At 42.2% G+C, this 72,089-nt stretch overlaps 2 protein-coding genes across 3 annotated transcripts in view; both read left to right on the top strand.

Annotated features, from left to right (window-relative positions):
* Positions 1 to 23,954: 23,954 nt before the first annotated feature.
* LOC128696142 (tubulin alpha chain) lies at positions 23,955 to 55,522 on the top strand. The gene is made up of 9 exons (XM_053787266.2): positions 23,955 to 24,096; positions 43,430 to 43,652; positions 43,958 to 44,130; positions 44,252 to 44,380; positions 45,035 to 45,234; positions 46,563 to 46,689; positions 52,536 to 52,736; positions 54,396 to 54,559; positions 55,242 to 55,522. The coding sequence occupies exons 1-9, from the start codon at positions 24,094 to 24,096 to the stop codon at positions 55,369 to 55,371; spliced, it is 1,350 nt and encodes a 449-aa protein (XP_053643241.1). The 5' UTR covers positions 23,955 to 24,093; the 3' UTR covers positions 55,372 to 55,522.
* Positions 55,523 to 69,986: 14,464 nt separating this feature from the next.
* The window catches only part of LOC128699414 (uncharacterized), an 8,225-nt gene continuing 6,122 nt past the window's right edge, over positions 69,987 to 72,089 (top strand). For both annotated transcript variants that reach the window (XM_053792109.2, XM_053792099.2), the window contains exons 1-3: positions 69,987 to 70,322; positions 70,648 to 70,844; positions 71,163 to 71,357. In XM_053792109.2, coding sequence (XP_053648084.1) covers positions 70,166 to 70,322; positions 70,648 to 70,844; positions 71,163 to 71,357 — 549 coding nt within the window. In that variant the 5' untranslated portion in view covers positions 69,987 to 70,165. The remainder of the gene's footprint in view (positions 70,323 to 70,647; positions 70,845 to 71,162; positions 71,358 to 72,089) is intronic.

Raw genomic sequence — 72,089 nt, 5'->3', positions numbered from 1 at the left:
GATACACCCCTGCTAGTTCACAGGGTATTGATACACTCCTGCTAGTTAACAGTGTGCTGATACACTCCTGCTAGTTCACAGTGTATTGATACACCCCTGCTAGTTCATAGGGTATTGATACACCCCTGCTAGTTCACAGGGTATTGATACACCCCTGCTAGTTCACAGGGTATTGATACACTCCTGCTAGTTCACAGGGTATTGATACACTCCTGCTAGTTCACAGGGTATTAATATACTCCTGCTAGTTCACAGGGTATTGATACACCCCTGCTAGTTCACAGTGTGCTGATACACTCCTGCTAGTTCACAGGGTATTGATACACTCCTGCTAGTTCACAGTGTGCTGATACACTCCTGCTAGTTCACAGGGTATTGATACACTCCTGCTAGTTCACAGTGTGCTGATACACTCCTGCTAGTTTACAGGGTATTGATACACTCCTGCTAGTTCACAGTCTATTGATACACTCCTGCTAGTTCACAGTCTATTGATACACTCCTGCTAGTTCACAGTCTATTGATACACTCCTGCTAGTTCACAGTGTGCTGATACACTCCTGCTAGTTCACAGGGTATTGATACACTCCTGCTAGTTTACAGGGTATTGATACACTCCTGCTAGTTCACAGTCTATTGATACACTCCTGCTAGTTCACAGTCTATTGATACACTCCTGCTAGTTCACAGTGTATTGATACACTCCTGCTAGTTCACAGTGTGCTGATACACTCCTGCTAGTTCACAGGGTATTGATACACTCCTGCTAGTTCACAGTGTGCTGATACACTCCTGCTAGTTTACAGGGTATTGATACACTCCTGCTAGTTCACAGTCTATTGATACACTCCTGCTAGTTCACAGTCTATTGATACACTCCTGCTAGTTCACAGTCTATTGATACACTCCTGCTAGTTCACAGGGTATTGATACACTCCTGCTAGTTCACAGTCTATTGATACACTCCTGCTAGTTCACAGTCTATTGATACACTCCTGCTAGTTCACAGTGTATTGATACACTCCTGCTAGTTCACAGTGTATTGATACACTCCTGCTAGTTCACAGTCTATTGATACACTCCTGCTAGTTCACAGTGTATTGATACACCCCTGCTAGTTCACAGGGTATTGATACACTCCTGCTAGTTCACAGTGTATTGATACACCCCTGCTAGTTCACAGGGTATTGATACACCCCTGCTAGTTCACAGGGTATTGATACACTCCTGCTAGTTCACAGGGTATTGATACACTCCTGCTAGTTCACAGTGTATTGATACACCCCTGCTAGTTCACAGGGTATTGATACACTCCTGCTATTTCACGGTCTATTGATACACTCCTGCTAGTTCACAGTGTGCTGATACACTCCTGCTAGTTCACAGGGTATTGATACACTCCTGCTAGTTCACAGTGTATTGATACACTCCTGCTAGTTCACAGTGTATTGATACACCCCTGCTAGTTCACAGTGTATTGATACACCCCTGCTAGTTCACAGTGTATTGATACATGCTAGTTCTAGTTACTCTGCGTAATTGCTGGTGCCATTGAAAAGGCCATTAATATTCTTCCTTCTTCAGTAATACTACTATGAACATTACAATGCATCCTTCATCACTTCCCTGTCATCATACCGTCAACACAGCTGCTACTCCTCTATTTCTCTTTAATGTCGTGAATTATTCTTAATGAATAACGCAATTACAGGATTTATAAACAAATTTGAAGGGATTCGTCTGGTTCAATTTGCTGGACATGGCGTGTCTGCTGCGCGCCGTGTGTTTGCTGTCTGTTAGGAAGTTAGGTTAGGAAGGTAGATCGAAGTATTTGTTCTGTGTTAGGAAGTTATGTTTGGGAGGTAGATCGAAGTATTTGTTCTGTGTTAGGAAGTTACGTTAGAAGGTCGAAGTATTTGCTCCTCGTTAGGCGGCTACGTCTGGAGAGATCAATAAATTTGTTCCTTGTTAGATCCTCACTCAGGGGAGGTCAGTGCGTTTGTTCTATGTATAGAATCAGGTCAGAAACACCACAGTTTTAACGTGTCCAAGTTCGTTTCGGAGCTCTGTCTTGAGAATGGTCCATCGGATTGACAAGAAACTCGAATCACTTACGCTTGAGGCTTGAGACTTGCTTGAGACTTCCTGAGGTGATTCGGCAGTCGTGGGATCGTGAGTTCCTCGTCTTCAAGAAGTTACGAAATGTTCGGACTTTCACCAAAACTACTCTTTTTATTTCCTGTTATTAGATGTGGTGGAGAGTCTCCGAAGCTGACGAGGAGGGTGTTGGATGGTTTCTCAAGGCTGTTAGATAGGTTTTAAAGGTGTTGGATATTTTCTGAAGGCGTTTGATGGCTTTTGAAGGTGTTGGATAGTTTCTGAAGGTGTTGGATAGTTTCTGAAGGTGTCTGATAGTTACTATTGAACTTTACGGTTTTCTAATTGGTCTCAACTATCATGACGAGTGTTCGATGGATCTGATCTCTGCTCTTTAACCCACACGGTCCATAACTTCGAGGTATTTCTGAAAAGTTTCATATCTTAATGACTCTGTGATAGGAATTTTATTGATACTTTTTGATGTTTATTAATGTTTATGGATATTTATTGATGTTTATTGATGTTTATTTCTCGTATATACGTCTTAACTGATGTGTAATAAAACTTGGTTAATGACTTTCTTAGAACTTGAGCCATTTCTTTCATCCTCTAGGAGAGACTGGTTATATCACCAGACATAGAGAGACAGAGAGAGAGAGAGAGAGAGAGAGAGAGAGAGAGAGAGAGAGAGAGAGAGAGAGAGAGAGAGAGAGAGAGAGAGAGAGAGAGAGAGAGAGAGGTAACAGAGGCAGGTTGTGGGTGAGGCGCCAGACAGGAGGGCAGCCCGGGTCAGTAGCCTTCAGCTGCCTTGCCAGCTGCATCACCACCACCAGCAGCAACAACGTAGACAACAGCAGAAGTAGCAGCAATCGCATCAGCACAACGCAGATATCATCACTACCAACAGCAGGAACTGCGCACGCACAAGAAGCAATAACAGCGCACTGCAGAGCCAACAGCAGCAGCAACCACGCAGACAGCACCAGATACGGTAAAAAAAAAAAGACCACCAGCAGCAGCTAGAACAACAGCACCAGGAACAGCGATTACAGAAATATCCTCGCATGGATTCTGGCAGACGGATAGCGACAGATGTAGACAGACGTACACAGAGTACTACAGACAGACAAGAGTTGAGAGAGAGAGAGAGAGAGAGAGAGAGAGAGAGAGAGAGAGAGAGAGATGCATTGAAGGGAGGATGGGGGGGGGGAGAGACAGGAGAGAGACAGGTGGCACGACACAAAGCCGTCCACAGCAGGTGTCAGGCGATCCACTAGAGCGTAAAGGATTTATACACCAGCACCACTGTCAGCACCACCACTGTCAGCACCACCACTGTCAGCACCACCACTGTCAGCACCACCATTAACAACACTACCACCAGCATCACAATCATCACAACCTCCAATAACACCATTACTACAACCACTACTTTCACAAAGTTCAGCACTTGTGTTGCCGGCCTGCAATACTGGGCTCTGCTAGAATCAACCCCCAGTAACGTTGAGACAAACATCACTTAACAAGGAGAGAAGTATGACTTGGAAAAAAAGCTTTTGTAGCTTATTTTACTCTTCCTTCACCAAATAACTTTGCACAAAATTAACCAATATACAAGGATATCCACACAAGTTAAATTAGTAATGAACAGTGAACACAAAATATCACAGACAACCAAAGGTCACAGTGTGATATACTCCAGGTGACAACCTGATAGAGTCTGGCTGGATATATTACCATAAACGAGGTAATCGAACCAGCACCACCACTCTTCCCTGACAAGTCAGAATGCCACAGCACACCTAACGGCCACCAGACGACCTAAGGCTGTATACCACCACTAGACGGTTGTGGTTTCCTCACTTACAGCCTGCAAAGCTGCCTTATAAAAATAATAATTAATGAAAGCTTCTAACATCAGTCTGATTAAACACATGACACACTGTTAAGGCTAATAACACCGAATGTTATACAGACTCGCAAAAGAGAGCAGTTTTTGATCTTCTTTTGTTACGAAGTAAATTATTTGCTAAATAGAGTCAAATGTATTACAGTGCTGATGACAGTGTTCTCTTTGAGAAAAAGACAGTTGCAGAGAGGAACTTTACTGAGACGTTTCGCCTGCGGAATAAGCCTGGGTAAGAAGCCTGTTCCACAGACTAAACATCTCAGTGAAGGTCCTCTCTGCAAATGAATATTTTTCTCGCCTCTTGTCAGTTTTGCGCCATTAGTCACAATAGTGTCCTCTTATTGTTATATCAAGATTGAAAGGAAGTAGCTAACGTTTTGTAGTCTGTTCTTAAGAAATAAAAACAATGATTAATAGACCATAAATGAATTATCTCTGCACACCAGGGAAACTCAGGTAATATTATTTGAATAAAAAGCGAAAATACCAGGAAAGAGGTCAGGAAGCGAGAAGTGTCAGTAAATTTGCGGCTTAGGCAATCCCCTCTCTACTCAGTCCTGTCACTGGGACGTGCGATGGAAGAAAGTGGCGATAGCCTATACTGCACGAATATGACAGTATTCTGAGGCAGATTTTTACGAAAGTACTTAACCTTACTCTAGAAGACGGGCAGTGGAACCAAGCTACACTTCCAGTCAGACTAGGAGGCATTGGTGTCCGCAAGTCATCACAGATTGCGTTACCTGCTTTTCTGTCCTCGTGTATTGCATCCAGAGAACTTGTAGCAGCGATTCTCCCTGAACATCTTAGGGACAAGATAGGAGTCCAGGACCAAAAATTCATTGACGGAGCAATGATCTGGGATAATCTAACCGGCTCTGGAGCCAGACCTGCTCCCCCCAACAACTACAAACAATCGCACTGGGATGGTCCAATAGTGGAAAATATTGCCTCAACAATGCTTCAGAGTGTGTCAGGGAAGGATAGAGCCCGCCTCCTGGCAGTGAGAGCCCCTCATGCTGGGGACTTTCTGTTGGCTGTTCCCAACTCCAGCCTTGGCACACGTCTCGACCCACAGACCATCCGCATCGGTGTTGCCCTTCGACTTGCCGCCCCTATTCTCGCCGAACACAGGTGTATTTGTGGCAGTGAAGCAGCAGACCGATTCGGGTACCATGGTCTTGTGTGCCGTAAATCCGAGGGAAAGATTGCAAGACATGAGGAGGTTAATAACATTATCAAGAGTAGCCTCACAACAGCTGGATGCCCAGCAGTAAGGGAGCCAAACCAACTATGCAGATCTGATGGCAGCCAGAAGCGTCCAGATGGTATCACCCTTCAAGCCTGGATAGATGGGAAGCAGGTGGTGTGGGACTATACATGTGCATCTACCTTGGCTGATACCTATCTCCAATACACCAGGGAGGAAGGAGGGGCAGCTGCCAGCTTCAGGGAGTCCCAAAAGTCTAGAAAATATGGAGAACTTGCCCATCATTATATGTTTGTTCCCATAGGCTCAGAGACCCTTGGCTCATGGGGAAAGAGTGCATCTAAATTCCTTAAGGAGCTGGGAAAAAGACTCATCAGGGTAACTAGGGATCCCAGGGCAGCTAGTTTTCTGTTCCAGCGGCTCAGTGCGGCTGTTCAAAGGGGTAATGCCTGCTGTATTTTGGGCACACGCCCCAGCTCTGAGGAACTGGATGAGATTTTCGCCTTATAATCGGTGATACACACGTAACAACATGTACCGTATATGCCACCTTTATATCAACAATGTATCTCTTAAATCTTCTGTACCATATTATGTAATAAAATATTCCTATTAGTAAAAAAAAATATATATCAAAAGATGGGGTGGTAGGGGAAGTGGAATATTCAAATGGCTTCAGGAAGAAATCCAAATATTTTTCCTTGAAGCCTTTTTATCCACTTCTCCGAGGCTGTGGGTCCCACAATTTACACCAGAGGTGGACCCCATCCTATATAAATATATATATATATATATATATATATATATATATATATATATATATATATATATATATATATATATATATATATATATATATATATATATATATATATATATTTTTTTTTTTTTTGCTTAAATAAGAGTTACTAGATTATGTTGTTGCCCAGATCTATAAGACACTTTTACAATGCTAGAGCCACCCATATCCTACTTAAATAACATGCCAGTGATGGACATGTGACTCCTCTTGCTTAATTGTGGTGATAGATGCCTCAGGTTAATGATGCTTATTTGGATTTATTTTCGTTTTTCGATCTCAAAATACTGTGACCATCCACTCCCTCCTTGATGGTATACACCAGTGCCAGTTTATCGGCCTGTCACGCATTTGAAGTCAAGTGTGAGAGGGAATCCACAACAATAATACCGTGTTCCTGTCTGGATTCTGACACAAGGATCTTAAGAACGTAAGAATAGAGAAACACTGCAGGAGGCCTACTGGCAAATATAAGGTCCATACATGGAACTTAGAACATTTGTAGATAACAGGGAGTCGCCTAAAATTTAGGTGCCGGCTTTAGATATATGGGCACATTTGAGTGTTAGTTCAGTTTGAAGTATGGAAGTCTAATTGTTGATTACTTAACTCTAGTCCTAAATTGATTTATCCTTTTGATATACCTTGATCTGATTAATATTAATAATTAATAATTATATTATAATAATAAGGTAAAAGGACCCCAATGGAAATAAGTCACTCTGTCTGACTTTTTTGGGTTATCCTAGGTTCTCTACACATATGCTGCTATGTATGATAATTCTATGTAACTGTATTGTGTATACCTGAATAAATTTACTTACTTACTAATGTCTTTAATTACTACAAGTACATATACAAAGTATATAGACCATAGCTGACATCAATGACATACTGCTATATAGAAAGCCCCCTTGTTATGCAGAGCATTTCAGGCAAATTAGGTCAGTTTTGTCCCAGGATGCGACCCACACCAGTCCACTAACACCCAGGTGCCCATTTTAAACTGATGGGTGAACAGGGACACGGACAGCAGGTGTCTTATGGAAACACATCCCTAATATTTTCCAGCTATACCCGAGGAGATTCGAACCCCTGAACTCAGTGTGCGAGCTGAGTGCGCTAGCGATTGAGCCCAAGGCTGGGCGAAACGTGTTCACTAGTAATTTATTTACGTTTATCTGTGTGGCATGCAAAGAGTACGTAACCTTTATTCGGCACATGTACACACCCTCATTGAAAGGCTATCTCCCCCAACCAGAGAACCAGGTACTAAGGGTTGACGATGGGGCCCCGTCGTTCAATCAGTACTCAGGTTCCAGCCAATGAGAAGATGGTTTTGGCAATCGCAGAGGTGATGTGGGTACCACTTGTCTGTCTGCCCTTGTCATTCTCATTCTAGAGCTGGTTGAAGCACGGTCTGCTCTCTAGTGGCTTCTATTCTGCCTTGCTTACCGTGGAGTGCACTAATATCTATTGTTGTACATAGTGTATATAGTGTACATACTTCTGTTCTAAATTGGTGAAGGATAATATAAGTTAATTTTTTTCTGCTGTTTTTATTTTGCTCCCTTTACACCCAGGATAACAGGCCTTTGGACTCCTGGGTTGTAATAATCTGCTTTTGCCATTGTCCACTATTAAATAATAATAAGGTTGTCCCTAATACAACCACTGTTGAAAATTTAAACATCAGCTTGCAAAAAAAAAAAAATGTATCTTTATCCTGAGTAGAGCAACTAAATTATGAATCTAGATTTGTAAATATTGAAGGACTGAACACCTGATATCAAGACTGAGGGACTGAACACCTCCTATCAAGACTGAGAGACTGAGCACCTCCTATCAAGATAGAGGAACTGAGCACCTCCTATCAAGATTGAAGGACTGAACACCTCCCATCAAGACTGAGGGACTGAACACCTCCTATCAAGACTGAGGGACTGAACACCTAGCAACACTGAGGGACTGAGCACCTATCAAGATAGAGAAACTGAACACCTCCTATCAAGATTGAAGGACTGAACACCTCCTATCAACACTGATCACCTCAAATCACTTCTTCACTTCTTACACCATTTCCAGTAGTTAGTCTCTGTCATTGATTGATTAAGCCACTAGTTAGCGAAACGTCTCCACAGTAAAGATACCCAGGTGCTGCATATATATCTTATTCAACACACTGCCAACATATCGTGATAGCGTAAAATTAGAGGATCAAAATACTCTAGTTTACCATTTCAAAATTGTTTTCAATGAAAATTATAAGAAAGATTCAAAGAAAATGTGTTTATTTAAAGCGTAACAAAAGTAAATAAAAGAAGTCATTTTAAGTAAGTAAGTAAGTAAGCAAGTTTGTTCAGGTATACACAAATACAGATACATAGAATTATCATACATAGCAGAATATGTGTAGAGAACCTAGGATAACCCAAAAAAGTCAGACAGAGTGACTTATTTCCATTGGGGTCCTTTTACCTTATTATTATAATATAAAGGTTATAATATTTTCTTATTATTCTACAATGAAGATAACATCTTATTATCATACTAAAAAGACTATCTACTACACGAGGGTCATTAAGACTATCTACAATACGAGGGTCATTACTAGGAATAAGGTAAAATTTACACGTATGTTAGATAAAAAATAGAAAATCATTCCCCTCCCTTTCTGTAGCTACATTCATCAGACACCTTTTGGCACTCTTCTTGAACTGGTTCATGCTATGACTGGCTTTGACATGTGCGGGTAGTCTGTTCCATTTCTTTATTGCTGTACAATAAAAGGTGTTTGAAGCCTGGCCAATGACTGTGGCTACTACAAAGTTGTGCTCTCTCCCCCTAGTACTATGATTGCTTTGGTTCCCAACCTTGACAAAATTGACAGCAAGATATTCTGGACACTGTTTGTGAGCAATTTTATAAACATGATTTAGCTTCAGTTGTTTTACTCTGTCTTCAACATTCAGCATATCCAACTGCTGTAATTCATCCTGGCCTACATGTTCTCTTGGTCCCAGCCCCAGGATGAATCTTACGATTTTGTTCTGGGTGATTTGCAGTCTATCTTTCAGTTTTCTTGTCAAGGCAGAGTACCAAGAAGAGCAAGCGTAATCCATATGGCATTGTATAAGGGCTAGACATAGGGTCCTGCGAGCCTCAGTAGGTAGACACTGTGCTTGTCTATACAGGAACTTCAGTCTGGCATTCGCTTTCTTTACTACACTGTTCCCTATCAATTCTCCTGACATGCATGGGTCAAAGGGGATTCCCAAATATTTTACTGATGAAACCAAAGTGATGGGCTCCCCATTACATTGAACATTAAAGTTATTTACCCTTCTCAGTTTATGTTTCGTGCCAAAGAGAATGGCTTCAGTTTTCCCTAGGTGTAATGATAGTTTGTTGTCTACTAACCATTTGCTGCAGGACTCCAGTTCCAGTGTTAAAACATTAGCAATATCTTGTGGGTCTTTACCTGACACTAACAGAGCACTGTCATCTGCATACAGTAGGAGTTTGCACTTGACACTGATAGGCATATCATTGACATAACATAAGAATAATAAGGGACCCAGAATACTACCTTGGGGAACTCCACATGTTATCGGCAGGGGTTCTGATTCTGTTTTGTTGATTTTGACTATTTGTCTCCTGTTGCTAAGGTAGGACTTAAACCAGTCTACAGAACCTATACCGATAGCTTGAAGTTTATTACATAATATATTGTGGTTGACAGTATCGAAGGCCTTTTGCAGGTCTAAGGTTACCATACTTATGAGGTTCCCCTTTGACATTTCAGTTCTCAGGTAATCCATCAGATTAATAAGGGAGGTGTCGGTTGAGTAGGATCTTCTAAAGCTCGATTGATAGCTATGGAGAATGTTGTTGTCATTAAGGTACTTAACTACTTGAGAATACACCGCCCTCTCTAGAATTTTAGATATTATACTGAGTATACTAACAGGTCTATAGTTGCTTACATCAGACCTACTATTTTTCTTGAAGATAGGAGTAACTCTGGCCTCCTTGAACCCCTCCGGTACGGTATTAGTGGTGATTGATAGATTTATTATGTGAGCAATAGGGATTGACAGTTCAGAAGCACCATCTTTTAGGAACTTAGACGGGATGTTATCAGGGCCTGTGCTCTTAGTTGGGTTTAACCTGCTTAGTTCTTTTTGAATAAATTCATGAGATACACTTACTAGTTGGCAACTGTTTGGGGTTACCCCTTTATTGCTATAGTATGTTTGAAACTTATCAGAGTCTGTGTTAAAGGTATTTGATGCAGCTGGTAGTTTACTTACTAGTGTTGATGCAACAGATGTGTAGTATGAATTAAAGCAATTTGCCACCTTAGATGTTTCATGGCATACCTCATTATCGATAGTGAGTACTATGTTAGACCTATCTACTGGCTTATGGCTATACCCCAAATGTTTTAGTTGTTGCCAGAGCTTTCTGGGTTATGCTTATACTCTTCAATTTTTGAGCAGTAGTGCTTTGCCTTTGCTCCTTTTATAAGTCTCTGTACTCTGTTCCTCACCCTTTGGAATTCATTTAGTGCTGCAATATCCTGTCTGTTTGCTTTAAATCTTTTTAGCAGCTGGTCTCTGAATTTCATATTATCTAATATCTCAGTATTCATCCAGGGTTCAGTTCTTCGTTTAATCCTAACCTCTTTAACTGGTGCAATATTATCAAGGATGGTAGTGAACATTGTTTTAAATTTTTCCCAGGCATCGTTTACGTCCGTGCAACTTGTTATCTCTGTCCAGTCACAATTGTGTAGCCTATTTACCAGTGTTTCTTTACTGTAGTTTCTAGTTGACCTCATTTTTATTGTCCTGTGTAGGCCTATCCTATCCCTAGTGATTTTCCTGGTACAGTAAATGATGAAATGATCACTAAGACCTGTGGTAATGACGCCTGACTGACTAATGTTCTCAGAGCGGTTACAAAGTATGTGGTCAATTAGGGTGGCTGAGAACTGTGTGATCCGGGTTGGAGTATTAATTAGTTGAGTGTAACTATTTAATCCTAGAATTTGCTTATACCTTTTGCATAGCCCGTTATTTTGCTGCTGAAAACAGATATTGAAGTCGCCTAGTATTATTGTCTCGCAATTGTTTTCAACTCCGGACAAGACTCTGGAAAAGTCTTCTAAGAACTGGTCCTGGGTAGGAGGGCGGTAACTAGTTCCTACTAAGATGGGTTTGGTCTTAGGAAGCAGCACTTCAAACCATAGAATCTCCAGTTTATTGTTATTTAAATCAGGTCTTGGGTTGTAAGCTAAGTCATTTCTAATGTAGGCACATACTCCACCACCCTTTCTGTTCCTATCTAATCGTTCTATATTGTAACCATCTATTTTGACCTCGTCGTCAGTCACCGTATCATCCAACCAAGATTCAGAGATGGTTATAACTGCCGCCCTAATTTTGTTAGCTAGAATCCTAATCTCTGCCAATTTAGGAAGAAGTGATCTTGCATTGACATGAATAAAGTGAAGGCCTGTTTTCATAAAACAATCATAATCATCAATATATGGCAATGGGTCATTTGTATTAAATTTAGGTAAATCAATGTCATCACTGCTAAAGGGTAACTGTGCCAAAGTGCATTTGTTACACACAAAATGAATTCTGGCACCGTTGTTATAATTGTACATACATCCATCATGCACCCACCCCTTACACATTTTACATAAGGTGCCTTTTCTGTTTTTCATGCGTACTTTAGTACAGTGTATGCACCTGTTTGGTAGTGTTTGAGATAATGGCTGTATTGTCTCACATTGACCTATGTATACATTACATATGGAGTTAAGGTTATCATTCCTAGCTACTAGACCGTCATTATCGCCGTCATTTATCTGTCTGTTTTGCCTCTGCACAATAGTTTGAGGTCCTGGATTAATTTGGATATCACCACTTAAGAGTGCCACAATAAGAGCTGTGTGCCACTGTTTTTGTTTGGGTATGCGGTGTTGCCATACCTTGCGACGATAGTGACATTTACTTTTCTGGTAGGATGGCAACTGTTGGGCATTTACTGTCCAGGGCGCTGTCACTCCATTCACCTTTTCCAGCCCCCATGACTGATTTCTTTCTTCATGGAATTGAAGAAGAAATATAAATATAATTATGGCAGCCTGTACCCCCCTAATGCCTGCCATTTTCACTCTTCGCTCTTTTACTCATATACAATAATATTTATTTCTCTTTTCCAGTCCCTAGTACACTTAGTATCTGCTTTAGCAATCACCACTGAATTACTAGTAAAATTTCCTCTTCAAAACCCTCTTCACTGCTCACTTTTCCCTTAACTTCACAAAACCCTTACAGTTAACCCCTTATCACACACTCCCCTTCCCATCTCACTTCACAGTCTGGCTTCCTCAATTAACTTCTAACTCCTTTCCATTCTGGTAGATCAGAAAGGTTTAATCTATGGTTTTATCCTTCCAAATCCCCCTCAATTCCATTTATCGGGGGTTGTGTGGTGTTGTTGTCTCCTGACCTGTTCTGCTGACTCAGCCATTTTTAAAACACTGAGGGGAGTAACGTCACCTACAACCTGACTTTCCTTGAGTTTATAGATATATTTGGCGTTTTCTGCTATGATTCTCTCACTGTACACTGGTCAGCTGAATATAGGTCAGCTACTAAAACATTAACCTTGACTGTTTAACTATTCACTTCTTTCTCACGACTGGCACTGAGGGATATCCGACCTATAACCTTGGAGTTTTGTACTGTTGATTTGACGATGTCTCCTGTGTTTCCCTCTCGTTAGCACTGGTACAGGTGATATGATGGTGGTACAGATATGATGCTACTGTCAACATATGAACGTCAGTAAAGATGAGAATTTCACTTCGCTAGTTGTACGTCTGGCAGTAGCGGTTGTTTGGATGCCGGTCAGCCATGTTTAAATGCTCAATTCTTTCCCTCGTTTGGCACTGAAGAAAAAAGTCCTACAGACCTGTCATTTCCTTCGTTGTCGTCGATGGAAGCAGCTGGGATAGTACAGGAATAGTTTCTTGGGTAGAGAAAGGAGACAAGTCTGCTGATGCCGTGAAGTTCACAACGCTGGGAAGAATCTTGAGAATGTCGACCGAAGGTGTGGAGTCAAGGGGCATGTTGTTCAAGCGGAAGAGTTCGTTGATAGCAGTGTTGAAAGTACCAGTGTTTGCTGCATTAACAATGTGTGAATACACCATGCAGTACAGCACTTATGAAGGAGCACCCTCAGGAAGTGGAGAGAGGGAGTTGCTGGGGTGTCAGTAGTGTTGCCTGGAGAATCATGGTAGTGTCAGACTGAAGTTTAGTAATGGCAGCATAGGTCGGAAATGTAGAGATGTTCTTCTTAAGGTCTTCCTAGCTTTTCTTAGATATTATTTCTTTCTTAGTGGGCACTTAATTGCAAGAGTATAATGGTTACTCGTCGTACGGCAACTGTTGGAGCCGTGGTGGTGGTGGTGGTGCAAGATCTGAAATCGTGTCCTTCGTTACCGCAGTTTGTACAGAATTTCTTGTCGTTGATGGGGCAGTCACTGGTAGTATGATTATACGAGTAGAAGGTCCAGCAGGGAGAGACGTGTAACGTTCTGGAAGGATGTAGCTTGGTTGTATGTGGTAATAAGAGATGGCCAGTCCGTCAGAGAAAGCTTGGGCAGCCATGGAGATGTCCGAGAAAGTGATCTTAATCATCGTGGAGGCATAAGGAATCTTGGTAATACTGTCTACCGAGGCCCAGGTGTTCTTTCCTCGATAGATGTCTTCAGTGCTTCATTTGAGAGGGACTTGGCGATCTTGTCATGTCGTTTCACAAAGACAGATGGTTTCGCCTTCAAGAATAGAGATGAAGATTTGATGAATTATCAGTCTTGTAGGGTCTTGATAGCAGAGTTGTCCATGAGCTTAGATTCTTCAGTGTCGTCAGTACAGACGACACTGAAGGGCCCTCCAACGAGAGAATCGCCGTAAATTTGACCTGAAAACAGGTTCTTACAGAGGTAGCTAAGCTAACTTGATGGAGCCGTTAATTACTCCATATGCTGGTTTGATTTTTCCCTCGATGCAACAGCATCGAGAGAAAGAAGAGGTGGCGCATGTAAGATATCGATTCCCCTCCCCAATGGGGCTCGAAGGGAGACTTCTTGATAAGGAGCAGCTGTTACCTGCCTGTGGCGAGGTCGCAGTGCGAATGAATGATGTTAATATCCTAGTGAGTTTCTTTTGTGCCTAGTAATGCTTTCTTTACATGTAAACTACATTATATGTGTACTGCATAAGATAATCTTTTTAATATGAATTTAGCCGGAGACTAGAGGTGAAGGAATGATAAGAAAAGAGGATAGAGGAGAGAAGAGAGATGAGTAAAAGGCAGTTGAGTCATGGCAGAGTATGAGGATCACTTGAGCCATGGTGAGTCGGGAGTAAGGATCGGCTGCTGATCCAAAGTCAAGGGAGAAGAGTATAATTTTAAGTGAGTACTGAATCATTGAGTTCCTCTCAGCATTTGTTCTTCCTTAATATCATTCCAGTCTGATATTTTATATATATACAGTGGACCCCCGCATAACGATTACCTCCAAATGTGACCAATTATGTAAGTGTATTTATGTAAGTGCGTTTGTATGTGTATGTTTGGGGGTCTGAAATGGACTAATCTACTTCACAATATTTCTTATGGGAACAAATTCGGTCAGTACTGGGACCTGAACATACTTCTGGAGTGAAAAAATATCGTTAACCGGGGGTCCACTGTATATATATATATATATATATATATATATATATATATATATATATATATATATATATATATATATATATATATATATATATCTATATATATATATATATATAATTTATATATATATATATATATATATATATATATATATATATTTATATATATATATATAGGTAGTAGGTTGGTAGAGCGCAACCACCCAGGGAAGTACTACCATCCTGCCAGATGACTGTGAAACAAAAACCTGTAACTGTTTTGCATGATGGTAGGATTGCTGGTTTCTTTTTCTGTCTCATAAACACGCTAGATAACAGGGATATCTTGCTACTCCTACTTACACTTTGGTCACACTTCACAGACACGCACATGCATATATATATATACATACATCTAGGTTTTTCTCCTTTTTCTAAATAGCTCTTGTTCTTCTTTATTTCTTCTATTGTCCATGGGGAAGTGGAAAAGAATCTTTCCTCCGTAAGCCATGCGTGTCGTATGAGGCGACTAAAACGCCGGGAGCAATGGGCTAGTAACCCCTTCTCCTGTAGACATTTACTAAAAAAGAGAAGAAGAAAAACTTTATAAAACTGGGATGCTTAAATGTACGTGGATGTAGTGCGGATGACAAGAAACAGATGATTGCTGATGTTTTGAATGAAAAGAAGTTGGATGTCCTGGCCCTAAGCGAAACAAAGCTGAAGGGGGTAGGAGAGTTTCAGTGGGGGGAAATAAATGGGATTAAATCTGGAGTATCTGAGAGAGTTAGAGCAAAGGAAGGCGTAGCAGTAATGTTAAATGATCAGTTATGGAAGGAGAAAAGAGAATATGAATGTGTAAATTCAAGAATTATGTGGATTAAAGTAAAGGTTGGATGCGAGAAGTGGGTCATAATAAGCGTGTATGCACCTGGAGAAGAGAGGAATGCAGAGGAGAGAGAGAGATTTTGGGAGATGTTAAGTGAATGTATAGGAGCCTTTGAACCAAGTGAGAGAGTAATTGTGGTAGGGGACCTGAATGCTAAAGTAGGAGAAACTTTTAGAGAGGGTGTGGTAGTTAAGTTTGGGGTGCCAGGTGTAAATGATAATGGGGGCCCTTTGATTGAACTTTGTATAGAAAGGGGTTTAGTTATAGGTAATACATATTTTAAGAAAAAGAGGATAAATAAGTATACAAGATATGATGTAGGGCGAAATGACAGTAGTTTGTTGGATTATGTATTGGTAGATAAAAGACTGTTGAGTAAACTTCAGGATGTACATGTTTATAGAGGGGCCACAGATATATCAGATCACTTTCTAGTTGTAGCTACACTGAGAGTAAAAGGTATATGGGATACAAGGAGAATAGAAGCATCAGGGAAGAGAGAGGTGAAGGTTTATAAACTAAAAGAGGAGGCAGTTAGGGTAAGATATAAACAGCTATTGGAGGATAGATGGGCTAATGAGAGCATAGGCAATGGGGTCGAAGAGGTATGGGGTAGGTTTAAAAATGTAGTGTTAGAGTGTTCAGCAGAAGTTTGTGGTTACAGGAAAGTGGGTGTGGGAGGGAAGAGGAGCGATTGGTGGAATGATGATGTAAAGAGAGTAGTGAGGGAGAAAAAGTTAGCATATGAGAAGTTTTTACAAAGTAGAAGTGATGCAAGGAAGGAAGAGTATATGGAGAAAAAGAGAGAGGTTAAGAGAGTGGTGAAGCAATGTAAAAAGAGAGCAAATGAGAGAGTGGGTGAGATGTTATCAACAAATTTTGTTGAAAATAAGAAAAAGTTTTGGAGTGAGATTAACAAGTTAAGAAAGCCTAGAGAACAAATGGATTTGTCAGTTAAAAATAGGAGAGGAGAGTTATTAAATGGAGAGTTAGAGGTATTGGGAAGATGGAGGGAATATTTTGAGGAATTGTTAAATGTTGATAAAGATAGGGAAGCTGTGATTTCGTGTATAGGGCAAGGAGGCAAGGAGGAATAACATCTTGTAGGAGTGAGGAAGAGCCAGTTGTGAGTGTGGGGGAAGTTCGTGAGGCAGTAGGTAAAATGAAAGGGGGTAAGGCAGCCGGGATTGATGGGATAAAGATAGAAATGTTAAAAGCAGGTGGAGATATAGTTTTGGAGTGGTTGGTGCAATTATTTAATAAATGTATGGAAGAGGGTAAGGTACCTAGGGATTGGCAGAGAGCATGCATAGTTCCTTTGTATAAAGGCAAAGGGGATAAAAGAGAGTGCAAAAATTATAGGGGGATAAGTCTGTTGAGTATACCTGGCGGGTTCAAAGTGTATGGTAGAGTTATAATTGAAAGAATTAAGAGTAAGACGGAAAATAGGATAGCAGATGAACAAGGAGGCTTTAGGAAAGGTAGGGGGTGTGTGGACCAGGTGTTTACAGTGAAACATATAAGTGAACAGTATTTAGATAAGGCTAAAGAGGTCTTTGTGGCATTTATGGATTTGGAAAAGGCGTATGACAGGGTGGATAGGGGGGCAATGTGGCAGATGTTGCAAGTGTATGGTGTAGGAGGTAGGTTACTGAAAGCAGTAAAGAGTTTTTACGAGGATAGTGAGGCTCAAGTTAGAGTATGTAGGAAAGAGGGAAATTTTTTCCCAGTAAAAGTAGGCCTTAGACAAGGATGTGTGATGTCACCGTGGTTGTTTAATATATTTATAGATGGGGTTGTAAGAGAAGTAAATGCGAGGGTCTTGGCAAGAGGCGTGGAGTTAAAAGATAAAGAATCACACACAAAGTGGGAGTTGTCACAGCTGCTCTTTGCTGATGACACTGTGCTCTTGGGAGATTCTGAAGAGAAGTTGCAGAGATTGGTGGATGAATTTGGTAGGGTGTGCAAAAGAAGAAAATTAAAGGTGAATACAGGAAAGAGTAAGGTTATGAGGATAACAAAAAGATTAGGTGATGAAAGATTGAATATCAGATTGGAGGGAGAGAGTATGGAGGAGGTGAACGTATTCAGATATTTGGGAGTGGACGTGTCAGCAGATGGGTCTATGAAAGATGAGGTGAATCATAGAATTGATGAGGGAAAAAGAGTGAGTGGTGCACTTAGGAGTCTGTGGAGACAAAGAACTTTGTCCTTGGAGGCAAAGAGGGGAATGTATGAGAGTATAGTTTTACCAACGCTCTTATATGGGTGTGAAGCATGGGTGATGAATGTTGCAGCGAGGAGAAGGCTGGAGGCAGTGGAGATGTCATGTCTGAGGGCAATGTGTGGTGTGAATATAATGCAGAGAATTCGTAGTTTGGAAGTTAGGAGGAGGTGCGGGATTACCAAAACTGTTGTCCACAGGGCTGAGGAAGGGTTGTTGAGGTGGTTCGGACATGTAGAGAGAATGGAGCGAAACAGAATGACTTCAAGAGTGTATCAGTCTGTAGTGGAAGGAAGGCGGGGTAGGGGTCGGCCTAGGAAAGGTTGGAGGGAGGGGGTAAAGGAGGTTTTGTGTGCGAGGGGCTTGGACTTCCAGCAGGCATGCGTGAGCGTGTTTGATAGGAGTGAATGGAGACAAATGGTTTTTAATACTTGACGTGCTGTTGGAGTGTGAGCAAAGTAATATTTATGAAGGGATTCAGGGAAACCGGCAGGCCGGACTTGAGTCCTGGAGATGGGAAGTACAGTGCCTGCACTCTGAAGGAGGGGTGTTAATGTTGCAGTTTAAAAACTGTAGTGTAAAGCACCCTTCTGGCAAGACAGTGATGGAGTGAATGATGGTGAAAGTTTTTCTTTTTCGGGCCACCCTGCCTTGGTGGGAATCGGCCAGTGTGATAATAATAATAAATATATATATATATATATATATATATATATATATATATATATATATATATATATATATATATATATATATATATATATATATATATATATATATATATATATATATATATATATATATATATATATACAGTGGTCCCTCGCTTTTCGTAGTACTCGGCAATCGTAAAATTCGCCAATCATAGGGGTATTTTCATATAAACATGGACTCGCTTTTCATAGGTTGATTCGCGAGTCGTAGTTCGTCCAGGACGCGTATCCACAGTGTGAGCCACGGCGGCAGCCAGTTTGGCATTGTTTACTAGTGAGCAAAGGTCCCCTCACGTGCTCCAGCGAAATATTTCATAATATTCCATTTATTTTAGTGCTTGCAAGTACTAAATAAGCTACCATGGCTCCAAAGAAAGCTCCTAGTGCCAAGCCTGTGGTAAAGAAGGTGAGAAATACGATTGAATTTAAGAAAACCATCATTGAACAATATGAAAGTGGTACAAGTGTTGCCGAACTGTCCAGGATGTATAAGAAACCCTACACAACCTTATGTTCCATAGTGGCCAAGAAAAAGGAAATCAAGGATGCTGTTGTTGCAAAGGGAGTAACTATGCTGACAAAAATGAGATCACCAGTACTGGAAGAGGTTGAGAAGTTATTATTGGTGTGGATAAATGAGAAACAATTAGCAGGAGATACTCTTATGACTTCGATTATTTGTGAAAAGGCTAGGCAGTTGCATGAAGATTTGGTAAAGAAATTGCCTGCAAATAGTGGTGATGTGAGTGAATTTAAGGCCAGCAAAGGCTGGTTTGAGAGATTTAAGAACCGTACTGGCATACACAGTGTGGTAAGGCATGGTGAGGCTTCCAGTTCGGACCACAAGGCGGCTGAAAAATATGTGCATGAATTCCAGGAGTACATAGAGGCTGAAGGACTGAAACCTGAACAAGTGTTCAATTGTGACAAAACAGGCCTCTTTTGGAAAAAAATGCCAAAGAGGACCTTCATTACACTAGAGGAAAAGGCAATGCCAGGACACAAGCCTATGAAAGACAGGCTGATGCTAATGTTCTGTGCTAATGCTAGTACGGATTTCAAAGTGAAGCCATTACTAGTGTACCATTCAGAAAATCCCAGAGTGTTCAGGAAAAACAATGTTATGAAGAGTAAATTGTGTGTGTTTTGGAAATGTAATAGTAAGGCATGGGTCACGAGGGAAATTTTCGTCGAGTGGTTCAATGAAGTGTTAGGCCCTAGTGTGAAGGAGTATCTCCTGGAAAAGAAATTGGATCTCAAGTGCCTGCTAGTAATGGACAATGCACCTGCTCATCCTCCAAACTTGGATGACCTAATTTTCGAGGAGTTTGGGTTCATCACAGTAAAGTTCTTGCCCCCGAATACCACTCCTCTCCTCCAGCCCATGGACCAGCAGGTCATTGCAAACTTTAAAAAACTCTGCACAAAAGCAATGTTTCACAGGTGCTTGACAATGACCACAGACACTCACTTGACCCTAAGGGAATTTTGGAGAGAACACTTCAGCATCCTCCATTGCATAACCCTTATAGGTATGGCTTGGGAGGGAGTGACTACCAGGACTTTGAACTCCGCCTTGAGAAAATTGTGGCCAGATTGTGTCGACAAGAGGGATTTTGAAGGGTTTGGGACTGACCCTGATAAGCCTATGTTTGTTGTAAAATCAATTGTGGCACTGGGGTGTTCCATGGGGTTGGATGTGAGTTTGGAGGATGTGGAAGAATTGGTGGAAGATCACAACGAAGAGCTCACCACTGAGGAGATGCAAGAGCTTCAGCAGGAAGAGCAACACATCGCAGCTCAGAATCTTGCTGCAGAGGAGGAGGAAGAGAGATGGAAGAAGGTGCCTTCTTCAGAAATTTAAGAGTTTTTTACTATGTGAGGTAAGATGGAAAGCTTTATGGAGAAACATCACCCTAACAAGGTTGTTGCAAGCCATATTGGCAACATGTACAGTGACAAAGTCTTGGGCCATTTTAGGGAAGTGTTAAAGAGACGCCAGAAACAGAGCTCTCTCCACAGTTATTTTGCGAGACAGGACTCCATTGACTCTCAATGTGGTCCTAGTGGCATTAAGAAACAGAGAAGACAAGCAACCCCAGAAAAGCAATTGGTACTGAGGTGTTGATGGAAGGGGATTCCCCTTCCAAACTATAAACAATCCACTCTCTCTCCTCCTCCAGTCTCCCATACACTAAGAAGAATCTCCAATAAAGGTAAGTGTTATGCTGTTAATGTTTCATTCATCATTTCCCATTGTATTGTTTATGTACTACATGTATATTTCATGTAAAAATGTTTTTTGTTTTAATACTTCTGGGTGTCAGGAACGGATTAATTGTATTTACATTATTTCTCATGGAAAAAATTGATTCGTAAATCGTAAATTTCGGTTATAGTAACAGCTCCAGGAACGGATTAATTACGAAAAACGAGGGACCACTGTATATTGTAGTACAATAGAAGCAAGAACCTATATTGTTACCTTCTAACAGTAAACAGAGTCATACTGTAGTGTCTGCCTTGCAATTCCTCCTATACCTTGTTCCATAAAATCCTCCTTGCAGCTTATACAGTACTGACACTTATATGTTTGTTTAGATAATTAGATTATTCCTGGAAATAATTAGATCAGGGTGAAGTAATGACCCTTGTCAAATGGTATTAATTAATGGTATTAATTAATATGAATCAAGCTAGACCGGAAGTCTTCTGACTCACGGTGTGGCATAACATAGATCCGTTTCCGGGGAATTTTTCTTGGTGACTGCGGTAATAGCAACAGGGGAAAACATGACAAGGAAGTACTGTGACCTGATTTAGTAAAATGGATAACGAATCACCGAGGGGGAAGGGAGGGAGGAGCGAGATTCTCTTGATATCTCCGTCAGTACGACTTACACCAGCGCCACCCTACGCCAATAATCACTAGCATGATCCCATGTACTAGTTCGTCAGTGTACCTCGGCGAAGACAACGATAATATGCGAGTGCGTGGGGGGAGAGGGAGCAGTGTGTGTTTTGGTTTGTGCGTGAGGTTTTCGTGTCTTATCTCACACGTGATCTCACACGTGGTCTCACGAAGTCAGATCTCTACACTGATTATACGCAACGATACAATTATCCTTCGCTCCGGCAATTTATTTTCATAAACACTTGTCCTGCTGACGACAATACACAGAAGGTTTTCAGTTTACAAGCAAGTTACACTGCTGGAACTTTGCTAAGTTGAGGGACCTCCTGCCTTACTATCCTCCTGGATTACCGCTCTGCAGAAGCTGATTTTACGAAATTTTAAGCATTTTCTACCAAGAATATCAGTGACACAATCAATATCGAATACATTTGCGTGTCACTCGATAAATTTATTAATAATTAGGAACATGCATGTCAGATCTATTGAAGAGTTTTCTCTCAACTTTGCTGAAGTGGACACTTGTGTACACTTCAGGACATTTATCATAGGAAACGTTTCGTGGCGAAACGCTGAAATGTACACAAGTGTCGTTTTCCACAGTGTAAACATCTTCTCAACTTTGTCGGTCACGTAACAGTCACATCAGCAGCAGTAGCAGAAGTTGTCACACACGCTGCATCTAGACCACAACATCCGCGGGACACCAGAGATGAGAAAATTTATTGCTTACGGTTTCAAATTAAAGTTTTTTCATTTATGATTATTATTATTATTATTATTATTATTATTATTATTATTATTATTATTATTATTATTATTATTATTATTATTATTATTTTGGGGATGCGCTCAGCTCTTAAAGTTCACACAGCGCCTTGGGAATAGAAGGTAATCATGTTAAATACGAGTAAGGAGAAGGTAACACCTATTCCATGATTTAAAAGCACTGCAGCATTGAGGCACCGACTCTCCCATGAAAGGAGCTTCTAGGAAACTCTTGCTGCTGAAGACTGAAAGTCACAGTTCTGTGACTGGAACTTAATACATTTCAGTGGTGTTGTATATTGTGAGTATGCTTAAAAGACACATTATGAGGTTTATGACATTATACTGAGAAGATGTTTCGCCCACCAGAAACTTAATTTCCAGGCAAAGGGACTGTTTACCTCGTCTTTTACTATCTCACGTTTCACCAAGGAGTAACGGTCCTCTACAAATAGTCGATTTCTCCCACTTCTATTATCAATCCTCTCGATCAACCTTACCAAGATTTTATATTTATCTTTTTTTTTACTCAGGGTCTTGTCATCATCTTTTCAGCAAGGCACTTAAAAAATAGAAATATTATTGGGGCAAGTACCAGTCCTTGTGGCAGCCCATTGTTGACATTACCCCATGAAAGTACTTTTAACTCTTTTTCTGTGTTCCCATTTACCTTTCCAACAAATGTTTTGCTTTATCAACTACGGTAGTTTGTCTTTCTGTCTCCCATATGTCTCGTGATTTTCATGTTAGTCTTTCACGAAGAACTCTATCCGAAGCTTATTTCAGATGTGAATCACTGCGGTCTGCCAGTTCATTTCTTTCTCGAATATTTCCCTTGGCTCTGTCGCAGCAGCTTAAGCTTAATCGAGTTGATATACACAAGCTGGTGATCTAAAATGGAAATTATTTGCTAGTTAGTAGTTGACTGCTTTTCAGAATGTTTTATACATTTTTTCTTAAACGCTTTATCCAGTGTTTTCACAACATCTCTTGTCAACAAGACGGATCTAAAGTCAAAGACGCGAGGGAAAGATACAGTGAGGGTCAAAGACCTGCCTTACAATTTCTAGTAGCTTTCAGCCTCACATTCTTATAAGAACGATGGTGGTGTCTCCTCTGTTCGTATTCTTGTTTACTTGCCGATAGTTAGTATAACTTTTACATATTCTTTTTTTGGATATTTCAGTGTTCTCCACTGAAGTATGTATTGTGAGTTTTAAATTGCAGAATCTAAGGTCCCCCTTTTCTGTTAACACAGTCTGGATGCACAAATTTAGTACCTCTCGGATGCCCTACACTTCGACGATTTGTTCTTCGTTATAAATTGTTTGCATGTTGTAAGGGTTAAACTACTGTACTTGAATTACAACTCATTCATCAAATGGATTGTTTTTTCTGCAAGTTGGAGTTAAGGTTAGCCTTACATTCTTATCTTTTTCAGTGAGTAACAAAAGATTGCAATCCTCATAGATTAGAAAATGTTCAATAAGTTAGTGGTTATCAAAGGCACTTGTCGTAGACACTTGGTGGCCTGGGTGTGTGTGTATGTGTGTGTGTGTGCATGCGTGTATGTGTGTGTGTGTGTGTAGGCGTGGGCACAACACTTCTCTCCACCAAAGTAGAGGCCGGGTCGATGCCGTGGCAACAACGACAGGTGGTCACTGTTGGCACGGGTGTTGAGAGAGCACCATCGCGTAGCTCCCGCAACCTCTGCCACCCTCCACCACCATCCTGCCACCCGCCTGCCTCTCCATCTGCTGACCCTGCTGCCTTCCGCAGCTCCAGCCCCGGACTGCTGAACACAGCATCGCTATACAGCGAAAATGGTATTTACTGTGCGTAGTTCAGCGTTTAATTTCCACATCTGTGTTTCAAGTGAAGTCCGCTACTCTGCCTGCCTTGTGTCCCATCTACACTACATTTATAGAGTTAATGTTTCGTATATAGTTCTTGCCTTATCAGCTCCTGCATAGGTGGAAGAGGCAGCGAGGCGCCGACCAATTAGTGAAAAGACACTTAAAGCAGCGTTAACCTTTTTTTTTTTTTTTGACGACATTTCACTCTAGGGAAACTTTATCAAGTTATATTTTCAAGTTATATTAAGTTATAAAGCTTCCCTTAAACGAAATATTGTTATAATGAAGGCTTATGTTGTTTTATTACTTCTCTTCATCAAGTTTTTCCTGTTAAAATTTAATCCCCCACCTTGTCACGTCTTCATCCTAGGCCACACCAAAGGCCTCGAGTTTTATAGGCTCGGCAGAGTATTTACACAAGAATTTTGCCAGGACGTTATTGACTGTATTTGTGAAGTAATTCACTTCTTCCTCGTCTGGAGGCTAACGAAAGAGATATCGAGACCGGGTGTGAGACGCTCCTTCTGGTCGCTTCGCCTACACACTTCCGCCAACAGACTTTACGCTACGCTTCAGATCAGAGGAAACGTGATAGTTGAAGCTGTTTCAATTACGAGATTCCACTGGCTAAAATGTTCCCATTTGAGGTGTTTGAAGTTGAAGCGACTGAGTTTAAGGAGTTGAGAGGAAGGATGTTGTATCACCGATCTATAACACAGATCTGGTCTTTAAGATTCCACTAGAGGGCCAGCTACTGTAGCTGAAGAGCCGTGTTAGTTAAAGACTTTCAAGCCTTCTCCTTTTCTCATGACCTACATCAGTTATTATGTCCTCGTGCGGATATTTTCACTGTGGGTAAAAGTGTACAAGAAAAAGATATTAGAGTTGTTTAAACATAAGATGTCAGAACGTTTTAGGGTAAACATTACGAAGGTGACTCACTGAATGAAATAGTGAATGTAAACATTATAACAGTGGCTACTTGGGGCCATTTGATGAAGCTACAGATAACTGAAGCTGTCGGAGGGTGACTGATGGTCTTGATAATGACTGATGACGTTGAAAAAGACTGATGACCTTAAAAACGGCTGGTTTACCTGGAGTTTACCTGGAGAGAGTTCCGGGGGTCAACGCCCCCGCGGCCCGGACTGGTGACTTGGAAAATAAAACACATACTGGTAACCATATAATATTGAAAGATGTTTTCATCAAATCATTATATAATACCCTTGAAAATGCATCCCAGTTCTCGTTGTTTACCCTGGGGTTTGCTACTTTCCCTGAGACTTGTCACAATGTCTGGGACTTACCACACTCCCAAAAACTTTTCACGCTCTCTATGACATTTCACACTACTCTGGAACCTGTCATTCCCACTGGGACTTGCCTCCCCCCCCAGGGGATTTCGCATATCATCTGGGACCTGTCACGCTCCCCAGAAGCTGTCACACTCCCCGGTGGCCTTCGTGGCAACAGTTCCCACAACGGAGCTTCAACACGTTACCAAAACTTGTAACGATTGCCGATGGAGGCGCTGCCAAGGAACCTGTTACCAGGAGGGAAGAAACAAGTGTCGCATTCTTCAAATGTGGTTCACGCTGTCAGTGCCAATTAGTGCCTGTGTGTGTCAACACTATCCCTCCCCTCCTCCGAGTGTCCTACACTTTCAGTGCCAATTAGAGCCTGTGAGTCAGCACTATAAACCATTCCTTGTGTCCTCCACAGGCATGCAGTAATGCATGCGATATTTGTTTTTCTACATGTATATTATGCAGAAGCTAAAGTCTTGACAATTTGCAGTTGTTGTATTTTAAGAATATTAAGGACATGGCATAATACGTACTTTAAGTCTCGACATTTTACAAACGTTAAGTACGGGCTTGACGGTCTACGACCATCGAGACCTTGAAATTCGTGCGTCATCTTAGTGCTGTATGTCATCTTGTTTACTGAAGCGTCGTTATCAATGAATTCAATGAGTCACCGGGTACGGAAAACTGAATTTGGAATACGATTACATAACTCAATCTCGGAGTACGATAGTAGCTTTGAGCTTCTTGCTACATTTCCGTGGGTCCTCTTTGTTATAAAGATAAAATAATCCCCTAGGGTGATAATCCCTCAGTGCCTAGACTCTACTTCGCTTCGAGTTCAGTAAATCCCAGAGTTCTCAACGTGCTCTCTCTCTCTCTCTCTCTCTCTCTCTCTCTCTCTCTCTAGGTCACTGATTGTATCTATCGAGTACAATGACCTCCATTCCCCCACTCACGGCCATCCCCCCATCTACCTCATCACCCCTTACCACTTTGCCCTCATACAAAGTATGACAATAAGTACGGCTGTTTGTCAATAGCGCCCTTTGCATGGAAATACCAGAAGTCCCCTTTTATTTTGGTCTTGGTGTCCTAGAATGAACTTTCACGAAATTATTTCCCCAAATTTCATGTTTTAAGAGCTACCTTCTGTCCTAAACCCGTCTACTGTACTAGATATGAACGCATCTCACCTTCTCTTTCACCAAACGATTAACGAGCCTTCGAAAAAATGGTCTCTATATATTATTTTCAGTCTAGAGATAAAAGGATTACGAATAAACGGTGGTTTTGAGGAGAATCAATAGTGATGAATATTGTATTATGCTGGAGTTGCGGCTCTTAGGTGTGTGTGTGTGTGTGCGTGCTCACTTAATTGTGGTTGAAGGGGTCGATTCATAGCTCTTGGCCCAGCCTTTTCACTGGCCTCTACTAGGTCACTCTTCCTGATCTATGAGCTTTATCATACTTCTTCTTAAAGCCTCCACTACGTCACTTCCCAGACTATTCCACTTCCTGACAACTCTGTGACTGAAAAATACTTCCTAACATCCCTGTGATTTATCTGAGTCTTATTTGTGTGTGTGTGTGTGTGCCAGCGCGAGTGTGCTCAATCATTTCTGCAGGTGCTGAGCTCTAAACTCTTGGACTCTTTCTTTGCACATCGATTAAAGCAGTGTGGCTGGCTTACTTCCTGCTCTTCTGGTCTCTCTTACATCAACTTTGAAATCCATGTATTGAATCGGCCTCCAATACAACCCTTCCTAATGCATTCCATTTGAACAAATTTCTTATTTTCCTTTGGATAATTTGTACTCATAACTTCGAGTGGTATCCTCACGTCCTTTTTCCTCTCTCTCTCCAAACAGTTTGCATCTTTCACCTTTGTCTCTGTAATTACGTTTTTGTAATGGCCTCTTTGTAGCGACATGAATAAAGGTTGAGTGTGTGTATGTAAATGGCAATTTGGAAATCTACATGATTCGTGTTTCTCGGTTCTGCGCTCCAGTGAGTTGCCCATCTGTTTTAACTTCATGTTTTGATATCATGTGGGAGTTCGATACGTGGATTAGGGTAGAAATACTCACGTAGGCTGTTATACGTATAATTACTGTTATGTGGACAGAGCTCTTGCCAGCCGTACCTCCCAAAACTGCTGATGCCGTAAGATCCTTTGTGGGCTTAGCAGGTTTTTATAGATCTTTCATTGCCAATTTTTCTTCCATAGCTGTTCCTCTAACTGAGTTGCTTAAGAAAGATGCTCCTTTTGTTTGGACCTTCCGTCAAGAAAGAGCATTCCAAACTCTAAAAGAAAAGCTAACATCTGCTCCAATTTTGAAATTTCCAGATTTTTCTAAGCCCTTCTATCTGACAACTGATGCTAGTTCAATTGGCATAGGTGCCGTACTAGCTCAGAAGACCGATGGCAAGTACAACGCAGTTGCATTTGCTAGCCGAGTCCTTACAAAGGCTGAACGTAATTATACAGTAACTGAGCAAGAAGCTTTAGCAATAGTATGGTCTTTAAAGCATTTCCGAGACATTATTTATCAGTACTCTGTTCATGTCTTGACAGATCATGCTCCACTGATACCCTTATTCCAGAACAAACAACCTACTGGAAGGTTAGCTAGATGGACCTTGACTATCCAAGAGTTCAATCCCACCGCTGCCACCATTTATCATGTGGGAGTTCGATACGTGGATTAGGGTAGAAATACTCACGTAGGCTGTTATACGTATAATTACTGTTATGTGGACAGAGCTCTTGCCAGCCGTACCTATCTCCTTGGTTACACTCGTAAAACTGACTAGCCGGCTGGCCAGTACCCCGTAGTGGGTGTTTTGAAATAGTGTCAGCTCAGCACAATATGAAGACCGTGACTCAAGACGGTTGGTCGTTGAGTCAACGGACGGTTACTGGTAACTGGTTACTACTGAGACTGGTAACTGGTTACTACTACTGAGATTGAGACCGTGGGAACCACACCAAAGATTGTGGGAACCACACTAAAGGCTGTAGGAATCACACTAAAGACTGTGGGAACCACGCTAAAGACTGTGGGAACCACACTAAAGACTGTAGGAATCATGCTAAAGACTGTGGGAACCACAATAAAGACTGTGGGAACCACACTAAAGACTGTAGGAACCACACTAAAGACTGTGGAAACCACACCAGTGACTGTGCTAGCTACATCAGAGACTGTGGGAACCACACCAGAAGTGTGGGAAACACACCAGTGACTGTGCTAACTACATCAGAGACTGTGGGAACCACACCAGAAGTGTGGGAACCACACCAGTGACTGTGCTAACTACATCAGAGACTGTGGGAGCCACACCAGAAGTGTGGGAACCACACCAGTGACTGTGCTAACTACATCAGAGACTGTGGGAATCACAGTAAAGACTGTGGGAATCACACCAGAACTGTGAGAACCACACCAGAACCGTGGGAACTACACCAGAACTGTGGAAGCACACAAGAGACTGGAAACCACACCAGAACTGTGGGAAGTACACCAGAACTGTGGGAAGTACACCAGGAACTGCGGGAACCACATCAGAATCACATATTTCAACTCTGGGATATGTGATTCTGGTGTGGTGGGTGTGGGTACTAGCGTAGGTATTGGTTTGGTGTAGGTGTTACTGTGGGCGCCGACGTGAGTAATGATGTGAGTGTGGGCGAGATGTATTGCAAGATTGAAAGGAACATGGAAAGTTTGTGAGTAATTACCGCAACTGTTTGCGGTAAATGAAGAGAATATTCACTCCAATGATTGGTAATAATCGTTGAACACTGACCTAAAACTTTTCTCGTTTATTCTTTTCCTTCCACCACCTTCATCCTCTTCCCTTCCACCACCTTCATCCTCTTCCCTTCCCCCACCTTCATCCTCTTCCCCTCCTCACTCCTCATTCTCTCCTTTCCTGTCTCTTCTCTTTCGCTAGTCCCCATTTTTATCTCATCTCCTCTCTCGCCAAGTTGTTTCTGTCTCTACCTACCTACCAGCCTACCTGTCTACCTACCTACCTACTAGATTACCTATCTACCTATCTATCTACCTACCAACCTACCTACCTATCTACCTACCTACCTATCTACCTACCTATCTACCTTCCAACCTACCTACCTATCTACCTACCTACCTATCTCTCTACCTGTCTACCTACCAACCTACCTACCTACCTACCTACCTACCTACCTGCCTATCTACCTACCTATCCACCTACCCACCTACCTACCTACCTACCTATCTACTTACCTAACTACATTACTCCTGCGGACGATGGGCAAACATACGCCATGAGAAATAATAACAAAATAACATCATAAACATGCAAAACAACGACATAAACAAATAAAAAAGATGTCTTAATAGGAGAAATGGAATATTCCAATGGCTTCAACAAGAAATCCAAACGTATTTCCTCGTCTCCTTTGTATTTATGTACTTGTCCGAGGCTGTGGGTCCCCACAATCTGCGCTAGAGGTTCCTCCGCCAGCTGTATTAAAAACAAAAGACAGACAACGATATTAACAATTAAGTCTATGCGAGTCCAAGAAACTAGCATTTCTAAAGTTAGCAAATACATTATTGTTTGGTGTCGTTGTGCTTTTGTTTGTCGTGTTGTAGCTGAGGCAGTGTATGCGCGTCGCTCTCTCGGCTCTCTAGGTGAACTTTCAGCTTGAACGACCGGATATCAGCGTAGGTTTTCTGGAGAGATTAGTCGCATTGTTTAAACGGACGTCACGATGTGTTTAGAGGGACACTACAAAGCGTCTTAAAGGGACGCAACGAATAGTTTGACTGGACTCCACTAGCCGTTTAAAGAAACGCTACGAAACTATTAAAGGGACAATAGCAAACGTTTAGAAAGACTCAAGAAGAGTTTAATGGGACAACACGAAGCATTTTAAGGGACACTACGAAACGTGCAGATATTCCAAGGTCATTCCACCATTTGATGATGGTGGAGGAGATAGGAGGTAGGAGTGTAAGGGTAGGAGGGAAAAGGGTAAGAATAGGGGGGAGGAGGGCAGGGGAAGGAGGGATGGAAGAAAGGAGGAGGATGGAATGGGAGTGGCAGTAGAGTCGAGGGATGGAAAGAGGAGAGTGATGTTTGCTGGTTATCTATCACCTCCCCTCATTCCTCCCCCTCTCCTTCCCCTCACACTCCTTCCTCTCCCCTTTTACTCCTTTCCCCTCGCCCTCTCCCCCTCACCCTCTCCCCCAACAGGTTTCCCCCTTCCCCCACTCATCATCGACCCATGGCCTTCACAGTCCCCCAAAATGATTACCACACTGTGCTTAATAGTACAACACACGCCCTGCCCTCACATGTGCCACGAATTGTTCGTAATTACCTCTTTGTAATTAACCTCTTTTTTTTTTCTTTTGCCTTGAGGAAGGAAGGTGGTGAGCTTTAACTTTCGATCACTCCTTTTAACTTGTGCTTAAAGAGAAGATACAGGAATTTCACTATATATAGAACTGTATCAGGTCAATACACTCTAATTCTGCACCATTATGTCGGTAGTTTGAGTTTGTGTAAAAAAAAATTCATTGCCTAACTTTATTTAATTTTTATAGTATTTGCGTTTAAATTTATATTAATAGTCAGCGTCTGCTGTGTCACTATCTTGTTCGTAGCATTGTTTTGCAGCTCTTACCCAGAATAAAGGTTTCTTGACGTTTCTGTGGCTCTGCTGACTGTGTAGTGTCCACACGTGTTCTGCTCTTCTTACACTGGCAAAGATTCTTTCTTGTTTTGTCTGTGCCCCGGTATTTTGTATGTCGTGATTATATCCACTTTTTGTTGATCTCTCCTCCAACGTCAAGCTTCTTCTCGTAACTCTGGCCTCTTACCTCTGGTAGCAAAGGAAGTTTTTCCTTCCAAGATTTTAGAGCTTTGTAACAGATCTTGGTTCCTAATTACTCTGTGACGATAGTACATACACCCTTGGTACCTACTTCACATTAGTGACTTGACAAGAATAGGAGAGAATTTCATTTAACATTCAATCGGTGTAAGTTTCCAGAAACTATCATACTCTCAGACAAAGAAAATCCGAGCCTCTTGGCTGAGATCAAACCCTCTTAAAATCTCAGAAAGACATTGAGGAAATACATGGTCAAACTCTCAACTTTCTGAAACAATTAGAGGTTGCTGTTATATTTTTCAACGAGTCTTAATGAAACGAAGACCCGCCACTGGCTCCTGAAGGAGGGTTGGTTTTGTACTAGTGGTTGACCCTCCCGTCCCAGGCGTGGGATGTTGAAGCCCAGGTGGTGGGATACGATGATTTAAGAGTACCAATGTAATAAAGGATTGTACTCATTATATCGTGCTCTAATTTACATCTTTTCAAGCAGTTGCTGTCTGGATACGAGTCAGGGCTCTGGGATCTATACAATAAAGCATCAACAAAATTTGGTGCCATTGGAGGAGAGTGATGCGTGTGTATGTACATTTCCCTGTATTCTCTATTAGTTTATTCTTAGTCTCATGACTTTATTTCTTTACTCACTGTGAGTTTATTCCTCGCCTCGTGACTCGTAATTAGCGTCGCTGGAGCAACACACAACTAACGCACACGCACGTGACTCAAGCTTATGACAACGTTTCGGTCCGAAAAGTTATATCAAGTTTCAGTTTCCGACGTGTGGGTTGTGTTACGTACAATGACACAGTTGCAACTAACGTCGCATTAGTTGCAGTTGTGTAATGATCTTGTTAATGGTCCCAGTGCTACTTCCTCCCTAGAAACGAAAAATCATGGATAAATGCTCTCTTTATGTCGCAGAGGAATTGAACCACTTCTCGCGACTCTTCGTATCATTTTCTGTCAGTACTGGGAGCGTCTGGAAACACTTGACTTGTACTCACTGGAGCGCAGGCGAGAGAGATATATCATAATCTACACCTGGAAGATTCAGGAGGGACTGGTCCCTAATCTGCACACAGAAATCACTCCCTACGAAAGCAAAAGACTTGACAGGCGATGCAACATACCCCCAGTGAAAAGTAGGGGCGTCACTGGTACACTAAGAGAAAACACAATAAGTGTCCGGAGCTCAAGACTGTTCAACAGCCTCCCTCCAGCCATAAGAACCCTGGTTGTCTTGAAGAGGGAGCTGGATAGATACCTAAAGTCAGTGCCGGATCAGCCGGGCTGTGGTTCTTACATTGGACTACGTGTGGCCAGCAATATCAGCCTCGTTGATCAGGCCCTGATCCACCAGGAGACCTGATCATGGACCGGGACGCTGGGGCGTTGATCCCCGGAATACCCTCCAGGTAGACTCCAGGTAGTCACTGGACCACCGTAATCCAATATTTTATCGGGAATGTTAATAGAGTTAGAAAATACATATGCTATCTCCTCTTTAAGCGACCCACTACTCTGGAAAAATCGAATTCTCGCGTAAACCAAAAGACTTGAAGCTCGTCTGCTGACACAGCAAATATATAGGTGGTTATTAAGAGATAGACAGATACACACATTATTGAGCGTAAACTGTTGCAGGTTAATTTGTTTGGTAATCGCTATATGAAGCAGGGACATATCTGCGTTTTGGGGAGTAGGCCTAGCCCTCATCGCCCCCAAGCCCACACCGCCCCCTAGCGCTCACCGTCCCCAAGCCCTCACCGCCCCCTAGCCCTCACCGCCCCCTAGCCCTCACCGTCCCCTAGCCCTCACCGCCCCCTAGCCCTCACCGCCCCCTATCCCTCACAACACCCTAGCCCTCACAACACCCTAGCCCTCACAACACCCTAGCCTTCACAGCACCCTAGCCCTCACAACACCCTAGCCTTCACAACACCCTAGCCTTCACAACACCCTAGCCTCCACAACTCCCTAGCCTTCACAACACCCTAGCCTTCACAACACCCTAGCCTTCACAACACCCGAGCCTTCAAAACACCCTAGCCTTCACAACACCCTAGCCTTCACAACACCCTAGCCTTCACAACACCCTAGCCTTCACAACACCCTAGCCTTCACAACACCCTAGCTTTCACAACACCCTAGCCTTCACAACACCCTAGCCTTCACAACACCCGAGCCTTCACAACACCCTAGCCTTCACAACACCCTAGCCTTCACAACACCCTAGCCTTCACAACACCCGAGCCTTCACAACACCCTAGCCTTCACAACACCCTAGCCTTCACAACACCCTAGCCTTCACAACACCCTAGCCTTCACAACACCCTAGCCTTCACAACACCCTAGCCTTCACAACACCCTAGCCTTCACAACACCCGAGCCTTCACAACACCCTAGCCTTCACAACACCCTAGCCTTCACAACACCCTAGCCTTCACAACACCCGAGCCTTCACAACACCCTAGCCTTCACAACACCCTAGCCTTCACAACACCCTAGCCTTCACAACACCCTAGCCCTAACCGCTCCATATCCCTCACAACACCCGAGCCTTCACAACACCCTAGCCCTCACAACACCCTAGCCTTCACAACACCCTAGCCTTCACAGCACCCTAGCCTTCACAACAACCTAGCCTTCACAACACCCTAGCCTTCACAACACCCTAGCCTTCACAACACCCTAGCATTCACAACACCCTAGCCCTCACTACACCCTAGCCTTCACAACACCCTAGCCTTCACAACAGCCTAGCCTTCACAACACCCTAGCCTTCACACTACCCTAGCCTTCACAACACCCTAGCCCTCACAACACCCTAGCCTTCACAACACCCTAGCCTTCACAACACCCTAGCCCTAACCGCTCCATATCCCTCACAACACCCGAGCCTTCACAACACCCTAGCCTTCACAACACCCTAGCCTTCACAACACCCTAGCCCTCACCGCTCCATATCCCTCACAACACCCGAGCCTTCACAACACCCTAGCCTTCACAACACCCTAGCCTTCACAACACCCTAGCCCTAACCGCTCCATATCCCTCACAACACCCGAGCCTTCACAACACCCTAGCCTTCACAGCACCCTAGCCTTCACAACACCCTAGCCTTCACAACACCCTAGCCTTCACAACACCCTAGCCTTCACAACACCCTAGCCTTCACAACACCCTAGCCCTAACCGCTCCATATCCCTCACAACACCCGAGCCTTCACAATACCCTAGCCTTCACAACACCATAGCCTTCACAACACCCTAGCATTCACAACACCCTAGTCCTCACTACACCCTAGCCTTCACAACACCCTAGCCTTCACAACACCCTAGCCCTCACTACACCCGAGCCTTCACAACAGCCTAGCCTTCACAACACCCTAGCCTTCACAACACCCTAGCCTTCACAACACCCTAGCCTTCACAACACCCTAGCCCTCACAACACCCTAGCCTTCACAACACCCTAGCCTTCACAACACCCTAGCCCTAACCGCACCGTATCCCTCACAACACCCGAGCCTTCACAACACCCTAGCCTTCACAACACCCTAGCCTTCACAACACCCTAGCCTTCACAACACCCTAGCCTTCACAACACCCTAGCTCTCACAACACCCTAGCCTTCACAACACCCTAGCCTTCACAACACCCTAGCCTTCACAACACCCGAGCCTTCACAACACCCTAGCCTTCACAACACCCTAGCCATCACAACACCCTAGCTCTAACCGCTCCATATCCCTCACAACACCCGAGCCTTCACAACACCCTAGCCTTCACAACACCCGAGCCTTCACAACACCCTAGCCTTCACAACACCCTAGCCCTAACCGCTCCATATCCCTCACAACACCCGAGCCTTCACAACACCCTAGCCTTCACAGCACCCTAGCCTTCACAACACCCTAGCCTTCACAACACCGGAGCCTTCACAATACCCTAGCCTTCACAACACCATAGCCTTCACAACACCCTAGCCTTCACAACACCATAGCCTTCACAACACCCTAGCCCTCACAACACCCTAGCCCTCACAACACCCTAGCCTTCACAACACCCTAGCCTTCACAACACCCTAGCCTTCACAACACCCTAGCCTTCACAACACCCTAGCCTTCACAACACCCTAGCCCTCACAACACCCTAGCCTTCACAACACCCTAGCCTTCACAACACCCTAGCCCTAACCGCTCCATATCCCTCACAACACCCGAGCCTTCACAACACCCTAGCCTTCACAACACCCTAGCCTTCACAACACCCTAGCCCTCACCGCTCCATATCCCTCACAACACCCGAGCCTTCACAACACCCTAGCCTTCACAACACCCTAGCCCTAACCGCTCCATATCCCTCACAACACCCGAGCCTTCACAATACCCTAGCCTTCACAACACCCTAGCCTTCACAACACCCTAGCCTTCACAACACCCTAGCCTTCACAACACCCTAGCCCTCACACCACCCTAGCCTTCACAACACCCTAGCCTTCACAACACCCTAGCCTTCACAACACCCTAGCCTTCACAACACCCTAGCCCTCAACCCACCCTAGCCTTCACAACACCCTAGCCTTCACAACACCCTAGCCCTAACCGCTCCATATCCCTCACAACACCCGAGCCTTCACAACACCCAAGCCTTCACAACACCCTAGCCTTCACAACACCCTAGCCTTCACAGCACCCTAGCCTTCACAACACCCTAGCCCTCACCGCTCCATATCCCTCACAACACCCGAGCCTTCACAACACCCTAGCCTTCACAACACCCTAGCTTTCACAACACCCTAGCCTTCACAACACTCTAGCCTTCACAACACCCTAGACTTCACAACACCCTAGCCTTCACAACACCCTAGCCCTCACAACACCCTAGCTCTCACAACACCCTAGCATTCACAACACCCTAGTCTTCACAACACCCTAGCCTTCACAACACCCTAGCCTTCACAACACCCTAGCCCTCACAACACCCTAGCCTTCACAATACCCTAGCCTTCACAATACCCTAGCCCTAACCGCTCCATATCCCTCACAACATCCGAGCCTTCACAACACCCTAGCCTTCACTACACCCTAGCCCTCACAACACCCTAGCCTTCACAATACCCTAGCCTTCACAACACCCTAGCCCTAACCGCTCCATATCCCTCACAACATCCGAGCCTTCACAATACCCTAGCCTTCACAACACCCTAGCCTCCACAAATCCCTAGCCTTCACAACACCCTAGCCTTCACAATACCCTAGCACTCACCACACCCTAGCCTTCACAACACCCTAGCCTTCACAACATTCTAGCCTTCACAACACACTAGCCTTCACAACACCCTAGCCTTCACAATACCCTAGCCTTCACAACACACTAGCCTTCACAACACCCTAGCCCTCACAAAACCCTAACCTTCACAAAACCCTAGCCTTCACAACACCCTAGCCTTCACAACGCTCTAGCCTTCAGAACACCCTAGCCTTCAGAACACCCTAGCCTTCACAACACCCTAGCGTTCACAACACCCTAGCCTTCACAACACCCTAGCCTTCAAAACACCCTAGCCTTTACAACACCCTAGCCTTCACAACACCCTAGCCCTCACAACAGCCTAGCCTTCACAACACCCTAGCCCTCACAACACCCTAGCTTTCACAATACCCTAGCCTTCACAACACCCTAGCCTTCACAACACCCTAGCCCTCACAACACCCTAGCCTTCACAACACCCTAGCCCTCACAACACCCTAGCCTTCACAATACCCTAGCCTTCACAACACCCTAGCCTTTACAACACCCTAGCCCTCACAACACCCTAGCCTTCACAACACCCTAGCCTTCACAACACCCTAGCCTTCACAATACCCTAGCCTTCACAACACCCTAGCCTTCACAACACCCTAGCCTTCACAACACCCTAGCCTTCACAACACCCTAGCCCTCACAACACCCTAGCCTTCACAACACCCTAGCCTTCACAACACCCTAGCGTTTACAACACCCTAGCCTTCACAACATCCTTGCCTTCACAACACCCTAGCCTTCACAACACCCTAGCCTTCACAACACCCTAGCCTTCACAACACCCTAGCCTTCGCAACACCCTAGCCTCCACAACTCCCTAGCCTTTACAACACCCTAGCCTTCACAATACCCTAGCACTCACCACACCCTAGCCTTCACAACACCCTAGCCTTCGCAACACCCTAGCCTTCACAACACCCTAGCCTTCACAACACATTAGCCTTCACAACACCCTAGCCTTCACAACACCCTAGCCTTCACAACACCCTAACCTTCACAACACCCTAGCCTTCACAACACCCTAGCCTTCACAACACCCTAGCCTTCAGAACACCCTAGCCTTCGCAACATCCTAGCCTTCACAACACCCTAGCCTTCACAACACCCTAGCCTTCACAATACCCTAGCCTTCACAACACCCTAGCCTTCACAACACCCTAGCCTTCAAAACACCCTAGCCTTCACAACACCCTAGCCTTCACAACACCCTAGCGTTCACAACACCCTAGCCTTCACAACACCCTAGCCTTCAAAACACCCTAGCCTTTACAACACCCTAGCCTTCACAACACCCTAGCCCTCACAACAGCCTAGCCTTCACAACACCCTAGCCCTCACAACACCCTAGCTTTCACAATACCCTAGCCTTCACAACACCCTAGCCTTCACAACACCCTAGCCCTCACAACACCCTAGCCTTCACAACACCCTAGCCCTCACAACACCCTAGCCTTCACAATACCCTAGCCTTCACAACACCCTAGCCTTTACAACACCCTAGCCCTCACAACACCCTAGCCTTCACAACACCCTAGCCTTCACAACACCCTAGCCTTCACAATACCCTAGCCTTCACAACACCCTAGCCTTCACAACACCCTAGCCTTCACAACACCCTAGCCTTCACAACACCCTAGCCCTCACAACACCCTAGCCTTCACAACACCCTAGCCTTCACAACACCCTAGCGTTTACAACACCCTAGCCTTCACAACATCCTTGCCTTCACAACACCCTAGCCTTCACAACACCCTAGCCTTCACAACACCCTAGCCTTCACAACACCCTAGCCTTCGCAACACCCTAGCCTCCACAACTCCCTAGCCTTTACAACACCCTAGCCTTCACAATACCCTAGCACTCACCACACCCTAGCCTTCACAACACCCTAGCCTTCGCAACACCCTAGCCTTCACAACACCCTAGCCTTCACAACACATTAGCCTTCACAACACCCTAGCCTTCACAACACCCTAGCCTTCACAACACCCTAACCTTCACAACACCCTAGCCTTCACAACACCCTAGCCTTCACAACACCCTAGCCTTCAGAACACCCTAGCCTTCGCAACATCCTAGCCTTCACAACACCCTAGCCTTCACAACACCCTAGCCTTCACAATACCCTAGCCTTCACAACACCCTAGCCTTCACAACACCCTAGCCTTCAAAACACCCTAGCCTTCACAACACCCTAGCCTTCACAACATCCTAGCCTTCACAACACCCTAACCTTCACAAAACCCTAGCCTTCACAACACCCTAGCCTTCACAACGCTCTAGCCTTCAGAACACCCTAGTCTTCAGAACACCCTAGCCTTCACAACACCCTAGCCTTCACAACACCCTAGCCTTCACAACACCCTAGCCCTCACAACACCCTAGCCCTCACAACACCCTGGCCTTCACAACACCCTAGCCCTCACAACACCCTAGCTTTCACAATACCCTAGCCTTCACAACACCCTAGCCTTCACAACACCCTAGCCCTCACAACACCCTAGCCTTCACAACACCATAGCCCTCACAACACCCTACACTTCACAATACCCTAGCCTTCACAACACCCTAGCCTTTACAACACCCTAGCCCTCACAACACCCTAACCTTCACAACACCCTAGCCTTCACAACACCCTAGCCTTCACAATAACCTAGCCTTCACAACACCCTAGCCTTCACAACACCCTATCCTTCACAACACCCTAACCTTCACAACACCCTAGCCCTCACAACACCCTAGCCTTCACAACACCCTAGCCTTCACAACACCCTAGCGTTTACAACACCCTAGCCTTCACAACATCCTAGCCTTCACAACACCCTAGCCTTCACAACACCCTAGCCTTCACAACACCCTAGCCTTCACAACACCCTAGCCTTCGCAACACCCTAGCCTCCACAACTCCCTAGCCTTCACAACACCCTAGCCTTCACAATACCCTAGCACTCACCACACCCTAGCCTTCACAACACCCTAGCCTTCACAACACCCTAGCCTTCACAACACCCTAGCCTTCACAACACATTAGCTTTCACAACACCCTAGCCTTCACAACACCCTAGCCCTCACAACACCCTAACCTTCACAACACCCTAGCCTTCACAACACCCTAGCCTTCAGAACACCCTAGCCTTCAGAACACCCTAGCCTTCGCAACATCCTAGCCTTCACAACACCCTAGCCTTCACAACACCCTAGCCTTCACAATACCCTAGCCTTCAAAACACCCTAGCCTTCACAACACCCTAGCCTTCACAACACCCTAGCCCTCACAACACCCTAGCCTTCACAATACCCTAGCCTTCACAACACCCTAGCCTTCACAACACCCTAGCCCTCACAACACCCTAGCCTTCACAACACCCTAGCCATCACAGCACCCTAGCCTTCACAACACCCTAGCCTTCACAACACCCTTGCCTTCACAGCACCCTTGCCCTCACAACACCCTAGCTTTCACAATACCCTAGCCTTCACAACACCCTAGCCTTTACAACACCCTAGCCCTCAAAACACCCTAGCCTTCACAACACCCTAGCCTTCACAACAATCTAGCCTTCACAACGCCCTAACCCTCACAACACCCAAGCCTTCACAACACCCTAGCCCTCACAACACCCTAGCCTTCATAACACCCTAGCCTTCACAACACCCTAGCCTTCACAACACCCTAGCCTTCACAACACCATAGCCCTCACAACACCCTAGCCTTCATAACACCCTAGCCTTCACAATACCCTAGCCTTCACAACACCCTAGCCTTCACAACACCCTAGCCCTCTCAACACCCTAGCCTTCACAACACCCTAGCCTTCACAACACCCTAGCCTTCACAACACCCTAGCCCTCACAACACCCTAGCCTTCATAACACCCTAACCTTCACAACACCCTAGCCTTCACAACACCCTAGCCTTCATAACACCCTAGCCTTCACAACACCCTAGCCTTCACAACACCCTAGCCCTCACAACACCCTAGCCTTCACAACACCCTAGCCTTCACAACACCCTAGCCTTCACAACACCCTAGCCTTCACAACACCCTAGCCTTCACAACACCCTAGCCCTCACAACACCCTAGCCTTCATAACACCCTAGCCTTCACAATACCCTAGCCTTCACAACACCCTAGCTTTCACAACACCCTAGTCCTCTCAACACCCTAGCCTTCACAACACCCTAGCCTTCACAACACCCTAGCCTTCACAACACCCTAGCCCTCACAACACCCTAGCCTTCACAACACCCTAGCCTTCACAACACCCTAGCCTTCGCAACACCCTAGCCTTCACAACACCCTAGCCTTCATAACACCCTAACCTTCACAACACCCTAGCCTTCACAACACCCTAGCCTTCATAACACCCTAGCCTTCACAACACCCTAGCCTTCACAACACCCTAGCCCTCACAACACCCTAGCCTTCACAACACCCTAGCCTTCACAACACCCTAGCCTTCACAACACCCTAGCCTTCACAACACCCTAGCCTTCACAACACCCTAGCCTTCACAACACCCTAGCCTTCACAACACCCTAGCCTTCATAACACCCTAGCCTTCACAACACCCTAGCCTTCACAACACTCAAGCCTTCATAACACCCTAGCCTTCACAATGCCCTAGCCTTCATAACACCCTAGCCTTCACAACACCCAAGCCTTCATAACACCCTAGCCTTCACAACACCCTAGCCTTCACAACACCCTAGCCTTCACAACACCCTAGCCTTCATAACACCCTAGCCTTCACAACAACCTAGCCTTCACAACACTCAAGCCTTCATAACACCCTAGCCTTCACAATGCCCTAGCCTTCATAACACCCTAGCCTTCACAACACCCAAGCCTTCATAACACCCTAGCCTTCACAATGCCCTAGCACTCAACACACCTAGAATTCACCAGATATAGCACCACGTCCTAGCCCTCACCACTCCAGAACCTTCATCACACTCCAATCCTTACCAGGAGCAATTACAGGGGAGAGGGGGGAAAGGGAGGACGATAGGGAGGGAGGTAGGGAGGGAATAGGGTGGGAGGTAGGGAGGGAGGTAGGAAGGGAGGGCCATTTTATCAGGGTTTTCAACTTCGTGGGGGGACCTCAAATTTAGTCACTTATCAACTACTCTATAATATTATACGAAGGTCAGAGTTTTTCTCGCTCTAACACAGAAAAATGCCAAATATACATTTGTTCACAAATATAAAGCCGCTACTTTATGTCCCGCCTTCTTTGTCTTCGCTTTTGTTATTGCAGAGTGAGTCCTAACGTTACTGTTATCATGATTTGTTACCCGTATTTCCTAACATCACGATTGTTATCCTGGCTTGTTCCTAACATCACGATTGTTATTTTGGCTTGTTTCCTAACATCACGATTGCTATTTTGGCTTGTTCCTAACAACACGATTGTTATCCTGGCTTGTTCCTAACATCACGATTGTTATTTTGGCTTGTTTCCTAACATCACGATTGTTATTTTGGCTTGTTTCCTAACAACACGATTGTTATCTTGGCTTGTTTCCTAACATCACGATTGTTATTTTGGCTTGTTTCCTAACATCACGATTGTTATCCTGGCTTGTTCCTAACATCACGATTGTTATTTTGGCTTGTTCCTAACATCACGATTGTTATTTTGGCTTGTTTCCTAACATCACGATTGTTATTTTGGCTTGTTTCCTAACAACACGATTGTTATCTTGGCTTGTTTCCTAACATCACGATTGTTATTTTGGCTTGTTCCTAACATCGCGATTGTTATTTTGGCTTGTTTCCTAACATCACGATTGTTATCTTGGCTTGTTTCCTAACATCACGATTGTTATTTTGGCTTGTTCCTAACATCACGATTGTTATCTTGGCTTGTTTCCTAACATCACGATTATTATCTTGGCTTGTTTCCTAACATCACGATTGTTATTTTGGCTTGTTTCCTAACATCACAATTGTTATCATGGCGTTTTTCCCTAACATTACTATCATTATCGTAGCGTCGTTCCGAAAATCACAATCGCACTGCGTATTTTCGTCAAGTACCTTTGATGAGTCAAACCAGGTAAATTGGTCGTAATTGGATTTCAAGAAGTGGCAAGGTCGTGTGGTTTCTAGTGTCCACGGGATAGTGGAAGCTCTATCCTCCGTCCACTCATGACGGCTCGTTCTGTAACTAGCTAAGCTATTTATGGAACGTGAGCAGCTATCACTGTTCATCTGAGAGGAGAAAAAAGGCGTTCCAGCTAGCTTGCTGTGTCCAGTGTCAAGAAAGCTAGATTTTGTTTGGACTTAATGCTTTGAAGTCAATAAAAAACAAATATTCAGAATACTTTTTTTGAGTTATCAATGACCTATTTTGTTTTCACGTGTAGTCATTTTTACATATTGTTGTATTTGGAGTTGATATGGCTAATGGCGCGTCATGTATATGGTGTGAGGTTTACAGTCATTATGTTGGTATGTTCACTCACGGGATGTGTGACGTAGCCCAATACTGTCACTGTCGAGGTATGTTTTCTTATATAATGAGTGGCACTGCTTATAACTGTGTGGTAACTGGAGGGATGAGTGACACTGCCCAGTATTTTATGATGCTATGTTCATTTGCAGGCTTGTACTGCCTAGTAAATTAGCTTCCAGGGGCACAAACCTAAATAATGTATTGAGTCCAGGTGTCTCAGATACTGGAAGTGGCGCAGAGCCTTACAAAAGTATATTCTGACAAATGAAAGCTCATAGATGTATGTTAGAAAACTGTCTTCAGCAACTCCTTTTTTTCCTTCGTCAGCGTGAGTGCATGAGCATCCACGTAGGTCAGGCTGGAGTGCAAATCGGCAACGCGTGTTGGGAACTCTATTGCCTAGAGCACGGCATCACCCCAGACGGTCTCATGCCCGCTGACGATACTCTCGGCTACGGAGCCGATACATTCAATACTTTCTTCAGCGAGATGGAGAGCGGACTGCATGTTCCTCGTGCGGTCTTTGTCGACTTGGAACCCACCGTCATAGGTACGTTTCTAAAGATGAAAAGGTAAAACTGAATTTAGCAAGAGCTCAAAGAGGCTTGCTAAATTCTTTAGAGCCTAAATCATAGTTTTTTTATATATCCCTGAGTTTCTAAACAACGGTCCACAAGAAGGATGTTGTGTACAATATACTAGCTGCCTTGACGGCAAAAAAATAATAATTAAACGATGCAGCATCTTCGAAAGTTTAATTTACACCCGATTTCAGTCAGATTAATTCTCTGTGAACTCATTCCTAAAGACTTAGATTTCTAGTTTCCTACAAAAATCATCTTCCCTCCTTGGCAGACGAAGTCCGGACGGGGATGTATCGCGGCCTGTATCACCCAGCCCAGTTGGTCACTGGTAAAGAGGATGCTGCTAACAATTTCGCTCGTGGACATTACACCATCGGTAAGGAGATGATCGACGTCACTCTCGACCAGATCCGCAGGATGACAGACCAGGCTTCGAGCCTCCAGGTACGCTGTGTTCGTAACAGTTATGACAGAACTATTTAGCCTCTCATATAAACATTCATATGTTAATGTGTCCACTTTGAATTCTTTCCCCACGTCTCGCTTCTCTGGTATCTTTCATTAGGGATTCCTCGTGTTTCACTCCTTCGGCGGTGGCACCGGTTCAGGCTTCACCTCGCTCCTGATGGAACATCTCTCCGTCGACTATGGCAAGAAGACCAAGCTGGAATTCGCTATTTACCCCGCACCGCAGGCAAGTATGACACTGCAGTACAAACACATCACCACTACTAAAATAATACTAAACTAACAGTAAGAAAACCTAACAGCTACGTTGGGCCCTAAACACATGGCAACAATACCAAATAAGAAAATCATGTTTCTTTAATCATAAATTATAACAACTAAAATATAAATATTCTGATGTACATTAGAAATCTGCATTTAAATTATCTGTTTCTAAAGCTTTACTAGCCACATGGCATGTACAGTCTTCGACGCCTAAATAATCAAAGCATAAACAGTGAGCAAAGTAACATTCGAAGTGTTGGGATCGATGGCTCCTGATCAACACAATGACCTCGTCGTCTTGGTACCGCAGGTCAATATAATCAATCCTGACCAACACACACGCACAGGGCCGACAGCATCAACATCTTCACCATTCTCTTCCCATGTCTGCTTCTTTGTTATCTCGAAATACAATTTTTAGTGAATTTATCAGCATCGTTTTGGATATTGGATAATGGAGTCTCTCACAAGGGAATGCTATCAGGGAATTGTGAGATGTTGAGACGTTTATGCTAGTAATATTAATGCTTGATTTCATGAGCGGAATAAACAAATCTAAAGTAACAATGAAATTTAACATGTGATGGACGTCTAACATATGTTGAGGTGTACTTAGGTGTCCACTTCGATGGTGGAGCCTTACAACTCCGTCCTGACGACTCACACGTCGATGGAGCACTGCGACGTGGCTTTTATGGTGGACAACGAGGCTATATACGAACTCTGTCACAAGAACTTAAGTGTCTCCAGACCCACCTACCACAACCTTAACAGACTCATCAGCCAGATCGTCTCCTCCATCACCGCCTCCCTCAGGTACAAAGTTACGTGCTTCTCTTCCAGTGCATGGCCCTCTGCATTGCCAGTCCCTATAATGCAGCTCATAATTTGCTTAATAAATATCCATAATGAATAATTTTGAGAAAAAACAAATCTCGCTTTGCAGGCTCATTATCTCTCATTCATGGCATTCATGCTTATCAATACAAAAATATCCCTTTTCACGAATTACCTCGGCTCTCAGTGAATAACTATTCCCTTCATAAATGAATGATATATCACAGATAATGAGTGACACTCAAGGACTTTGAGCTATCTATTCATTATTGGCTCGTCTTGCTTCGGAGCCACTGCGTGACTGGAGATCGTGTCCCAACTCTTTACGATCAATGGCAACTCATTTTTTTATTATATTTCATTCCTACCTGTGATATTCTCAAGGGTATACTAACCCCAATTATTTTTGTAGTCTTACACAAGGTAACTTTTTTACTGACTGTATTGCAGCAGCTTAATATAGACTCGTGAACAACTATGCATGGTAAAGGCTTTTTCTGTCATATTTCCATATATAAAATATATTTCTGCGGATTGAGTTGAAAACTGCAATAATTTTATATATAGGTAAAATTGGTCAATTAACAAGAACTCATTTAAAATTAAGTCCTTTCTAAGATTTTCTCTTATATGTGTAAAGATATATTTTTTACATTTATGTTAATGTAAAAATTAATATTTTTGTACCAAAAGAACCTTTGAAAAATTACCTGACCTTATTATAACAAGCGCAATTTAATTTAGCCTAATCCAACTAAATATATTTTAGATAAGTTTACAATAATTTAATAATAAACAAACACAATGAAATACATTTTTTTCGTTAGGTTCAGAATGATTTTTTGCAAAATTATTGCATACACAAATTTTCGCTTACCTTATTAGACAAGAAGAGCATGTTACCTATTCGCAAGTTTTGCCTATTCGGCACGACATATATATATATATATATATATATATATATATATATATATATATATATATATATATATATATATATATATATATATATATATATATATATATATATATATATATATATATATATATATATATATATATATATATATATATATATATATATATATATATATATATATATATATATATCACTAAAAGGAATATTTGTTTTATTCCATATACTTACCCTTCCGCCTTACATCTCATCCTCTTCGTCGACTCCCCATGTTCTAATTCCTCCTCCTAATGCTCTTCTTCCTCCTCCTCCTCCCCCTCCTCCTCCTCCCCCTCCTCCTCCTCCCCCTCCTCCTCGTTCTGGTCCTCCTGGTCCTCCTTGCTCACCGTAGGTTCGACGGGGCGTTGAATGTGGATCTGGCGGAGTTCCAGACCAACCTGGTTCCTTACCCAAGGATTCACTTTCCTTTGGCCAATTATTCCCCCGTCCACGGTGCTGATAAAGTCAACCATATGCAGGTATATAGCTATAACAAGTGTCACAGCGTGGCACTGCACCAGGTATAATAAGTGTGGCACTGCACAAGGTATCACACGTCAAGTGTGGCACTGCACTAGGCATCACACATCAGGTGTGGCATTTCATTAAGTATAATAAGTCAAATGTGGCACTGCACTTGGTATCACACGTCAGTTGTGGCACTGCACTAGGTATCACACGTCAGGTGTGACACTCCATTAAGTATAATAAGTCAAGTGTGGCACTGCACTAGGTATCACACGTCAGTTGTGGCACTGCACTAGGTATCATACTTCAGGTGTGGCACTCCATTAAGTATAATAAGTCAAGTGTGGCACTGCACTAGGTATCACACGTCAGTTGTGGCACTGCACTAGGTATCACACTTCAGGTGTGGCACTCCATTAAGTATAATAAGTCAAGTGTGGCACTGCACTTGTTATAACATATGGGATGTAGCACGTATGAATTGCAGTACACAGTGTGTGACACTGCACCAGGCACAGCAGATCATGTATGGCACCAAAGGCGTGGCACTGTATCGGTCGTAGTCTTCCACCATCGGCAATAAAACCAGTATTTGTTAAAGGCCATAAATGATTGTCTTGATCCTCCACGTGATGTCGTTACTACAAACGGATTTATTAGGAATATTAACCAAAAATTCCTTATTTACATTCACCTAAATAAAATAAATTTGCATGACTTCCAGTATTTTATGTATATAGAAAATATATTAAAAAAAAAACTTTGCTAAAATCCTGATATAATATGTATTAATACCTGGACACTAAGTACCATGTTAAGCTTAGTATCTCTCGACTCGATGGTGAATTCACTAAGTACCACGTTAACATGGTACTTAGTGAATTCTCCATCGAGTCAAGAGAGATACTAAGCTTAACATGGTACTTAGTGAATTCTCCATCGAGTCGAGAAATAGTAAGCTTAACATGGTACTTAGTGAACTTTCCATCGAGTCAAGAGATACTAAGCTTAACATGGTACTCAGTGAATTCTTCATCGAGTCGAGAAATAGTAAGCTTAAGCTTACTATTTATCGACTCGATGGAAAGTTCACTAAGTACCATGTTAAGTTTACTATCTCTTGACTCGATGGAGAATTCTTTTAATTTTTAACTCTCAGAAGGCTCAAAAACTTTTAGGAAGAATATTTCCCCTACTCATCTGTGCATAACATATGGATTGCTTTATTCTGTTCATCTCACACGTTTTATATTCGATTTATTTCTTGAGAGACGACTTTCCTCTGTCTAAATTATTTGATCGTAATTTTAAACGCTTGCCTAGCGTCAGTATCAAGCTGGAAAGTTCATTTGTGACCAAGATTGAGTTTCTTGACAAGGAGTAAAACTATAATGTGGCTAAATTCTAAGAGGGGCACCAGAAGCGGAGGATGAATGACACCCTCAGAGTAGTATAGATACAGATGATATTATCAACATGCACCTCACGCTTACTTGTGTTAGATATATCGCTGCTCTGCATTTCCAGACTATTAAATTTTTTTTTCCTACCACAAAATATTGACCTAATTGATCTCAGGTAATTTCAAAAGTTTTCTGGCAATTATAAGCAGTTTTTTTTCTATGTTCATCGTCTGGAAAGGTTTATGCGGAGGCTTCGACGGCTAAAAAGAGGATATATAACTGGTTTTTCTTTATAATGATATAGCAATAAAACGTTTGAGTTCCTACAGATTCCTAATCGCCACATCTGGGTTTAACGAAGCCCCTTAAACCACAATTTAAACTGGACGTTCTGGCAATTCCTTCGTAAATACTCTTCGTAGTAGGCAAGCAACCAACTCACTATGCTTGATTTGTGGAGATCGATGACCTTTCCATGAGGTCTTCAGATACTTCCAAGACCTTCGTCATCATGCTGCATGACGACACCTGCTACTAGAAGGACTGTTTGTGCGCATGATTTTTGTCCTTTTTTTTTTTATAATGGTGAGCAAACTGGATCACCCAGAGAATCTTATGTATGAACTTACCAGATGTGTGATGGAACGATATCTGTAGTGTTACATAAACAAATAATCGTTCTTGACTCGTACACTGACACGTACACTGACACGTACACTGACACGTACACTGACACGTACGCTGACACGTACACTGACACGTACACTGACACGTACAGTATTGATGGTCTTATGATGCTTTAAGCCTGATTATCTGAATGGAAATATTGACTGTACATCTGTATGTCACGGGTCATCTAAACCTCTGGAGTATACACAAATAACCCGCACATAAAAGAGAGAAGCTTACGACGACGTTTCGGTCCGACTTGGACCATTGACAAAGTCACACTAACAGAGGTGGAGCAGGACGGCTACATATAGGCAGGAAGAGGTGGTGGTGGTAGTAGTAGTAGTAGTAGTAGTACAAGAGTTGTATATAATACCGACAAGATGAAATTAAGACACATGCACAACACCCGGGCATCCCCATCATAGACGTTTCGCCATCCAGCCAGCCACTGGATGGCGAAACGTCCACAACAAAGACAACCAGACGCCGCACATATGTCTTAATTTCATCAGTAGTTGTAGTAGTAGTAGAAGAAGAAGAGGTCCACCGCTCAGATACAGGTTTTTCCTTTTCCGTTTACCGTAAACCTATGCACAGTGGCATGTACATTCACTACTTTTCCTATCATGCTTCCCCTGTCAAGAAAAGTGTTCTTATCTCCCTCTTTCTCCGTGCCCTCCGCATCTGTGATCCTCAGTTCCTTCCAGCAGAAATTTCCACTCTTCATAATTCGTTCTCCCGTCTTGGCTACCCTTCCCATTTCATAGACTCTGCTCTCTCACGTGCTAAACGCAATTTCTTCTCTCCCAAACTCTCTACTCATGAGAACTCTTCTATCCTCTGCCTTCCCTACATTTCCGGTCTTTCTAATCTCAACAATTCTCTCCGTCCCTTAGACATCAAGCTTACCTTCCGCCAGACTAACACTCTTCGCACTAATCTCGTTCATACCTCTCCTCCCTCTACAGATGTTCCTGGTGTCTACTCTATTTCTTGCTCCTCCTGTCCTCTTCAATACTTCGGAGAAACTGGTCGATCTCTTTCTGACAGACTTAGGGAGCACAAAAATAGTGTTAGGCTTGCCGAGACTAACAATGCTCTTTTCTGTCACGTCAGAGATCATAGCCATCCTATTGACTGGTCTTCTGCTAAAACTGTCTTCCCTACTTCCAACTCGAACAGTCGCCGTCTAGTTGAATCCTCTCTAATACACAACTTTCCTTGTATGAACCTTAGCCCTGGCTTCGTCTCTGTAGATGCCTTCCTCTCCCACTACATTGTAAAATGCTCCAAACTTCAGAACACCCGTGACTTAACCTGAATCCTCATTTTTTCTTTTTTTCTTTTTCTGTTTCTTCTTCTTCCTCTTCCCCTTTCCTCTTTCCTTTGCTCCTCTGGGTTGTCTTTCTCTCTCATGTCTCGTGTTTCTGTTCCTTCTTCATTTATTTCACCACTTCCCTTTCACGCACCTCTGTGCGCTTGCCCTCCCTCTGTGGGCATCTAGCTCTCTTGCAGTGCTCCCCTTCCTTTGTATTTGACTGGCTCGTCATTTTCCCACTTCTACCACTACCACTACTACTACATCTTCTTCTACTACTACTACAACTACTGATGAAATTAAGACATATGTGCGGCGTCTGGTTGTCTTTGTTGTGGACGTTTCGCCATCCAGTGGCTGGCTGGATGGCGAAACGTCTATGATGGGGATGCCCGGGTGTTGTGCATGTGTCTTAATTTCATCTTGTTGGTATTATATACAACTCTTGTACTACTACTACTACTACTACTACCACCACCTCTTCCTGCCTATATATAGCCGTCCTGCTCCACCTCTGTTAGTGTGACTTTGTCAATGGTCCAAGTCGGACCGAAACGTCGTCGTAAGCTTCTCTCTTTTATGTGCGGGTTATTTGTGTATCGTTCCAGTCACGGTATTGTGCCTTTTTTGTTATCTCTGGAGTATAAATAAATTTAGATCCAACTCTATAACACTGCACCGTCACTATACAAAGTATGTCACCATGTCACTATACCAAGTGTGGCACCATGTCACTATACCAAGTGTGGTATCATGTCACTATACCAAGTGTGGCACCATGTCACTATACCAAGTGTGTCACCATGTCACTATACCAAGTGTGGCACCATGTCACTATACCAAGTGTGTCACCATGTCACTATACCAAGTGTGGTATCATGTCACTATACCAAGTGTGGTATCATGTCACTATACCAAGTGTGGCACCATGTCACTATACCAAGTGTGTCACCATGTCACTATACCAAGTGTGGCACCATGTCACTATACCAAGTGTGTCACCATGTCACTATACCAAGTGTGGTATCATGTCACTATACCAAGTGTGGCACCATGTCACTATACCAAGTGTGGCACCATGTCACTATACCAAGTGTGTCACCATGTCACTATACCAAGTGTGGCACCATGTCACTATACCAAGTGTGTCACCATGTCACTATACCAAGAGTGGCACCATGTCACTATACAAAGTGTGTCACTATGTCACTATACCAAGTGTGTCACTATGTCACTATATCAAGTATGTTACCACCATGTCACTATATCAAGTATGTTACCACCATGTCACTATACCAAGTGTGGTACCATGTCACTATACCAAGTATGGCACCATGTCACTATACCAAGTGTGGTGCCATGTCACTATACCAAGTGTGGTACCATGTCACTATACCAAGTGTGGTGCCATGTCACTATACCAAGTGTGGTACCATGTCACTATACCAAGTATGGCACCATGTCACTATACCAAGTGTGTCACCATGTCACTATACCAAGTGTGGCACCATGTCACTATACCAAGTGTGGCACCATGTTACTATACCAAGTGTGGCACCATGTCACTATACCAAGTGTGGCACCATGTCACTATACCAAGTATGGCACCATGTCACTATACCAAGTGTGGTGCCATGTCACTATACCAAGTGTGGTACCATGTCACTATACCAAGTGTGGTGCCATGTCACTATACCAAGTGTGGTACCATGTCACTATACCAAGTATGGCACCATGTCACTATACCAAGTGTGTCACCATGTCACTATACCAAGTGTGGCACCATGTCACTATACCAAGTGTGGCACCATGTTACTATACCAAGTGTGGCACCATGTCACTATACCAAGTGTGGCACCACGTCACTATACCAAGTGTGGCACCATGTTACTATACCAAGTGTGGCACCACGTCACTATACCAAGTGTGGTACCATGTCACTATACCAAGTGTGGCACTATGGCACTCTCACCACTGCGCTTTGTCAGTAAAGACAAATATAAAAAAAGGTGCAACTAGTAAGCATTGCTAGTAATATATTTGATAATAAACTACATTAAGGGTAATCCTTGTATGGTACCAGAAGAAAAACCTTCCTCGTTCAATTAGCCATATGTAAATCACGTTGACAAGGCTGCGAATGCAGCTAGCTAGAGCACAGTGCAGTCTCCCTGCGCTGTATCAAGGTGTCGCAGGCAACAAGTGTATGTGTTCACCCATATACACTTGTTGCCAGAACTTGTGTACAAATCGCTTTAAAACTATATCCGAAAATGCTGCTCTGACACAAACAAAAACTCATTTCTCAAATGATGGAAAAATGCAAGTCCAGTTAAGAAAAGCGCATGTTTCGCGATTAGAAGACGGTGATTCGAACCTTCACTAATTCTTGCGATATATGTCCCACGTAGGTTAATCGCGTCGCACAAATAAAATGACCCATGCAAGAGATTTCCTGTTTCAGATTTCGACTGCGGAGCTGACAAGCGACTGCTTCTCTCCAGGGATGCAAATGGTCAAGTGTGACCCGCGCAACGGGAAGTACATGGCTGTAACTCTCCTCTACCGCGGAGACGTCGTGCCTAAGGACGTCAACTCCGCCATCCAGACCATCAAGAACATGAAGTCAGTGGAGTTTGTTGACTGGTGTCCAACAGGATTCAAGGTTGGTGTTCTCTACCGTAATATGTATCTTTAGCAGTCTTGTTTAGACTGTTTCAAACACAACATCGATAAAGAAACAGAGATAGCATTTGTTTACAAAGGTGCCCATTTATAAGTATTTAAAAAATAGCTTACTTATTACCTTCAGGTAATAGTTATTACACTTCAGGAGTTTCCTGAAGTGTACAAAAGAACAACACTACGTGAATAACTTTCTACACAGTTTTGTACTGCAAAGTACTGCAGCTGTTTTAGAGTGAAAAAACATTTGAATCAGCAAATAAATAAACAAAAAATCGTCATTTTAACACCATAGAAAGATATTCTTGAAATAATTTCAACGTAAGAGCATCGTAATCAAAACAGAAAGAGGAGCAAAGCAGAGTTGAGAGAGCTCGTCCGGAAGTGAACGTTAGTACACAGTTGCAGGTTACAGCATCAGTGATGAAAGTCATTGCAATGTTATTATTATATTCAAGGAAACGCGCTAAATCCGTAGGGTGCATGCTGTATCTGGGAGTTGTGAGGTAGAAGGTAGAAGGCAAGAAGAAACTTTTTGTAGGGTGGGAAGTTATGAGAGAGGAACGAATTCATTCGTAAAATTCTTACCTGGAGAGAGTTTCGGGGGTCAACGCCCCCGCGGCCCGGTCTGTGACCAGGCCTCCTGGTGGATCAGCCCCTGAGAAGGTTTGATAATAAAAGGAACACCTGCTTGAATATGACGATAGCGTTTAATTCACACACATATTACACGTATTCCTGATTTAACGGGGGGGGGGGGGGGGTGACCACACACATATTGCACGTGTTCCTGATCTAACGGAAGGGGGGAATCCACACTATTTTAGACATGAAATTACCAGATAAGCACCTACGCACTTCAGTAACATTTTCAACCTACGTCTAAGATGGCTGGTCCTGTGTTTAGTGTTTACAGCCAGTTAGAGAGGAGGTTTGAAGCAGTTATCGGACCCCTTCTGAGAATCTTAGAATGATCTACGACATATTGATCAGAGAGCACCTGCGCACGTCAGTTTTTTGTATGAACCATTGCCCTTGTATAGCAAACAAGCGTTGAAAGTTTGAAGCCGATCGGAAGAGCCGTTCTTAATTTACAAACGAAAATTGAAAAGAAATAAATTGGGAACCTCCTAAAGGTACCCACTCGAGAATACATAATAACAATAATAATAATAATAATAATAATAATAATAATAATAATAATAATAATAATAATAATAATAATAATAATAATAATAATAGTAATAATAGTAATAATAATAATATAAAAATAATGATTAGAGGAACCACACGAATTATGCAAAAAAATGAAGACAGGGAAAAAAAAATTATATAAATGCAAGGGGACAATTTTCGACAGTGGGACAAAAGTCTGAGGGGAAGGAAATGCAGGAAATGGCAGGACAGGGGAGGGAGGGAAGGAGAGGACAGGACAAGATAAGTCAGAGGAGGGGCAGATGGGGGCAGGGATGTTAAGAGCAGTAGAGGGAAGAAAAGAAGAGAGAGAGAAGTGGTAAGTTTTATTCAAAGGGAAATATCTTCTGATGTTTGTCCACTGCGAAGAAAAAACAAACAATCACTTGTAATTTAAATGTGTATGAGCCTTCTGAAAGAGCGAATAGACTCTTCTCTTCTGCAGGTGGGCATCAACTACATGCCTCCCACAGTGGTGCCTGGCGGGGACCTAGCTAAGGTGCCCAGGTCGCTCTGTATGCTCTCCAACACCACCGCCATCGTCGAGGCTTGGGGACGCCTCGACTACAAGTTCGATCTCCTCTTTGCCAAGAGAGCCTTTGTCCACTGGTAATACACTATCCTCCTATTCCATAGCATAACTTACCATCATAGTGCTCTAATGTTTGTATGTCAGAATTTTCCCTAAATGCTGTGTATAAAACGAGCTTTTCAGAATATTATAATTGTGAATAATATTTAGAAAATAGATAATTTGAATTTTATTAATATGGGATTAGATAATATTTGATATTTTTCTTTGCTAAGTGTCCTTCAGCACAAATATACTGGAAGACATATAGCTCTTGCTCATTCTTCCTTCTTCTTCATGTAACTATTGTATAGAGGAGAGTAAGAACATACTGTGAATGTTCCCATTGCTTTCCTGTCATACAGAACATGGTATCCAGTTTTCTTTAATAATAGTAATAACAATAAAAATCATCCCCCTTCTGTCTCCTGGGGGCCCAGTCCCTGGACCCATTACGTACCTCTGTAATCTGTAAATACCTTTGTAACTTGTCATGATTGTGACTAGACCTAAATGGAGTTCATTACCTTTGTAAATTATAAGTTCATTACCTTTGTAAATTGTGAGTTCATTACCTCTGTAACTTGCTCAGCTATCAAAACTTTGGAGTCCAGTCCCTGGACCAATTATGTACCTCTGTAATCTTTTGACTACCCCCACATGATGGGTATGGGGTGCATAATAAACATATTAAACTAAAAAACTTCTGTCTCCCCTCAGGTATGTGGGAGAGGGCATGGAGGAAGGGGAGTTCGCAGAGGCCCGGGAGGACCTTGCAGCCCTGGAGAAGGACTATGAGGAGATCGCTGAGGAGCCGGGCGAGTCTGAGGACGATGAAGACTATTATTGAGGAGATTCCTGCATGTGTGAGGAGGATTAGACAGAGCCAGCGTGTGCGAGGACAATGACCATCAACAAACAGTGTCAGGAAGACAATGAACAATACAGAGAAATACTTATATAAGGTGCATAGCCGAGCACTCTGAAGACAAAGAGGAATACTGAACAGCACGAATCCATAGAGGAATATTGAACAATACGAATTCAAAGAGGATTACCGATCGGTGTAGGGATGACAATGCAGCTGCAATCGACAGAGACTTAATAACGTAATCAATGTGTCAAGTGTACAGTTGTACTTCAAGTTGCCTTACTTTGTTTAATATGTATAAAGTTAGCTCTATAAGGAATGGCAAACACTGTATGGCAAAACGTGCCGACAAATATGGTGGAAGACTCTATCTTTAAGGCAAATTCAAATTGCCAGAAGGAATCTCGCTCCAAGAGCTTTACATGCGCTTGATAAAGCTCTACATAGAGGGGAGGGAAATTTCGCATGTAAATACATCTTTGCTCTGCACATTATTTAATCTCTTAAGATTTTTACATATTTGAGACTAATACTTATGCTTGTAGAACAACAACAACAACAACAACAACTGCTACTACTACTAATTACTACTAGCTACTACTACTATTACTTCTACTACCACTTTCTCCTGCTGCTGCTTTATTTGTTATTATTATTATTATTATTATTATTATTATTATTATTATTATTATTATTATTATTATTATTATTATTATTATTATTAAATAAAAGAATTGTTGAATGGCTTCAATGTTTAATGGCTGATTTATGCCGTGAAATTATTTTTTTTTGTTTTAGACTTTATAGGAATAACTTTATTAAATATCTAACCAAGTTAATAAACTTGATATTGTTGGGTTTTGTGTAACAGCTGAACAAGACAGCTTCTGCTCAGCTTTAAGCTTCCAATGTTTTCCCAAATGAAGTTTTGACTTCATTTTATTAAACTGTGTCCCATAAAATAACTGGAGAATCTTTCTGCCGATCGGTGTTTAACTTTACTGGGTTAGCCTTGGTTAAATCTACATAATGAGATTTCTACGTAAACGTGGCAGCTGCGTGCCTCCCATTGTAATAACTTTGTTTATGTGCCCAAAGCCTAAATAAAACTTACTAAGTCTTAACAGCTAGTCAATCTTGCTTTAAGGAAAGTTGGGATTGATTTTAGCCAAAGTCACAAAACTTCCGTTGTAAGCGAAGAAATTGGGAATATCGAAATACTGGTTATCATAAGATAACTTGTGAGTTTCTCGTCCAGTTGGCTTCAAAGCTTCAAGTCGATAACTTGATAACGCAAATTCTGGGCGGCTTCAAACTTAGTGTTAGCGTATTATTGGGTTATTGATCTACGTAAAATAACTACAGAAAGCCTCTTCAGTTTGGTTTTAAATTTTAAAAGCTGATATTTCTTGTGTTGAGCTGCGTCAGTTTGCCAAATTTGTATTAAATAAGTTGGTTAAATTAGTTTTTATGTGATAAACTGGTGGACGCCTCTTCCCTTATACCTAAAATCCCTGATACCCAACTTTATTACAAACTTAAGCTCTGTGCACTGAAGTAGAGGTGGCTGGGGTTATGCAATACGGGGACACCTTCTCGTAATGTTGATAATAATTTACATACACCTGACGCATTCCACTTTATTCATGAACTTTTATATGCAAAAAAGTGTAACGGAAATAAATCATCCTATTTATCGTTTGTTGAGTTATCCTAAATTACATTACGTTATCTGTCATCATTCATTCCCATACATATTTTGTGTTAATACATTAACTGTATAAAGTTAAAATAAAACGTAAAATTCTGTACATTTAACTGGAATTTAACTATTCATTTACCTGTCTATCTAACCATAAAATATTGTATATCATTAACAGAACTGCGGCATGGCCAGGACTCGATCCTGCGTTGCCATGCCCAGCCCTATGTGAAATATTCAAAGTACGCATATCTCTTTTAACTGGAGTTCCCAGTTCCTTCCTGGGCACTCGCCTCGACCCAGGAGCTCGGACTCGACCCCCGCAACCTCAACTAGGTGAGTACAGGCCATTCAGATTGTTGTTGCTCTCCATCTAGCCGCCCCCATAGTCACCGAACATGGGAGTATTTGCGGCAAGGCGTCGGCTGATCAATTCGGACTTTATGGACTCGTGTGTCATATATCAGAAGGAAATTACGCTAGACATGAGGAGGTCAGCGACATCATAAAGAGAAGTCTCGTCACAGCCCTTTCCCCAGCTGAACGGGAACCCCAAATACCGAGGCCTGACGGAAGTCAAAAGCGTCCAGATGGAGTCACTATGTTACCTTGGAAGGATGGTAAGCAGATTGCCTGGGACTACACCTGTGCCGCTGACACCTACTTCCCATACACTGAAGCTGAAGGGGGTGGAGCCGCCATTTACAGGGAGACCCAGAAGATCCACAAATATGTAGACCTGCCCTCCTGCTACGACTTCATCTCAGTAGGGTCGGAGATCCTTTGAGCACGGGGCAAATGTGCTCTAAAGTTCCTCAGAGAGCTGGGTGAAAAACTCACTACAGAAATCAAGGATCACAGAGCGGCCAGCTTTCTTTTTCAGAGACTCAGAGTTGCGATCCAGCGGAAAAGTGCCTGCAGCATTCTGGGAACGCGGCAAACCGCCGGGGAGCTGGATAAAGTATTTGAGATGTAAGATAAGATAAGATAAGATTTCGTTCGGATTTTTAACCCCGGAGGGTTAGCCACCCAGGATAACCCAAGAAAGTCAGTGCGTCATCGAGGACTGTCTAACTTATTTCCATTGGGGTCCTTAATCTTGTCCCCCAGGATGCGACCCACACCAGTCGACTAACACCCAGGTACCTATTTGCTGCTAGGTGAACAGGACAACAGGTGTAAGGAAACGTGTCGAAATGTTTCCACCCGCCGGGAATCGAACCCGGGCCCTCCGTGTGTGAAGCGGGAGCTTTAGCCACCAGGCCACCGGGCCTGGTGGCCCGGTTGTTGTACTTCTCATTCTATTTATTTTACTGTATTTTGCTTTCAAGTAAAGTCCACATAGAATGTAGAATATAGGGAGTGGTAGGAGAAGAAAATATTCAAACAGCTTCGTAGAGAATCTCGAGTTTTCCCTGAAGAAAGTTTATTCTCTTCTCCGAGGATGAGGGTCCCCAGTCCAGAGGTGATACTTCTGATTATATATATATATATATATATATATATATATATATATATATATATATATATATATATATATATATATATATATATATATATATATTAACAAGTCGGCCGTCTCCCACCGAGGATTGGTGCCCCAAAAAGAAAGAAAATCCCCAAAAAGGAAATACTTTCATCATTCAACTTTTTCACCTCACTCACACATAATCAATGTTTTGGCAGAGGTGCCCAGAACACAACAGTTTAGAAGTATATACGTATAAAAATACACAAAATCATAACAAAATATGTCAATTACGTCAGCTAGGCCTCTACACCTTGCACATGTACTTGTAGAAATAAAGATTATTATTATTATTATTATTATTATTATTATTATTATTATTATTATTATTATTATTATTATTATTATTATTATTATTATTATTATTATTATTATGTGAATGTTTATATTTTATAATAGTTTACCTAAAGGGTTATAGGAGTTAAGTTTTCTTTTAAAAGGGTCTAATAGAAAACTGTAATAGAAAGCAATAACTTAAGTAAGTAGCAAAACTGAGTAAAGTACGGTAAGATAAGATAAGATTTTTAACCCCGGAGGATTATCCACCCAGGATAACCCAAGAAAGTCAGCGCGTCATCGAGGACTGTCTGTCTTACTCCCATTGGGGTCGTTAAATCTTGTCCCTCACGATGAGACCCCCTAGTAGCGACCAGTGAAGAGGCGGGGCCAGGAGCTAGGACTCGACCCCTCCAACCTCAACTAGGTGAGTACAACTAGGTGAGTACAACAGGCCTAAATGTCTAACCGACACGTGCCAAGGACAGAATGGTAATTAACTAACAGTCGACTAACACCCAGGAAAGGGGTTGGATAAAATAATGGAAACACCTTGAAATGTCAAACATATTTATTTTAATATGGTGTAGGACCACCTTTGGCAGTAATTACCGCTTGAATTCAACGAGAAATTGATTCATACAATGTTTGAACAGATTCCAGGGGTATGTTTGTCCATTCGTCAGCTAAAACAGTCTCCAGTTCCTTAAGTGATGATAGTGAAGGGTATCGACCCCTCATTTGTTTTTCCAAAATGCACCATAAATTGTCAATGATATTAAGATCTAGGGATTGGAACGGCCATATAAGATGCTCAACCTCACTGGAATGTTCCTCGTGCCACTCAGAGACGATTTTAGCTGCGTGAATCGGTGCATTATCGTCCTGGAATATTGCATTCCCTTCTGGAAACAGTGTTGCAACCGTAGGATGAAATTGATCTGCTAAAATGTTTAAATAATCCTGACCTTTAATTTTGCCATGAAGGGCAACCATTGCGCCTGCAGATTTCCAAGATATAGCAGCCCAGATCATCACAGTTGGAAGAAGACAGTCGGGATCATATGCTTCTCTTGGCTGTCTCCACACGTATACTTGCCCTGACGTTGGAAATAAGGAGAAAGATGACTCGTCGGAGACAATAACATTCTTCCAGTGATCTAAGAACCATTGTTGATTTTTACACCACTCTACACGCTTCTCAACATTGGTTTTTGATAGTATGTGTTTCCTAATTGCAGCCCTCCCATAAATTCCAGCTTTAGGACGTTCCCTTCTCACAGTTTTTGTGGAAACTGGGTTATGGAGGTGTTCATTAAGCTCTGCTGCAATTTTGGGTGCTGTAGTCCTATGATCCTTCCGAAGAATCCGTGAAAGAGTTTGTCGATCCCTATCTGACCCCTTTCGCTTCCTCCCAGAGTTTTTCTTTGATGAAGAGGTTTTCCCGTCTTTCGCAAAGGCTGTCATCATCTTCGAGACAGTACCTCTTGATACACCAAAAAGTCCAGCTGTTATCGTTACGCTACAACCGCCCATATGAGCACCAAGAATTCAACCTATTTCAACGTCTGATAGATCTGTCATTTTAGGGATTTTCGTTAATATCTCATGGTAAATCTGTAAAAAAAAAATAACATATTCAGCAAAACGGAATGTCATGATGTTATACACCATACACCATTATGATAAGAAGATGCTAGGTGTTTCCATTATTTTGTCCAACCCTTGCTAGGTGAACGGAACAGCAGGTGTAAGGAAATACGTCTAATGTTTCCACCTTTGCATGGGATCGATCCACGAACACCCAGCGTGTGAAGCAAGAGTGTTGTCTACCAGGCCACGGGACATCATGCCTACCAATTTGTTTTCATCTATTATTTGTGGTTGTAGGGGTCGATTCACAGCTCCTGGCTTCTTTACTAGCCAGTACTAGGTCCACTCTCTCCCTGATCTAAGAACCTTATCGTGCCTCTTCTTAAAACTATGTATGGATCCTGCCTCCACTACTTCACTCTCAGATTGCTCCACTTCCTGACATCTCTAAGACTGAAGAAATATTGCTTAACATACCGGTGACTCACCTGATTTCTTAACTTCCAGTTGTGTCCCCTTGTTCCTGTGTCCCATCTCTGAAACATTCTGGCCCTGCTCACCAACGAGTCACTTTGTCTGACTTTTTTGGGGTTATCCTACGTAATTTACACTATGTGTAATAATTGTACCTATGTGTACCTGTACCTAAATAAATTTACTTACACCTTGCCAATTCCTTTCAGTATGTTATACATAGTTATCATGTCCCAATCCCCCGTATCCCCCCTGTCCTCCAGTGTCCGGTAGCTCGGTTGGTAGAGCACCCAGCTCGCATAATGAGGTCCGTGGTTCGACCCCCGGTACCGATGGAAACATTGGAGCGTGTTTCCTTAAGACACCTCCTGTCCCTATTCACTTAGCAGTAAGTAGGTACCTGGGTGTTAGTCGACTGGTGTGGGTAGCATCCTGGTGATATAATTAACCTAAGTTGCCCGAAATGCTCTGCATGACGAGGAGCTTTCTATATAGTATGTCAGCTACGGTCTGTATAAGTTGTATCATGTACCTGCCACCACCAGGGCCACGGTTCGATCTCCCGTCCATCTTTCAGTTCATTCAATTACAGTCATTTATTACGACTTAAGCTGAGTTCATAGACTATACTGTATACCATTCATGACTTGATACCTCCTCGCTCTTGCTGACTCTGCACATTATTCAACACGATAATCCAGTATTACTTAGGAAGTTTAATCAGAAAATGTTTGTAAACATTTCTATAGTGGTACCTTAACACTGATCCTTCCTTCCACTGAGGTTAGTAAGGTTACTGAGGTACATGTACTGTTTGTACACATACGTACAGTCACACAAGTTTAGGTGATCACAATTATCACACATAGTAACGTATGTGCATATTACGTAAGATAACCAAAAAAGTCAGACAAAATGAATTATTTTCTTTGTGGGTCTTTGTAAATATATTATTATCTAAAGCCTGGCTTTGAGATACAGCAGAACACAGTCATAATTATAACCTTAAAAACGTGCTGACTATCATTATGTATTCGTAGCGATACTTTGATTATTATTCAGTTAATGGCCAATTTTCCCGGTATTACTTTGACCAGTGGCCACGAAAGTATAATTTTTTCTGAGATATCACAGGAGTACTGAAAATCATGAGCAACTAAAGTGTAATGAGAGCTTATCAATGCTTAGTAATAACCCATATGGAAACAGAAACTCAGCAGATTGATTGATCTGTATATTTCGACCCTCTGCTGCTGAAGATGATCCCAGAAGGGAGTCGAAATATATAGATTAATCAATCATTTTGAGCTTTTGTCTCATTGTGGGTTTGAAACTAGTTACTGGACAAATTATATGTCACTGTAATCGTCTCCAGTTTATAGTTTTTTTAATTATTTCCTCCCCACCCTTAGATTGAAATCCAGATTTATACCCCCAGATTGAAATCCTGGCTTAAGATTCTCTGATTAAAATCCTGGATTAAGATCCCTTGATTAAACTCCTGGCACTGAAATCCTAACTTCAGCTTCCCCGATTGAAATCCTGACTTCAGCTCCCCTGGGATTGAGATCCTGGCTGCTCTGCTGCGCAGACCCGAGGAAAAGCTTACCCTAGCACCGACTGGTGCTGAGTTCTGTTTTTTTGCAAATTGATCAAAACAAAATCTTAGAGAACTGCAGCTGCCCTTATATCAACGAGACTTATCATTAACATGAAACATTAATATCGCATAAGAATTAAATTTCCGTGAATTTATAGTAGACGTATTCGTTATTTCATATTCCCAGTTGTTAAGTATCACAATTATTGCGCAATAATTACTCAATTTTCGACACAATTATCACGAAATTATAGTAATTATCACATGTCACGCACTAATCATCAACAGATTAATCTTCTGCGTCTCGCCGTGTGTGCGTGCCTGAGTCTCAGCCTCCGGCTGCTCTCTTAGCAAAGTTTAGAAGCTGAATCAACACACATACTTCCCCCGCCGTGTCCGTGATGAAATTCCTCGAAAATGGAATGTTAATTAAACAGAGGAGCTTAAAAACACAAACTTAATTGTGAAAAACTATAGTTGAAAATGCAGCACTCCGGTGCCAGACAGCTACCTCGCTTTAGATAAAATATTAACAGTGAGGTATATTTTGCTTTCCACCTGAGTTTGGGAGGGTTGAAGGGGTTAGGTTAGGTTAGGTAAGGTTCGTCAGGAAACAGGACAAATGTTTCCTGACGCGGGTCTTAGTCAGATGATGACCCGCCTTTGGAGCTTTTGGTCATCTGACCGAGGCCTTCCGCTGGCTTACCGGTCCACCCCTTTAAAAATTATGGTCATTTATAACCAGTCTTAGGTTGAAGGGGGAACGGGAGGCTAGAAGAGGGGTAGTGAGAAGGGAGGAAAGGGGCGGGGGTAAAAAAAAGAGGAAGAAGTGAGGTAGGGGAAGAAGAAGATAAGGAGAGAGAGAAAACATGGGAAATATGTGGAGACAGAGAGAGGATGGGGATAAATAGTGATACAGGTAGATGAAAGGTATGGAGAGAGAGAAATGAAGAGAGAGGAAGAGAAGGAAGAGACCCTAGGAAGGGAGAGAAAGTAAATGCACGAGGAGACAAGGGAAAGCAGGGCATGAGGTGCAGGAGAGAAATTGAGAAAGTAGGAAGAGAAATGAAATAGAGAAGGAATTGGGGGGAGGGAGAAAATGATGCAAGAGGAGAAGGGGGGAAGGGGAGAGAATAACAGCAAGTGTAATAAGGGAAACAACGGGAGAAGAGGAGCTAGGAAGATGTAGAAAGATATAGAGATGCTGGGATAGGTGTCGGGAAATGAGACGAACAGGAAGAGGAGACAGAGGCATGGAGACGGAAGAAGAAGAGAGACTGTAGGGAAAAGAGGTAGGGGAACAATAAAAGAAGAAGCAAAGGAACAGAGAAAGGGGAAGAGATGTGGGGGAAAGGGAGGGAAACAGCAGAGACAGAGGTTGAGGTCAAGAGGATGGAAGGAAGGGAGAGAGATAGAGAGGGTAAAAAAAGGCTCGAAACAGGGAGAGGGGAGAGATTTTTTACAGATATGGTAATGAATGCTTCCCAGTCACTCGCTACAGCCACTGGTATTGACTGTGACGGGAGGAGTACCAGAGGTACACGAGAGACCACACCAGACTGGTCCTCAGGACCACACCAGACGTGGTCGTCAGGACCACACCAGATTGGTCCTCAGGACCACACCAGACTGGTCCTCAGGACAACACCAGACTGGTCGTCAGGACTACACCAGACCTGGTCATCAGGACCACACCAGATTGATCATCAGGACCACACCAGATTGGTCATCAGGACCACACTAGACCTGGTCATCAGGACCACACCGGACGTGGCCGTCAGGACTACACCAGACCTGGTCATCAGGACCACACCGGACGTGGTCGTCAGGATCACACCAGACGTGGTCGTCAGGATTACACCAGGTCTGGTCGTCAGGACCACACCAGACTGGTCGTCAGGACAACATCAGACCTGGTCGTCAAAACCATACAGAAGATTTGGTCGTTAGGACTATACAAAACACCTAATTGTCAAATCAAAACCACACTATGCGGGGTCTTGTATTACCACAGTGAACCTGGTGTAACAAGACCACACTAATGGGTAGCTATAGCCTATAAGTGCCCTTTATAAAACTCTACCTACAAGACTTTTGAAGTCTTGATCTTCTTGCAATAAGCTTTACAAACCTATATATATATATATATATATATATATATATATATATATATATATATATATATATATATATATATATATATATATATATATATACATATATATATATATATATATATATATATATATATATATATATATATATATATATATATATATATATATAGATATATATATATATATATATATATACATACATCTAGGTTTTTCTCCTTTTTCTAAATAGCTCTTGTTCTTCTTTATTTCATCTATTGTCCATGGGGAAGTGGAAAAGAATCTTTCCTCCGTAAGCCATGCGTGTCATATGAGGCGACTAAAATGCCGTGAGCGATGGGCTAGTAAACCCTTCTCCTGTAGACATTTACTAAAAAAGAGAAGAAGAAAAACTTTATAAAACTGGGATGCTTGAATGTGCGTGGATGTAGTGCGGATGACAAAAAACAGATGATTGCTGATGTTATGAATGAAAAGAAGTTGGATGTCCTGGCCCTAAGCGAAACAAAGCTGAAGGGGGTAGGGGAGTTTCGGTGGGGGGAAATAAATGGGAATAAATCTGGAGTATCTGAGAGAGTTAGAGCAAAGGAAGGGGTAGCAGTAATGTTGAAGGATCAGTTATGGAATGAGAAAAGAGAATATGAATGTGTAAATTCAAGAATTATGTGGATTAAAGTAAAGGTTGGATGCGAAAAGTGGGTCATAATAAGCGTGTATGCACCTGGAGAAGAGAGGAATGTAGAGGAGTGAGAGAGATTTTGGGAGATGTTAAGTGAATGCATAGGAACCTTTGAACCAATGAGAGAGTAATTGTGGTAAGGGACCTGAATGCTAAAGTAGGAGAAACTTTTAGAGAGGGTGTAGTAGGTAAGTTTGGGGTGCCAGGTGTAAATTATAATGGGAGCCCTTTGATTGAACTTTGTATAGAAAGGGGTTTAGTTATAGGTAATACATATTTTAAGAAAAAGAGGATAAATAAGTATACAAGATATGATGTAGGGCGAAATGACAGTAGTTTGTTGGATTATGTATTGGTAGATAAAAGACTGTTGAGTAGACTTCAGGATGTACATGTTTATAGAGGGGCCACAGATATATCAGATCACTTTCTAGTTGTAGCTACACTGAGAGTAAAAGGTAGATCGGATACAAGGAGAATAGAAGCATCAGGGAAGAGAGAGGTGAAGGTTTATAAACTAAAAGAGGAGGCAGTTAGGGTATGATATAAACAGCTATTGGAGGATAGATGGGCTAATGAGAGCATAGGCAATGGGGTCGAAGAGGTATGGGGTAGGTTTAAAAATGTAGTGTTAGAGTGTTCAGCAGAAGTTTGTGGTTACAGGAAGGTGGGTGCGGGAGGGAAGAGGAGCGATTGGTGGAATGATGATGTAAAGAGAGTAGTAAGGGAGAAAAAGTTAGCATATGAGAAGTTTTTACAAAGTAGAAGTGATGCAAGGAGGGAAGAGTATATGGAGAAAAAGAGAGAGGTTAAGAGAGTGGTGAAGCAATGTAAAAAGTGAGCAAATGAGAGAGTGGGTGAGATGTTATCAACAAATTTTGTTGAAAATAAGAAAAAGTTTTGGAGTGAGATTAACAAGTTAAGGAAGCCTAAAGAACAAATGGATTTGTCAGTTAAAAATAGGAGAGGAGAGTTATTAAATGGAAAGTTAGAGGTATTAGGAAGATGGAGGGAATATTTTGAGGAATTGTTAAATGTTGATGAAGATAGGGAAGCTGTGATTTCGTGTATAGGGCAAGGAGGAATAACATCTTGTAGGAGTGAGGAACAGCCAGTTGTGAGTGTTGGGGAAGTTCGTGAGGCAGTAGGTAAAATGAAAGGGGGTAAGGCAGCCGGGATTGATGGGATGAAGATAGAAATGTTAAAAGCAGGTGGGGATATAGTTTTGGAGTGGTTGGTGCAATTATTTAATGAATGTATGGAAGAGGGTAAGGTACCTAGGGATTGGCAGAGAGCATGCATAGTTCCTTTGTATAAAGGCAAAGGGAACAAAAGAGAGTGCAAAAATTATAGGGGGATAAGTCTGTTGAGTATACCTGGTAAAATGTATGGTAGAGTTATTATTGAAAGAATTAAGAGTAAGACGGAGAATATGATAACAGATGAACAAGGAGGCTTTAGGAAAGGTAGGGGGTGTGGACCAGGTGTTTATAGTGAAACATATAAGTGAACAGTATTTAGATAAGGCTAAAGAGGTCTTTGTGGCATTTATGGATTTGGAAAAGGCATATGACAGGGTGGATAGGGGGGGCAATGTGGCAGATGTTGCAGGTGTATGGTGTAGGAGGTAGGTTACTGAAAGCAGTGAAGAGTTTTTACAAGGATAGTGAGGCTCAAGTTAGAGTATGTAGGAAAGAGGGAAATCATTTCCCAGTAAAAGTAGGCCTTACACAAGGATGTGTGATGTCACCGTGGTTGTTTAATATATTTATGGATGGGGTTGTAAGAGAAGTAAATGCGAGGGTCTTGGCAAGAGGCGTGGATTTAAAAGATAAAGAATCACACATAAAGTGGGAGTTGTCACAGTTGCTCTTTGCTGATGACACTGTGCTCTTGGGAGATTCTGAAGAGAAGTTGCAGAGGTTGGTGGATGAATTTGGTAGGGTATGCAAAAGAAGAAAATTAAAAGTCAATACAAGAAAGAGTAAGGTTATGAGGATAACAAAAAGATTGGGTGATGAAAGATTGGATATCAGATTGGAGGGAGAGAGTATGGAGGAGGTGAATGTATTCAGATATTTGGGAGTGGACGTGTCAGTGGATGGGTCTATGAAGGATGAGGTGAATCAGAGAATTGTTGAGGGGAAAAGGGTGAGCAGTGCACTTAGGAGTTTGTGGAGGCAAAGAACTTTGTCCTTGGAGGCAAAGAGGGGAATGTATGAGAGTATAGTTTTACCAATGCTCTTATATGGGTGTGAAGCATGGGTGCTGAATGTTACAGCGAGGGGCTGGAGGCAGTGGAGATGTCATGTCTGAGGGCAATGTGTGGTGTGAATATAATGCAGAGAATTCGTAGTTTGGAAGTTAGGAGGAGGTGCGGGATTACCAAAACTGTTGTCCAGAGGGCTTAGGAAGGGTTGTTGAGGTGGTTCGGACATGTAGAGAGAATGGAGCGAAACAGAATGACTTCAAGAGTGTATCAGTCTGTAGTGGAAGGAAGGCGGGGTAGGGGTCGGCCTAGGAAAGGTTGGAGGGAGGGGGTAAAGGAGGTTTTGTGTGCGAGGGGCTTGGACTTCCAGAAGGCATGCGTGAGCGTGTTTGATAGGAGTGAATGGAGACAAATGGTTTTTAATACTTGACGTGCTGTTGGAGTGTGAGCAAAGTAACATTTATGAAGGGATTCAGGGAAACCGGCAGGCCGGACTTGAGTCCTGGAGATGGGAAGTACAGTGCCTGCACTCTGAAGGAGGGGTGTTAATGTTGCAGTTTAAAAACTGTAGTGTAAAGCACCCTTCTGGAAAGACAGTGATGGAGTGAATGATGGTGAAAGTTTTTCTTTTTCGGGCCACCCTGCCTTGGTGGGACTCGGCCAGTGTGATAATAAAAATAATATGTATATATATATATATATATATATATATATATATATATATATATATATATATATATATATATATGTATATATATATATATATGAATATATATATATATATATATATGTATATATATATGTATATATATATGTATATATATATGTATATATATATATATATATATATATATATATATATATATATATATATATATGTATATATATATATATATATATATATATATATATTGTGTGTATATATATATGTCGTGCCGAATAGGCAGAACTTGCGATCTTGGCTTAAATAGCAACGCTCATCTTGCCATATAGGACAAGTGAAAATTTGTGTATGCAATAATTTCGCCAAATTCATTCTGAACCTAACGAAAAAAATATATTTCACTGTGTTTGTTTAGTATTAAATTATTGTAAAAAAATCTAAAATATATTTAGTTGGGTTAGGCTAAAATAAATTGTTCTTGCTATAATAAGGTTAGGTAAGTTTTATAAGTTCCTTTTGGTGCAAAATTATAAATTTGTATATCAACATTAATGAAAAAAATATATCTTTAAACGTATAAGAGAAAATTTTAGAAAGGACTTAATTTTAAATGAGTTCTTGCTAATTGACCAGTTTTACATATTCGGCACGACATATATATATATATATATATATATATATATATATATATATATATATATATATATATATATATATATATATATATATATATATATATATATATATATGTCGTGCCGAATAGGCAGAACTTGCGATCTTGGCTTAAATAGCAACGCTCATCTTGCCATATAGGACAAGTCAAAATTTGTGTATGCAATAATTTCGCCAAAATCATTCTGAACATAACGAAAAAAATATATTTGATTGCGTTTGTTTAGTACTAAATTATTGTAAACGTATTTAAAATATATTTAGTTTGGTTAGGCTAAAATAAATTGCTATTTTTGTAATAAGGTTAGGTAAGTTTTCTAAGACTCTTTTGGTGCAAAATTAAAATTTTTTATATTAACATTAATTAAAAAAACATATCTTTAAACGTATAAGAGAAAATTTCAGAAAGGACTTAATTTTAAATGAGTTCTTGCTAATTGACCAGTTTTACATGTTCGGCACGACATATATATATATATATATATATATATATATATATATATATATATATATATATATATATATTTGTGTGTGTGTGTGTGTGTGTGTGTGTGTGTGTGTGTGTGTGTGTGTGTGTGTGTGTGTGTGTGTATATGTGTGTGGAGAACTAAACTTGCCGAAAATATAAGGAAAACCAAGAATAAATACTATATTTTTCCTTGAGTGGAGGATCCAGGAACACGTAGATGTAGGTAGCCTTACCTACACTCGCCCAGTCACCCATTCTTTATATTGTTAAGCTGCATTCTACACAGTCTTCTGTCCATGGTACTTTCCATAACTATTGCCTAGTTAAGTTGGAAAAATACTGGATTGTCATGCTTCGATTATTTATATGGATTAAAGATTATATATGTGTGTAAAAATTTTCAAGCTTCGATATTTTATTTATATTAAAGATTATATATGTGTAAAATTTGGGTGTGAAAATATGTGTGGATGATGTAACGGAGTTGTGTAGTCGAGACGAGAGTCTGACAGTTTACGAAGATTCAGAGATAATGAACTCGAGTTTGTGTGGTGTTGAATTGGGAAATGTGAAAACCTTAAAGGTAGTAACTCATTACTGCTGTAAGTAGTTAAGTCTAAGAAACTTTTGAAACTAGTTATTGGACAAATTATATGTCACTGTAATCGTCTGACTGCCGCCTATGGGACTGGTCTGGGAAATATGGTAGATTAATAATATTCAAGTTGACTTCTAGATTGTATTTCAGCGTTGGATTCGACCACCTACAAGGGAAGTGTTGTATATATGTCTGATGATGGTGCTGGCTATCACCCTGGTGTTTCAACGATGGGAGGCCAGCCAGCGGACCTCAGGAAAGGCCAGGAGGATAGCAAACACTCCAGCAGAGGTCATGGCTCCTGGTGGTGAGATAGTGACGAAGGTGAAGACCGTATCTGCTTGCCGTGATGGTGAGTCAGTGATGGTGATAGAGGTCTTGCCTCCCTGGCTTCCTGTCATGCTCCTCTTCTGCTATCATAAGAACAACTTTTATTACCATTAAAACTACCACCAGCAGTAGTGGAAATTGTTTAAGGTTTAAATTATATTCGTGTAATACTGAGATAAATACACGGGCATCCTATGGCTAAACTTTAAATACTCTCTGCGCAGTTGCAATTATTTTGCATCAGAACAACGGCAGAAACATAAATTAGAGGTTATTCTTCCCATGTAGATGAATTTTACAAAACATACTCCGAATTTAGGATATTAAAACGGTCCTTGTGTGTATAGGGCTGTGGTGTTTCCGTCAGCGCCTGCGGGAGTCGCTACACTGGCGAGATGCTCGACTTCTGAAGCACCTTCGGGAGATGAGTGAACCAGCGCCACAGGTAAAGGACCTTATTCTTGACCCCCGGCACCCACCTTGGCAACACCGACCTTCCTTCAACACTACCGAGACCTTCATCAGAACTCTTACTCAAGGTCAGGTAAAGTGCCTATCATTACGTATGGCACACTTAAGTGTGTGTATCAGCTACCTTGTATACTCTTACAGTTGCACACACACATATGTTTAATTGGATTAGGCGGCTAAATTAAATTGCGCTTGTTATAATAAGGTTAGGTAAGTTTTCTAAGATTTTTTAGTACAAAATTATTAATTTTTACATTAACATAAATTAAAAAAAATATGTCTTTAAACGTATAAGAGAAAATTTTAGAAACAACTTAATTTTAAATGAGTTCTTGCTAATTGACCAATTGTATTCACCTCTTCCAACGCCCATCTGCTCCTCTGGAGGCAGGAAGGTGGAGTGTTCGTGGAGGTGGGTGCGCAAGATGGCTTGTGGTTGAGTAACACCTGGTGGCTGGAGACTGAGCGAGGCTGGCGAGGTTTGCTGCTTGAGTCTGACCCTTCAAACTACCGTCTACTGAGAGGCTCAGCCCGAGCCTCACCCACGCTCCCAATCTGTGTGACTGCAGAACTCCGAGTCTCCCAGGTGGGTAGTAGGTGGGTAGGGAGGTGGATGTAGATACTTTATAAAGGACAAGGGGAAAGATGGGGTGACAGGAAGAAACAGCTGTCTATCAGATACTGACAGAGTTAAATAGCCAGTAAATAATTTAAGTTTACATTCATTTTTCATAGTTTTTCAGAATTTACATTCTGTAAAAATGTTTGCGTGCATTCAAATTATAAACTATATTTTAATTCGTATTTTTGGTTTTCATTTTATTTACAAATGCTTGAGAGTATTTTCGTTAGTTTTATTTTAAGTTATTCCTTGTCATATTCCCTCTATGCTCTCATTAATGAAATTTAGTTAATAAAACGTATTTTTTGCGTGTTTATAATTAATAAACATAAAACTACAGAACAAAACTATTGTTTGTTTAATATAAAACAAACTGGATTAATATTTCCTAAAACTCTGTCCAGAGTTCCTGGGTGTTATTTTATTACAAAAATATTTGCAGAATGATTAAGAAATTATGTTTTGATTTTTTTTTTTATTATCACACTGGCCGATTCCCACCAAGGCAGGGTGGCCCGAAAAAGAAAAACTTTCACCATCATTCACTCCATCACTGTCTTGCTAGAAGGGTGCTTTACACTACAGTTTTTAAACTGCAACATTAACACCCCTCCTTCAGAGTGCAGGCACTGTACTTCCCATCTCCAGGACTCAAGTCCGGCCTGCCGGTTTCCCTGAACCCCTTCATAAATGTTA

The sequence above is a fragment of the Cherax quadricarinatus genome, chromosome 14 (genome assembly GCF_038502225.1).
Source record: "Cherax quadricarinatus isolate ZL_2023a chromosome 14, ASM3850222v1, whole genome shotgun sequence".
NCBI lineage: Eukaryota > Metazoa > Arthropoda > Malacostraca > Decapoda > Parastacidae > Cherax > Cherax quadricarinatus.
This window is presented reverse-complemented; position numbering and strand designations above follow the sequence as displayed.

Coding starts and splice junctions, on each gene's coding strand:
- LOC128696142 (XM_053787266.2), top strand. Junction 44,381..45,034: donor CTATTTACCCCGCACCGCAG/GCAAGTATGACA, acceptor AGGTGTACTTAG/GTGTCCACTTCGATGGTGGA. Junction 54,560..55,241: donor AAGAGAGCCTTTGTCCACTG/GTAATACACTAT, acceptor GTCTCCCCTCAG/GTATGTGGGAGAGGGCATGG.